At 42.6% G+C, this 72089-nt stretch overlaps 2 protein-coding genes and 1 non-coding gene across 4 annotated transcripts in view; 2 read left to right on the forward strand and 1 right to left on the reverse strand.

The window, feature by feature from the left end:
* The window catches only part of LOC135504719 (bromodomain-containing protein 3-like), a 17914-nt gene extending 1767 nt beyond the window's left edge, over positions 1 to 16147 (forward strand). Inside the window, exons 3-12 of the mRNA XM_064923529.1 lie at positions 332 to 469; positions 804 to 951; positions 1043 to 1233; positions 1455 to 1826; positions 2089 to 2217; positions 2299 to 2496; positions 2904 to 2972; positions 4054 to 4286; positions 5867 to 6156; positions 14076 to 16147. Coding sequence (XP_064779601.1) covers positions 332 to 469; positions 804 to 951; positions 1043 to 1233; positions 1455 to 1826; positions 2089 to 2217; positions 2299 to 2496; positions 2904 to 2972; positions 4054 to 4286; positions 5867 to 6156; positions 14076 to 14194 — 1887 coding nt within the window. The 3' untranslated portion in view covers positions 14195 to 16147. The remainder of the gene's footprint in view (positions 1 to 331; positions 470 to 803; positions 952 to 1042; positions 1234 to 1454; positions 1827 to 2088; positions 2218 to 2298; positions 2497 to 2903; positions 2973 to 4053; positions 4287 to 5866; positions 6157 to 14075) is intronic.
* Positions 16148 to 23354: 7207 nt separating this feature from the next.
* snap29 (synaptosome associated protein 29) lies at positions 23355 to 46377 on the forward strand. Of its 2 annotated transcripts, XM_064923525.1 has the most exons (7): positions 23355 to 23467; positions 34071 to 34116; positions 34737 to 34967; positions 35738 to 35934; positions 36276 to 36361; positions 44113 to 44214; positions 44440 to 46377. In XM_064923525.1, exons 2-7 carry the CDS (start codon positions 34093 to 34095, stop codon positions 44598 to 44600), a joined length of 801 nt encoding a protein of 266 aa, XP_064779597.1. In that variant the 5' UTR covers positions 23355 to 23467; positions 34071 to 34092; the 3' UTR covers positions 44601 to 46377. The 2 variants fall into 2 exon arrangements, with proteins under 2 accessions (XP_064779597.1, XP_064779598.1); XM_064923526.1 differs by lacking the exon at positions 34071 to 34116 and having other exon boundaries at positions 23356 to 23467.
* trnaa-ugc (transfer RNA alanine (anticodon UGC)) lies at positions 29492 to 29565 on the reverse strand. The gene has a single exon. It is a non-coding gene; the product is annotated as a tRNA-Ala (tRNA).
* Positions 46378 to 72089: the final 25712 nt, after the last annotated feature.

A 72089-nucleotide genomic window follows, 5' to 3' on the forward strand; every position in this document is an offset into this window, starting at 1 on the left:
AGGGTTTTGATGGGGTATGACAGTTGACCTATGCTCATGAGACATTTCTAAGTTATATTCTCCAAGAATCAATGGGTATATGTCATTAATGTCTAAGTCTAAAATGTATGTAGTAACAAATGATTCTAGCTTTAACAATATTTGCCTCTGGGTTAAAGTAGCCTGTTGCATTTTAATATATGCATTGTGTGGATGTGTGTACATTTTGGTGTTGTTCCTAACCCCTCATTGTTGAACAATAATAATCTTAAAATGTTTTCTTTATTTCCTGGCTGTTTTGTTATTGCTCATTCATAGTGAATTCTACTTCCCTTTTGATGCTGTCATACAGGACTATCATAAAGTTATCAAGAGCCCAATGGACATGGGAACAATAAAGAAGAGGCTAGAGAATAACTACTACTGGAGTGCCAGCGAGTGTATGCAGGACTTCAATACAATGTTTACTAACTGTTATATCTACAACAAGGTAAATTCTCCTTTGCCATTCATAAAAATATAGATGTGAAAAACAACAAGGTCCGCACTCAACAAGTAGTTCACAGAGCTTATTTCCTTTAGCAGTTTTTTCACTGGATCACATACAGATGTTTACACACACAATGATTTTTCGGTGACATTGATGAAGACTTTTGGACTGTATTTTGACTCATTACGAGGAGGATGTATTTATACTTCCTCTAGTCAGTCTAGAGGTGCCCCGTAGGCATTTTTAAAGCTGTGATGATTATGATCAAGTGAACCATCTGACCTTTTTCACCTTAAACTTGACCCATAACTCATCCTTTCTTGTGTTCCCACAGCCTACAGATGACATTGTGCTGATGGCCCAAGCTCTAGAGAAGATATTCTTACAGAAAGTGGCCCAAATGCCTCAGGAGGAGGTGGAGCTGCTACCACCGGTACCCAAAGTCAAAGCAGCCCGCAAACCAGGAGGGCCCGTTAGTGCAGGCAAGTCCAGCCTTTCACAGTTGATAGGGACTCATGCGCTGAGGAAATGTCTGTCATTTACACCTTTTTGCTTCCATCATCTTTCTTGCAGAGAGCCAAGCACATGGTGAGTCGACGGATTCACCCCCATCTTCTTACCCCAGCTCCCCTCCACTTCTGTCTCAGACACCTGTCATAGCAGCCACGACAGTGCCAACCATTACATCTGTTACCCCTGTCCGAGCTGTGCCTACTGCTGCCTCCATGATGGCTGTGGTTCCAACGGCACAGCCAGTCATCAAAGTAAGTCCCAGAGAGACAGGCCGCTCTAGGGGGTCTTTTCATTTAGCTCTACAGTCTAACGGAGGATTCTTGTGGGGAGCGTATTTTACAGTTCTACTCGTCAAAATTTTGTCCTAGGATATAATCCATTAGAAATCTGAGAGAAATTCTAACATGCTATATATTGATGAAGAGAAGCAGGCTTCTGATATATTTGCATTTGGACATTGTCATTTCCACAGAAAAAGGGGGTCAAGCGGAAAGCAGACACAACAACTCCCACCACCTCAGCAATCTCGGCCAGTAGAAGTGACTCCCCTACCCAGCTCCTTGAATCCAAACAGGAGAATGTCTTGTCCAGGAGGGAGAGCACAGTGCGGTCCGTCAATCCCCCCAAGAAAGACACAGAGGATGGAGAGGCGCCCCTGCTCAGTGGCAAGAAAGGCAAGCTCGGCGAGCAGCTGAAGCACTGCGAAATCATCCTGAAGGAGATGCTGTCCAAGAAGTACACGGCCCACGCTTGGCCTTTCTACAAGCCTGTAGATGCAGAAGCGCTAGAGCTGCATGACTACCATGAGATAATCAAACACCCCATGGACCTGAGCACTGTCAAAGTAGGTTCCCTATTCACTCCTTCGACTCTCTACTAACGCTTCTAAATTACCCTCCAAAGCCTGGCTGTTTACTTGGTGGAGGAAAATAATTTGACCAATGTTTTTATTTGGTGGTTAAGAATAGTTCAAATGAAACTATCCCTCAACAAGTCACTGCTAAGGGGAGGACAATTACATCTGTTTTGCTAATATATTTGTTTAGAGTTTTATAGAGATCTCTATCTCAATAATAAGGCTCTGACTGTTTGCTCTGTATCCACAGAAAAAAATGGACAGTCGAGATTACCAAGATGCCCAAAGCTTTGCGACAGATGTCCGGTTAATGTTTTCAAATTGCTACAAGTACAACCCCCCCGACCACGAGGTTGTTGCGATGGCCAGGAAGCTCCAGGTAGGATAAGATTAATCAGATATTCACACCACCTCATTGGAGATCTGTCGGTTGAACTACCCCTTGTCTTGTGTTTCTCAGGATGTGTTTGAGATGCGATTTGCCAAGATGCCGGACGAGCCCATCGAAGCCACCCAGCTCTCCACCATGCCGGTGGTAAGCAAGAGTACAGAGAGCAGTGAGAGCAGCGGCAACACCTCCAGTTCGGAGAGCTCCGACTCAGAGGAGGAGCGGGCCACGCGGCTCGCCGAACTGCAGGAACAGGTGGGTTCGGAACAGGTGGGTTCTCACAACCAAGGACCAAGATCCAAAACCCATGGATGGATGAACAGGGAGATGCCCCCCTAATGCCCCACTTCAGATTTAGACCGCTAACCCTTAAAAATCAAAGCCACTCCACGATGTTCAGAGATGATTTTCAGCCAGCCCTCCAGAGTAAAAGTGACATAGTTAACCCTCTGCCGCTACAAATGCTGAAATAAACTGTTAGAATAACTTGGTATTAATGGCTTGCATGCTGAAACTGTAGAGCTCACATTTTTAGAGCAATGTTTTACATTTCATTCATACCAATGGTGACAGTATTTAGCTCTAATGAAATAGTTTGTTGTGCTACAAGAATGTTAACATGATCTTTGGAGTTTTCTATCTTTGTCCCCTGATTTCCCCTTTGGCTTTCTTACCAGCAAATCACTGTGGAGCACCCCAATGGTAACAGGGCGGGGGGAAAAAACGGGTGTGCCAAACGTTTTCAGGTGATTTATCTCTTACTTCCCCGTCCCCACAAAACATTTTATTTTTGTATTGCACCTTGTTGAAAGAGCGGTAGAGGGTTACATGTGGGGATGAGAACTATTAAACAGGTTGTAAGTGTGCTAAAGGTATTTCCCTCTTTGACATGTAGCCCTAGATATTGCTTTTTGTGAGATGCAGGTAGTTACTTTTTCTCCTATTGTCGCATTCTTTCAGTGGTTTAAAAATGGGAAATGTTAGTTTTCATGGTGGTCACAGTGTTTGCTGGTGATGTTAGTGTTTTTTTATGATTCTGGCAATGATTTCAAATGCTTTTGTTGCGTTGTAGGTTCAGTATTTCTTTCTTTTTTCAAGTTGAATAACTCCTAAAGAACAATGTCTTTGTGCTGAAGACAAGGAAGTGTCACTGAGAGCGTTCACAATTATATGTTATCGTTTTCTTTTTCTGTTTTATATTACTTGTTTCTTCAAAAAGCAATCAAGTCACTTTGGGAGTCAGCATTTGCTTATTGTTTTAAAGTTTTCGGTAGACAGCTACAGTACAGGCTGGTGGCCCGGTGTGCGTCTCTGACAGCTTTTTTCCAGAGGCCAATGGGAAATTATTTAACGAGACTCCTTTTTTTCCTTACTGTTTTTATGAGATCAATGACTGTACACTATTTACACACACACTCCTGATTTGTTTCCTGAGCTTTCATTTGAGAATATATGTAGAAATATGAGTAGTGTATAGTTAATTAATGCACATACAATACATGAATAAGGTAACTTGAGGATGATTTAAGATGCAGCAAAAGTAAATCAAGCAAACCCATGAATTGGCTAGAAAATGAGACCCCTTCAAAGTCAATGGAAAATAAAACATTCCTCCTAGGGCCAATATAACTGTCATAATTGTGACATAATGGTCCAAGACATTTTCTGCAACAGGTTACACATACCTACATCCCACAATAGCTAACCCTTGATGCCTGTATTTTTCCATCACTTCCAGTACCTTGTCCCAGTCTCTGCATCCGCTTTACCCTATATAAACCAACATCTGGGCTCATCGGTGACTCTTTATTCTGCTTCTCTCCTCAGCTGAAGGCCGTTCATGAACAGCTGGCTGTTCTGTCGCAGGCCCCAGTAAGTAAACCAAAGAAAATGGAGAAAAAGCAAAAAGATAAGAAGAAAGACAAAGAGAAAGACCAAGACAAAGCCAACAAGGGGAAGGCTGATGACGAGAAGAAGCCCAAGTCAACACAGCAAACCAAGCCAGCAAATCAGAAGAAGGCTCCAGCCCGGAAACCAAACCGCACGGGGGCGGCTACCAGGTACTACTGCCCAGTCTTATCATACAGTGCCTTGAGAAAGTATTCACACCCCTTGACCTTTTCCAAATGTTGTTGTGTTACAGCTTGAATTTAAACTTTTGTGTCACTGGCGTACACACAATACTGGAATTATGTTTTTAGAAATTAAAAATGAAAAGCTGAAATGTCTTGAGTCAATAATTATTTAAACCCTTTGTTATGGCAAGCCTAAATAAGTTCAGGAGTAAAAATTTACTCTGTGTGCAATAGTGTTGAACATGATTTTTGAATGACTACCTCATCTCTGTACCCCACACCTACAATTATCTGTAAGCTTCCTCAGTCGAGGAGTGAATTTCATACACAGATTTAATCACAAAGGCCAATGCCTCGCAAATGGCACCTATTGGTAGATGTGTAAAAAGCAGAAATTAAATATCCCTTTGAGCATGGTGAAGTTAAATTACACTTTTGATGGTGAATCAATACACCCAGTCACTACAAAGATACAGGCGTCCATCCTAACTCAGTTACCAGAGAGGAAGGAAGCCGCTCAGGGATTTCACCATGAGGCCAATGGTGACTTGAAGTCAGTTATGGAGTTGAATGACTGTGATAGGAGAAAACTGAGGATGGATCAACAACATTGTAGTTACTCCAAAATAATAACCTAAAATGACTAAAGTGAAAAGAAGGAAGCCTGTACAGACTAAAAAATATTCCAAAACATGCATCAGATTTGCAAAAAGGTACTAAAGTAAAACTGCAAAAAAATTGGCAAAGAAATGTACTTTATGTCTTGAATACCAACTGTTATGTTGGGGGCCAATCCAATACATCACTGAGTACCACTGTTCATGTTTTCAAGCATGTGGCTGCACCATGTTATGGGTATGATCGTCATCAGCAAGGACTAGGGAGTTTTTTTGAGGGGATAAAAAGAAACGGAATAGAGCTAAGTAACAGGCAAAATCCTAGAGGATAACCTGGTTCAGTCTGCTTTCCAACAGACACTGGGATACATTCACCTTTCAGCTGGACAATAACCTAAAACACAAGGCCAAATATACACTGGAGTTGCTTACCAAGACGACAATGAATGTTCCTGAGTGGCCTAGTTAGTTTTGACTTAAATTATTCTAACATGTATCGACTCGGTGTGAATACTTATGTAAATTAGACTTTTGTATTTCATTTTCAATACATTTGCTACAAATTCTAAAAACATAGTTTCACGCCATCTTTATGCTGCGTTGTGTGTAAAAGAAAATATCTAATACATTTTGAATTCAGGCTGTAACACAACAAAATGTGGAATAAGTTAAGGGATATGAATACTATCTGAAGGCACTGTATCCGTTTCGTAATTTGTCACAATTAATTTGCTAATTTACTGCAGGGAACTTGAACTTTTGGATGAATCATCATTACCCATGCCACTTGTTGTAACAGTGTTAAGCTCTGCTGTGTTACACTTTCCCCTTGTTGTCTGATCCAGATGTAAATCATCTGTACTTTAAACTTCTCTCAGTGGTAATTTGAGCATCCTGAGAGAGGCAAAACCCGTAGGCCTATCAAAGATCTGACCAAAACATTTTCAGGCAAACAAAGAAAGGGACCAAGGTGGCGGTGGCGAACAACGAGTCTGAAGAGGAGCCGTCCCTTCCCATGTCATACGACGAGAAGCGCCAGCTTAGCCTGGACATCAACCGTCTTCCGGGTGAGAAGTTGGGCAGGGTGGTCCACATCATCCAGGCCCGGGAGCCTTCCCTGCGTGACTCCAATCCGGACGAGATAGAGATAGACTTTGAGACACTCAAGCCCTCTACCCTTCGTGAGCTCGAACGATACGTCAAGTCCTGTTTGCAAAAAAAGCAGCGGAAACTTTTACGTAAGTTGTGAGCTATTACTCTTGTTGTTTTTACAGATGCCCTTCTCCAGTCGCTAATGGTTACCTGGTTCTTCAGGGGTAAACCTCTTTTCTCTTCCTGTTTACTAAATGCTCCCTTGCGTTTGTTCCCCCCCTTTTTAACACAGATGTTACTCAACCTCCCACCCTTTGCACATTTGCTTTTAGGTATTTTATCAGGATCCCCATTAGCTGTTGTGAAACCATCAGCTATTCTTCCTGGGGTCCACATGAAACATGACATATTACAGAACATAAATAGACAAGTAAAGCACGAGGACAGAACTACATGAATTTAGAAACGGCACACACAGCCTACATTTCAATACATATACAAAAAATATCTAGGTGAAATAGGGAAGAGGCGTTGTGCCGTAAGGTAGTGGTGAAATGGGTCAACTGTTTGTTCACCCGCCCGCAATTGCAAATAACCCATCCGCAACCGCTCAACTATATGCGATAAAGTGGCATGCACCCAACCTAACCCATAAATATAGAAAATGTGCTGTAGGCTACGGTCAGACTGCAGAACAATTTTTGGAGTGTGTGTGCAGGATTTTGTTTTGCCTGATTTAGATATGTTTCTGCTTATAATATCCATCATTTTGGTAGGCTATTTGTTAGTCAACTTGTCTATAATTAGATTTATGTAGCTTCTCTTTTGTCATGTGTTTTCCTAAAATACTAAATATACCCTTGCTCAACAGAATAATGTAGTAGCTTGATAGAATGAATGCTTCAATCTAGGTGACATCTATAAACTTTTCTCTGTCGTCTTTTGCAATGCTAAGACCTTTCAGGACTGGGGAGAAAATAAAATGCAATACAGTAAAAAAAAACGAACGTAAGACTTTCTGTAAAAAATGTCCAAATGACATCAGTTTGATCAGTTGTAAGGAAAAAGAATACTGTGAAAACGACCCAAGGTGTTTCAGTTCGGCTTCAATGCATATTTTATGTGGTTGAAATTACCCAATCGTCGTACTCGATTAAATTAAAGATAACTTAATAGAAGAAAATGACTCAAGTAAAAGTTGAGTCACCAAGTGAAATTCTTGTCTAAAAGTATTTGATTTAAAATATACTTAAGTATCAAAAGTAAACATTCATAATTTTAAAAATCCTTATTAAGCAAACCAGACAGCACTGTTTTCTTGTTTAAAAAAAATCATATTTATTTACAGATAGCCAGGGAAACACTCCAACACTCAGACATCATTTACAAACAAAGCATGTGTGCTATGAGTCAGCCAGATCAGGGGCAATAGGGTTGACCAGGGATGTTCTCTTAATAAGTGTGCGAATTGGACCATTTTCCTGTCATGCTAAGCATTCAAAATGTAAAATGGGTGTCAGGGAAAATGTATGGAGTAAAAAGTACATTATTTTCTTTAGGAATGTATTGAAGTAAAGGTTGTCAAAATTATAAATGGTGAAGTTCTGATACTTTAAAGTATTTTTACTTTAGTACTTTACATCACTCGTTGATATACTATCACCTGATGCTTTCATGATGAAGATCGATACAATCTTTAGAGGTGCTCACTGAGCATTGCATTCTCTCAAGATGCAGAAAGACATCATATTTCTCTACTCCTGTTCCCAAGTCCAAATTTTGTGTACATTTGGTGTATAATTTTACTGCAAGGAATGCTTAGTTCTGCAGGAGTTATTATTAAGGCTAATGCCCTATTCGCTTTGGGACTAGTTTGTTATATATTTATTATCACAGAATGTCTGTTAATCCAGAGTACGATTCGGACAGGGTATGTTTTTTCCAAACTGCCCCCTGTAATTTATTTTTTATATATACACACTACCGTTCAAAAGTTTGGGGCCTCTGAGTAATTTCCTTGTCTTTGAAAGAAAATCACTTTTTTTTGTCCATTTTAAAATGGCATCAAATTGATCAGAAATACAGTGTAGGCATTGTTAATGTTGTAAATCACTATTGTAGCTGGAAACGGCTTATTTTCTTTATAGGTGTATAGAGGAGGCCCATTATCAGCAACTGTCCAATGGCACGTTGTGTTAGCTAATACAAGTTTATCATTTCAAAAGGCTAATTGATCATTAGAAAACCCTTTTGCAAGTACATTTGCACAGCTGAAAACTGTTGTTCTGATTTAAGGAAGCAGTAAAACTTTAAACTTGTTGTATATCTGGAGCACCAGCATTTGTGAGTTAGATTTCAGGCTCAAATTGGCTAGAAACAAAGACCTTTCTTCTGAAACTCGTCAGTCTAATCTTGTTCTAAAAAATGAAGGCGTGAAATTGCCAAGAAGCTGAAGATCTGGTACACGCTGTTTACTACTCCTTCACAGAACAGCGCAAACTGGCTCTAACCAGAATAGAAAGAGTGGGAGGCCCCGGTGCACAACTGAGCAAGAGGACAAGTACGTTAGTGTCAAGTTTGAGAAACTGACGCCTCACAAGTCCTCAACTGGCAGCTTTATTATATAGTACCCGCAAAACACCAGTCTCAACGTCAACAGTGCAGAGGCGATGCTTGAAGCACAGCGCTCTTTATGACTTCAAGCCTATCAACTCCCGAGATTAGGCTGGCAATACTGTAGTGCCTAAAAGAACATCCAATAGTTCAAGGTATATGAAATACAAATGGTATATAGAGAAATAGTCCTATAATAACTACAACCTAAAACCTCTTAACTGGGAATATTGAAGACTCATGTTAAAAGGAACCATCAGCTTCCATATGTTCTCATGTTCTGAGCAAGGAACTTAAACATGAGCTTTTTTACATGGCACATATCACACTTTTACTTTCTTCTCCAACACTGTTTTTGCATTATTTAAACCAAATTTAACTTATTTCATTATTTATTTGAGACTAAATATATTTTTATTTATGTATTATATTAAGTTAAAATAAGTGTTCATTCAGTATTGTTGTAATTGTCATTATTACAAATATATAAAAATTGTCAGATTAAACGGTATCTGCTTTTTTGGTCCTCCAACAATCGGTTTCGGCGTTGAAAACTCATAATCGGTCGACCTCGTGTGTGTGTGTGTGTGTGTGTACACAGTTGAAGTCAGAAGCTTACATACACCTTAGCCAAATACATTAAAACTTAGTTTTTCACAATTCCTGACATTTAATCCTAGTAAAATTATTTTAAAAATGTGAAATGTCAGAATAATTGTAGAGAGAATGATTTAAAGCTTTTATTTCTTTCATCACATTCCCAGTAGGTCAAAAGTTTACATACACTCAAATAGTATTTGGTAGCATTGCCTTGAAATTGTTTAACTTGCAAAAGACCTGCAAAAGTTGGGTGAATTTTGGCCCACTCCTCCTGACAGAGCTGGTGTAACTGAGTCAGGTTTGTAGGCCTCCTTGCTCTCACACTCTTTTTCAGTTCTGCCCACAAATTTTCTATAGGATTGAGGTCATGGCTTTGTGATGGCCACTCCAATACCCTGACTTTGTTGTCCTTAAGCCATTTTGCCACAACTTTGGAAGTATGCTTGGGGTCATTGTCCATCCGTAAGACCCATTTGCGACCAAGCTTTGACTTCCTGACTAATGTCTTGAGATATTTCTTCAATACATCCACATAATTTTCCTTCCTCAGGATGCCATCTATTTTGTGAAGTGCACCAGTCCCTTCTGCAGCAAAGCACCCCCACAACATGATGCTGCCACCCCTGTGGTTGGGATGGTGTTCTTCGGCTTGCAAGCCTCCCCCTTTTTCCTCCAAACATAACGATGGTCATTATGGCCAAACAGTTCTATTTTTGTTTCATCAGACCAGAGGACATTTCTACAAAAATAACCATCTTTGTCCCCATGTGCAGTTGCAAACCATAGTCTGGCTTTTTTATGGCGGTTTTGGAGCAGTGGCTTCTTCCTTGCTGAGCGGCATTTCAGGTTATGTCGATATAGGACTCGTTTTACTGTGGATATATATACTTTTGTACCTGTTTCCTCAATCATCTTCACAAGGTCCTTTGCTGTTGCTCTGGGATTGATTTCCACTTTTCCACACCAAAGTACGTTCAATTTAGGAGATGGAACGTGTCTCCTTCCTGAGCAGTATGACATCTGCGTGGTCCCATGGTGTTTATTTGAGGTCAACCGATTATGATTTTTCAATGCCGATACTGATTATTGGAGGACCAAAAAAAGCCGATACCGATTAATCTGACATTTTTTTTTACATTTATTTATTTATTTGTAATAATGACAATTTCAACAATACTGAATGAACACTTTTATTTTTACTCAATATAATACATCAATAAAATCAATTTGGCCTCATAAATAAGGAAACATGTTCAATTTGGTTTAAATAATGCTAAAACAAAGTGTTGGAGAAGAAAGTAAAAGTGCAATATGTGCCATGTAAAAAAGCTAACATTTAAATTCCTTGCTCAGAACATGAGAACATATGAAAGCTGGTGGTTTCTGTTAAAAGGACTTTATATAATATTCCCAGGTAAGAAGCTTTAGGTTGTAGTTATTATAGGAGTTATGGGATTATCGGAATTATAGGACTAATGGACTATTTTTCTCTATACCTTTTGTATTTCATATAGCTTTGACTATTGGATGTTCTTATAGGCACTTTAGTATTGCCAGTGTAACAGTATAGCTTCCGTCCCTCTCCTCGCCCCTACCTGGGCTCGAACCAGGAACACATCGACAACAGCCACCCTCGAAGCAGCGTTACCCATCGCCCCACAAAAGCCGCGGCCCTTGCAGAGCAAGGGGAATAACTACTCCCAAGTCTCAGAGCGAGTGACGTTTGAAACGCTATTAGCGCACACCCAGCTAACTAGCTAGCCATTTCACATTGGTTACACCAGCCATTAGGCTGATAGGATTGAAGTCATATATAGCGCTGTGCTTGCAAAGAGCTGCTGGCAAAATGCACGAAAGTGCTGTTTGAATGAATGCTTACGAGCCTGCTGCTGCCTACCATCGCTCAGTCAGAATGCTCTATCAAATCATAGACTTAATTATAACATAATAACACACAGAAATACAAGCCTTTGGTCATTAATATGGTCGAATCAGGAAACTATCATTTCGAAAACAAACTTTTATTTCAGTGAAATACGGAACCGTTCTGTATTTTATCTAACATGTGGCATCCCTAAGTCTAAATATTCTTGTTACATTGCACAACTTTCAATGTTATGTCTTAATTACGTACAATTCTGGCAAATTAGTTCGCAATGAGCCAGGATGCCCAAACTGTTGCATATACGCTGACTCTGCGTGCAATGAACGCAAGAGAAATGACACAATTTCACCTGGTTAATATTGCCGGCTAACATGTATTTCTTTTAGCTAAATATGCAGGTTTAAAAATGTATACTTCTGTGTATTCATTTTAAGAAAGGTATTGGTGTTTATGGTTAGGTACAGTCGTCCAACAATTGTGTATTCTTCGCAAATGCGTTTTGTTAAATTATCCCCCAGCGTTGCATCGATTATATGCAACGCAGGACACGCTAGATAAACTAGTAATATCATCAACCATGTTTAGTTATAGCTAGTGATTTATGATTGATTTGTTTTTTATAAGATAAGTTTAATGCTAGCTAGCAACTTACCTTGGCTTCTACTGCATTCGAGTAACAGGCAGGCTCCTCGTGGAGTGCAATGAGAGGCAGGTGGTTAGAGCGTTGGACTAGTTAACTGTAAGGTTGCAAGATTGGATCCCCCGAGCTGACAAGGTGAAAATCTGCCGTTCTGTCCCTGAACGAGGCAGGTAACCTGTTATGGCTGCAATCCCGATATCGGGATTGATATGACAACTACCAGTGAAAATAGAGGGTGCCAAATTCAAACCACAGAAATCTCATAATTACAATTCCTAAAATGTACATGTGTCTTATCATTTTAAAGCTATTCTCGTTGTTAATCCCACCAAAGTGTCTGATTTCAGCGAAAGCACTACAAACGATTATGTTAGGTCTCGACCAAACCACACAGCCATTTTCCAGCAAAATATAGCATTCACAAAAAGCATAAATAAAGATAAAATTAATAACTAACCTTGAATTATCTTCATCTGATGACACTCATAGGACTTCATGTTACACAATACATGCATGTTTTGTTTGATAAAGTTCATATTTATATAAAAAAATCTGAGTTTACATTGGCTATTTAGATTCACTAGTTCCAAAAACATCAAGTGAATTTGCATAGCCACATCATTTCAACAGAAATACTCATCATAAATGTAGATGATAATACAAGTTATATACATGGAATTATAGATACTATACCTCTCCATGTTGGAGTCAACAGAAACCAGAAAATACATGATAAATGTTTCCTTACCTTTGATGAACTTCATCAGAATGCAGTCCTAGAAATCCCAGGTCCACAATAAATGCTTGATTTGTTCGAAAATGTCCATTATTTATGTCCAATTAGCTACTTTGGTTAACACGTTTGGTAAACAACTCCAAAGTCACAAAGCGCGTCCACTATAACGTGATGAAATGTCCAAAACTTCCGTAACAGTCAGTAGAAACGATGTACTGAATCAATCTTTAGAATGTTGTTTACATATATCTTGAATAACGTTCCAACTGGATAATTAGAATTACTTCAGATGAGCGGTGGAACGCAAGTCCTTCCCCTGTGAACGCGCCTGGTGAAAGCATGGTCCACTCATGGCTGTGGTGACTATTTCCTGTGTCAATCGACCCCCCTTCACATTAGTCATCAGACAAAGTTCTATTGACTGCTGACATCTAGTGGAAGGCATAGGAAGGAAAACTCATCCATATCTCGCTGTAATTTCAATGAGACCTTGGTTGAAAATCTGCCACCTCCAGAAAAAAAAACCAGGAAGTGGAATTTCTCAGGTTTCTGCCTGCTATATGAGTTCTGTTATACGCACAGACATAATTCAAACCGTTTTAGAAATTTCAGAGTGTTTTCTATCCAATACTAATAATAATATGTAAATATTAGCAACAATGACTGAGGAGCAGGCCGTTTGATATGGGCACCTTTCATCCAAGCTACTCAATACTGCCCCTGCAGCCATAAAAAGTTAACCCACCATTCCTAGGCCGTCATTGAAAATAAGAATGTGTTCTTAACTGACTTGCCTAGTTAAATAAAGGTATAAAAAAATCTGCAAAATCCGCGCCCAAAAATACCGATTTCCGATTGTTATGAAAACTTGTAATCGGCCCTAATTAATTGGCCATTCCGATTAATCGGTAGACCTCTAGAATGTATATGTATGTATATGTGTGTGAGGATATGCGTGTATATTTATTAAACCGTTCAAAAGTTTGGGGTCACTTAGAAATGTCCTTGTTTTTGAACGAAAATCACATTTCTTGTCCATTAAAATAACATAAAATTGATCAGAAATACAGTGTAGACATTGATAATGTTGTAAATTACTATTGTAGCTGGAAATGGCAGATTTTTTAAAATGGAATATCTGCATATGCCTACAGAGGCCCATTATCAGCAACAATCACTCCTGGGTTCCAATGTCACGTTGTGTTAGCTAATCCAAGTTCATAATTTTAAAAGGCTAATAGAACATTAGAAAACGCTTTTACAATTACGTTAGCACAGCTGAAAACTGTTGTACTGATTAAAGAAGCAATAAAACTGTCCTTCTTTAGACTTGTTGAATATCTGGAGCATCAGCATTTGTGGGTTCGATTACAGGCTCAAAATGGCCAGAAACAAAGACCTTTCTTCTGAAACTCGTCTGTCTTTTCTTGTTCTGCGAAATGAAGGCTATTCCATGTGAGACATTGCCAAGAAACTGAAGATCGTGTACTACTCCCTTCTCCCATTGATGCTCTCTGTGAAAAGGATGTTTGTCTGGATTTGACTCCCTCAGTATTAACTTTCCCCTTACCTCCTTCCTTCTCCTGTGCAGAGAAGGCAGGCTCGGCGCCAGCAGGGGGCGCCTCTCGAATGAGTGGCAGCAGCAGCTCTTCTGACTCTGGCAGCAGCAGCTCCAGTGGCTCCAGCTCAGAAAGCAGTGACTCCGATTGATCAGAGAAAGACCCACATACAGTCCAGTCCCTCTCTTACCGTAGTTAATTTACCCCCCTTTCTAGCTGGTAGTCTACTCTTTTTTTCATCCCCTAGATGACTTTTATAAGATAATGAAAAGACTTTCGATGACGAGGATATTGATAATGTTTTGTATTTAGAAATGCCTTTAAAGAAAAACATAGGAAACGTGTAAGAAGATATAGCTGACTGAACATAGTCAGGATTTGTTTTTGCTGGCCCTTAAAGGGAAATGCCTGGTATCACCAGAACAACATGCGTTTAGTTAATATTATAATTTTTTAAAGACTATGTTACATAAGTAGTAAACCGTTAAGAAACACTGAGATTGATTTTGGTTTGGACAAAATTGTCTCAAGGAACAAATATGGTCTTTCTCTTCCTGGGATGGCTGTTGCCATCCCAGGAATGACCTTGACCTTTGCCACCACACATTATTCCACCACACATTATTCCATTTTTTTTGGGGGGGGGGGTTTATGGATACAGCTATATTTAAGAAATTAAGATAATTGTTATTTTTATGGTCATACATACCATTTTTGTTGACAATGTAAAACAAATGGTTTTAACGATCATCTATAGAAGAGAATTGATAACTGTTTATTTTTGTTCTCAATCTTCCATTCTCCATTCAGTGTTTGTAAATCTGTTGTCTCAAGGGTTTGTTCAATGTAGTTGACGGTTAACACTAGACTGCGATTGAGTGATACATTGACTTAATCATGGCCCTACTTGTATTTACTGAGTGTTTTATCTACACATTTATGGCAAAGTAAAGTTGCTGTTTGATACATTTTCTGATTGTCTTAAAGATTATTTTTGAGTCTCATGCTTTGATATTCTGTCCACAGTATGTGGTGGCATATACAAATTCACTTTTTGCAGCCAGTGTTAATGTTAAATGCTCCCCTACTAAGATGTAACACACATCACACACTATTGTGGTTTGTTTCCCAGCCTGTTTGTATATTTGGCATGTGCCATATCTGACAACTTTCATTATTGAATGTTATAACTTTTTCCTTTGTCTGTGTTTGAGCTAGTCTTTCATTTGAACATTATGGTTGTATTCCATATGTAGGTGAATTAACACTCACAGTATAGCCTGTTTCTTTTAAGAGTGGAGAGCAATGGGCTCTCTGTCTCCTCTGTGTAAACAACTAATCGCCACGTGTACAAAAACGTACACAAGACAGAAAATTAGAATCTAAAAGTAAATAATTGTATTGTTATTTTGTTCATATTTGAGCATTACAAAGACCTCTGTAAACAGAACTAGGTAGATGTGTCATAATACACAACCTAGTCTTCCTTCCAAATTCAGAATCATGAATTCAAACTCCTTGTTTACCTTTTACAATACATCTGTTGTGACTGGATTTTTACAATTATGTATCTGTAATTTCTGAGATGGTAAGTGTATTTTCTATCAATTTTAGATAATTTACAACTGCAGTTCACGAAGCTGAGATCATTTGGTTAGTTGTTAGTAGTGGTGATGTTTTAAATTTGATCTGCTAAATCCCCATTAACCTCATTATACAGATTCAGACAACCTCTTACATTAAAAAAAGCTGTTTTTGCCTGAGGGATGTCATACGAATTGTTTTCACCATATTCACTTATTTGTTCATTTTAGTTCTTGTTCAACATATAATAGATAATTTTTATATTTTAATAAAATCATTTTATGTATTTGCATGCACTCCTGCTGTAACTTTCTGAAATATTTTTTAGCACTGTATTGTAACTTCTGTAGACATCAATCTTTGAGAATTAAAGATTTGTGTTGTAGTTTTAGGGTTTAAGGGTGAAATTACATAGGGATGCTGGGCAAACAAAAAGTTAATATTTGATGTAATTATTTACATGGGGGATACCATATTTTTCTGAGTTCCTTTGTTTTCATAAATAAACCACATAAACATACACGATTGTGAGCTCCTTTGTATCCCATCCACATCACAGCTGTTTAGGCCAATAACTGGCATAGATAGCTATGTCAAAGGTTTGTGATAAGTCAGAACTTATAGTAGTAGACAGACATTTAATTGAAAGAGCACACTTCTATTCCACATGACAGTACACATAATCAACCTCTACTTGCTGTTGGAACAGTTTGTTTATTTTTGTAATTGTTTCAGTTTGTCAGTTTACTTACGATAATACTGCATTGAAATGCAAAAAAATCTAGAAATTATATATATGCCTGAGTTTATACTGCCATGCCCCAATACATACACAGGTAGCCTCTTTTAGAATCAGAGATTGAAATACTTGCACATTCATCTCTAACATAACGTAGGCTCAGCATTCCTGAACAGTCTCATTACAAGTCAGAATGTTGAACAAACTTAATTTCAACTTACTTCACCTGTTGTCTGCTAATTTTTGTCCTTATGTCGGCGGTAATCTAATACAAAATCACAATTTATTTGGATGCTACAGAAAGTGTCATACTATTCTGTTGATAAGCAACTACTTGCTAATGTTACAGTTAGGGTTAGGTTTAGGGTAAGGGTTATGTTTAGAATAAGGGTAAGGGTTAAGGTAAGTGATGCGCGATTAACCAACATTTATGTTATTTTTCCAGATTTAAAGCAATTAATTGTTTCGTTTTAGTTTTTTTCTCTGCTCTATGTACACATTGCACAGTTTCTCTAGCGATAAATCAGATCCAGCCTGAACTGTGTAATGATAGTAGGGAGTTATAGTGCAGAAAACATGGTAATTACCTACAATGATTACTGTGTTTCTTTTATGCCTGCTATGGAAGAGAAGAATGTGCACCTAAACTCAGCAAAAAAAATTACGTCCTCTCACTGTTAACTGAATTGATTTTCAGCAAACTTAACGTGTAAATATTTGTATGAACACAAGATTCAACTGAGACATAAACTGAACAAGTTCCACAGACATGTGACTAACAGAAATTGAATAATGTGTCCCTGAACAAAGTGGGGGTCAAAATCAAAAGTAAGTCAGTATCTGGTGTGGCCACCAGCTGCATTAAGTACTGCAGTGCATATCCTCCTCATGGACTGTACCAGATTTGCCTGTTCTTTCTGTGAGATGTTACCCCACTCTTCCACCAAGGCACCTGCAAGTTCCCGGACATTTCTGGGGGGAACGGCCCTACCCCTCACCCTCCGATCCAATAGGTCCCAGACGTGCTCAATGGGATTGAGATCAGGGCTCTTCGTTGGCCATGGCAGAACACTGATATTCCTGTCTTGCAAATCACGCACCGAACGAGCAGTATGGTGTTATTGTGGTATTGTAATGCTGCATGTTAAGATGAGCCTGCAGGAAGGGTACCACATGAGGGACGAGGATGTCTTCCCTGTAATGCACAGCGTTGAGATTGCCTGCATTGATAACAAGCTCAGTCTGATGATGCTGTGACACACCGCCCCAGACCACGATGGATCCTCCACCTCCAAGTCGATCCTGCTCCAGAGTACAGGCCTCAGTGTAACGCTCATTCCTTCGACGATAAATGCGAATCCGACCATCACCCCTGGTGAGAAAACCGCGACTCGTCAGTGAAGAGCACTTTTTGCCAGTGCTGTCTGGTCCAGCGACGGTGGGTTTGTGCCCATAGGCGACGTTGTTGCCGGTGATGTCTGATGAGGACCTGCCTTACTACAACAGGCCTACAAGCCCTCAGTCCAGCCTCTCTCAATCTATTGCGGACAGTCTGAGCACTGATGGGGGGATTGTGCGTTCCTTGTGTAACTCAGGCAGTTGTTGTTGACATCCTGTACCTGTCCCGCAGGTGTGATGTTCGGATGTACCGATCCTGTGCAGGTGTTGTTACACGTGGTCTGCCACTTTAAGGACGATCAGCTGTCCTTCCGGTTCCAACCGGAAGCGCCTTAAATTGGGGGCATAGGGGCCGTTTCGAAGGTTTAAAAAAGACATCTTTCCAAAACTTCATATGTGTGATTAGGCAACCCTCATGAACTGTAAATCAGTAATTTCTCCCATCTTATTTCCAAGAAAAACTCACACACAAGCAGCAAGGACGGAGTGACACAAATGTGGGGCTAACAGACACACAGAGCCTGCAATAGTTACCTTCGTTCAAACTATCAAAGAACCGTCAGACCTAGGCTCTGAAACTTTAGAAACCTGTTCTAGAGCTCAAGTCGATAATACACGGTGAGTTATGTGGCTCTAGACATTTAGAAAAGTCCCAGAGTCGCAAGACTAGGTGCATTGAAACCGCCTTGGCCCATAGAGTCGGATCCTAACGTTTCTGTCCGATAGCTCATTCAAGGACCCCGTAGCAATGTTTTTAGTTTGTGGCTACTGGCCATCAACTTTTGCACCATCTTCAACAGACAGTGTTCAACAGTGTTCTCTTTCATATGAAGAGATGAATATGGCTGCGCCAGGCATGTCACGACAAGCATTTTTGACAATGCCTGACCAGAGGACAGAGCGTTTTGGTAGAGTAAGTTTATCCTCATTATTCTAAAGCAAAACTGACAGACTAATTGTAATGCAAGACTGGTGGTGGCTATTTTATAATTAACTGCTATTTTGTTATTTATCGTAAACATTCATCTGCCCGCCATCGGCTGATGTTTCAGCATGATAATGCACGGCCCCATGTTGCAAGGATCTGTACACAAATCCTGAAAGCTGAAAATGTCCCAGTTCTTCCATGGCCTGCATACTCACCAGACATGCCTGATAAGTACCTCAGAATGTGGCAGACACTCAGTAATGACAGAGCAAGCCGAGCTGCTGGAGGGCCACCATGAACTGATGAACCTGGAGTGCTCATGGAATGACCTCATGTATTAGTAGTACCGAACAGACAGCAAGAACACGCACAACATTAACCTCATTCTAAACTACTTTGGAAAGGTGCAGAGGCCCTGTCGGATGACCTGGCCAAGCAGCTGTGGATAGCGCGCATTGAGGGCACCCAGTCGTGTCACACGAGTAGGACAAGATGTGGCTGAAGGAATCACAAACCTAAAACCCCAGTTCTACAGCAGCACACTGGCAATCTGCCATGGATGTTGTTTATAATTAGGGCCTTGTGTTTTGCGCAAGCATGTGTCATAGCAAGACTTCATCCTGTATTTTACATTTACATTTAAGTCATTTGGCAGACGCTCTTATCCAGAGCGACTTACAAATTGGTGAATTCACCTTATGACATCTAGTGGAACAGCCACTTTACAATAGTGCATCTAAATCATTTAAGGGGGGGGGTGAGAAGGATTACTTTATCCTATCCTAGGTATTCCTTAAAGAGGTGGGGTTTCAGGTGTCTCCGGAAGGTGGTGATTGACTCCGCTGTCCTGGCGTCGTGAGGGAGTTTGTTCCACCATTGGGGGGCCAGAGCGGCGAACAGTTTTGACTGGGCTGAGCCTTTTCTAGAATTGAGAATAACACCAAAAATGAAAGCATTTCCGAGAATGGTGCTGGACCATCTGACATAAAAAGAAAAGAGTACAGTTTAATGAAAAATCTTTAATCAAACTGTCCCTGCATTCATCTTCTCCCGACTCCACTACTGAAACTAATTACTCTATTGAATACAATATCCTCTTTCTGACCGACAAAGCTCATCACCCCCTTGCCTCTGACATTCGCCCCAACCTTTTCCCCTGCCAACCCACATGCTCACTCCATTCTACCACAGCTGGCCACCTTGTTCCGCCAAAGCTCTGGAACTCCTCTCCAGCTGTTACCACATGCTCTATTTACATAAAGTTGCCTCATGAAACAGAAGATAGTCTTCTATGACTGGGTCAAGTCTAATTATAATGCACCCACTAGTAACGTTAACAATTTTGCACCAAACTTAAACGTTTAAAGGTTGTTGATTACGTTATAACTTCTTGCAGTCAGTTGCGTAAAGTAATGAAGTAGAAATACTTCGTTACTGTACTTAAGTAGTTTTTTTGGGGTATCCGTACTTTACTTTTTACTCTTTATATCGACTTTTACTTATACTTCACTACATAAAAAAATAAAACAAGTATAATTTTACTCAAAAATCAAATAAATCTGAAGCTGGAAGAAAAAAAACGAATCATGTTGGAAAAAGATGCAAGCAATATCGTCGAGTTTGCACACTCATTGGGGGAACTTGTTTTGCTCGGCTGCAAGCGACGACACGCAGAATTGATCCAATCCTCTTCAGTTTGGTTAAATCCAAGAGTCCTAAAGTGTAAACCCCACCCACCGGGAGCCTGTCACTCACAAAACAGTCATCCACTCAGCAGCACTTTGCTCAAGCGTGTCAAAAATCGCTCTCCCACACCTCCTGATGAGGACAAACACCCTTGGCTGTATCGAAAATAAATGTTTTCTTTTCTCGGAATGAAGGATTCGTCCTACCGGATGAAATGTCTGTTATGCTTAGTTCAGGAAATAACGTTACTAGCGTTCAAGAACTCACCATCGATATGCTGGTAACTTCCTAGAATAACGTTAGCATGCTATCTAACATTTGCTAATGCAACAGGCAGTGTTAGTTGATGCTAGCTAATCTACCCAAATAGTTCACTAGCTAGTAGCTACCTATTTTAGCTGGCTAAAATGTGCCCAGATTGGGAAGCTTTGTTAGCTAACGCAATCTAACTAAACGAGCAAACCAGCTAGTTTAAGTGAACTGGTAGTTTCCGAATCTGGGCACGTTTTAGTCAGCTAACATTAGTCTAGCCAAATACCTTGAATAACTGGTCAAGCTAGCTAGCTAACTGTTAGCTTTTTAATTTTTGCCAACATCCAGTTAGCTAGCCATTTTGTGTTAGTTGATAAAGTTGTTCTTAACTCGCTAATTACCGGAGACGTAATTTATTGACGTAACCTACGAGCTAGATCAATTAACAGTTTTTTCTCATAGTAACAGAGTATGCTGCAGGCTGAAACCAATGTCCAGATGGGGTGGATACTTCCAACTAATCAACCAGCTGATCACAAAACTTGACTGAATCAAGTTGTCCCTGTGGTTAATTAACAGTATTTTATTAGTCATAAACTGTATATAGTGTATATTTTGATAAATTTGAGAACCACCCATTTAAACTACAATCCTGACATTGGTTTAAGACCAATGGGTAGCCTACTTAGCCCTGTTGCTTGGTGTGTATATACACACACACACACACACACACACACACACACTGCTCAAAAAAATAAAGGGAACACTAAAATAACACATCCTAGATCTGAATGAAGGAAATATTCTTCTTAAATACTTAGTTGAATGTGCTAACAATCACACACAAATGATCAATGGAAATTACCATTGAAATTAAATTTATCGACCCATGGAGGTCTGGATTTGGAGTCACACTCAAAATTAAAGTGGAAAACCACACATGCTGATCCAACTTTGATGTAATATCCTTAAAACAAGTCAAAATGAGGCTCAGTAGTGTGTGTGGCCTCCACGTGGCTGTAGGACTTCCCTACAACGCCTGGGCATGCTCATGAGGTGGCGGATGGTCTCCTGAGGGATCTCCTCCCAGACCTGGACGAAAGCATCCGCCAACTCCTGGACAGTCTGTGGTGCAATGTGGCGTTGTTGGATGGAGCGAGACATGATGTCCCAGATGTGCTCAATTGGATTCAGGTCTGGGGAACGGGCGGGCTAGTCCATAGCATCAATGCCTTCCTTTTGCAGGAAGTGCTGACACACTCCAGGTCTAGCATTGTCTTGCATTAGGAGGAACCCAGGGCCAACCGCACCAGCATATGGTCTCACAAAGGGTCTGAGGATCTCATCTCGGTACCTAATGGCAGTCAGGCTACCTCTGGCAAGCACATGGAGGAATGTGCGACCCCCCCAAAGAAATGCCACCCCACACCATGACTGACCCACCGCCAAACCGGTCATGCTGGAGGATGTTGCGGGCAGCAGCACGTTCTCCACGGCGTCTCCAGACTGTCACATGTGCTCAGTGTGAACCTGCTTTCATCTGTGAAGAGCACAGGGCGCCAGTGGCGAATTTGCCAATCTTGGTGTTCTCTGGCAAATGCCAAACGTCCTGCACGGTGTTGGGCTGTAAGCACAACCCCCACCTGTGGACGTCAGGCCCTCATACCACCCTCATGGAGTCTGTTTCTGACCGTTTGAGCAGACACATGCACATTTTTGGCCTGCTGGAGGTCATTTTGCAGGGCTCTGGCAGTGCTGCTCCTGCTCCTCCTTGCACAAAGGCAGAGGTAGCGGTCCTGCTGCTGGGTTGTTGCCCTCCTACGGTCTCCTCCACGTCTCCTGATGTACTGGCCTGTCTCCTGGTAGCGCCTCCATGCTCTGGACACTACGCTGACAGACACAGCAAACCTTGCCACAACTCGCATTGATGTGCCATCCTGGATGAGCTGCACTACCTGAGCCACTTGTGTGGGTTGTAGACTCCGTCTCATGCTACCACTAGAGTGAAAGCACCACCAGCATACAAAAGGGACCAAAACATCAGCCAGGAAGCATAGGAACTGAGAAGTGGTCTGTGGTCACCACTTGCAGAACCACCCCTTTATTGGGAGTGTCTTGCTAATTGCCTATAATTTCCACCTGTTGTCTATTCCATTTGCACAACAGCATGTGAAATGTATTGTCAATCAGTGTTTCTTCCTAAGTGGACAGTTTGATTTCACAGAAGTGTGACTGACTTGGAGTTACATTGTGTTGTTCAAGTGTTCCCTTTATTTTTTTGAGCAGTGTATATACCTCACCAATCAAAAGTTTGGACACATACTCATTCAAGGGATTTTCTTTATTTTTACTATTTTCTACATTGTAGAATAATAGTGAAGACATTAAAACTATGAAAAACACACACACATATATATTTCTATATATCAGCGGTCTAAGGCACTGCATCTCAGTGTAAGAGGTGTCACTACAGTCCCTGTTTCGAATTCAGGCTGTATCACATCCGGCCGTGATTTGAAGTCCGATAGGGCATCGCACAATTGGCCCAGCATCGTCTGGGTTTAGCCGTCATTGTGAATATGAATTTGTTCTTAAATGAATTGCCTAGTTAAGTAAAGGTTAAATGGATATATAAATATATATATATATCACAAAACAAAAAGTAGAACGTATTTATATTATAGTCCAGCTTGGGGCAGTAATGAAATATATTGGATGCCAACTGCCGTTAAACTCCAAAGAAGAAGAAGACAACGGAAACCGAGTTTGTGCTGTTCATCAGCTGATACAACAACATTTCACTAGACCACGGTCAAAAGGTTGTGTAGATCGTAAAAGTAAGTGGTTTAAACTTGTTTTTATTTGGCTGTCGTTTATTGTTATAATGAGAATAGTGCTGTGCTTTTTTAGCTATGAATTGTTAGGTAAGTCATGGGCGTATGAAATACGCAATTTCTGTTAAACGTTTTTTAAACGGAAGCAAACTGAACGAAATGGGGAAGGACCTACCTGAATTTGTCCAATAGAACGTTGTTTTAGTTACAAACGTTGCGTTTCCACTATTTTGTCTGGCTAATCATTACACCCTTGTGTAACGTTAGTTATAAGCTACACTAGCTAACACGTTAGCCAGCGAACTAACGGTAATTATCTGTTTTAAACGTTGTCATCCTGAAGTGTAATTTACCAAACGGTAAATTACACTTAATCACCAATTCAGAACGAAAGCAAAAGATTCAGTCACACCAACTTGTTGGTAACTAACTCCAAACAACCACTTTTACCCATGGAAGAAACTATCGAAACTGCCATTGAAGCTATGACCCGTATTACTATTTTACATTAAATAACGTGTTCATCGTACTACTAACATTTTGTTTGGTATGGTCTTCGGGTCAACAGCACTAGTAGTAGGCTGGACAATAGAATGAGTCCAAATTCACCATAAGCTGGAAAACGGCTTAAGAATGTTGACTAAACTGGAACGCTAGCGCGAGCCCATGGCAATTTCATTGAACGTTCGCAGGGCCTGTTTTGACTAGTGTGACGCTTAAAATTCCATTTCGCCCAAATGGGACAAACGTATCCCTTTTTATTTTAACACTACAATCTATTCGTCGGACAACTCGTGTAAAAAAGAAAACATCCGCACGTCAATGGTGTCAACTATGCTTACTTCTGCGTAATAAGAAAGTAGGGGAAGGGGACTTCTGACTTTCTGGTCTAGTGATCGATGACAACCGAATTTACATAATTACAAAGATGAGATTCTCCTGATTTTAATAAAATCTAAATATACACATTGTGAGATATTTGGCGAAATGGACCAACATGCATATCCATAGGAAAACAATGGGTGGAGCTCAGCGTTCCAAAGGCTAAAAAGTATTTTGGGGCTAGCATTTGATGACAACCGAGCTCGCTGCCCAGACTTACATAATTAGAAAGAGGAGATTCTCACAATAAAAATGGAGTTCGACCTGAATAAAATCCAAATATACACATTGTGAGATATTTGGCAAAATAGACAGACATGTCTGTATTTCCCTGTAGTAAACAACGGGATGAACTCCGAGTTCCATGAGTCATTTTTTTCGTTTACATTTAACTACCAACAACGTGGGCAGGTCTCAGTGCCAACAATGGCAAAGCAGGCGGTGTAACTTAGAGCAATAAACTTGGAATAGAAAGTTCAGAAGGCCAGTTGGTGCCACTGTGCTCAATAGAACTAATAGGAGCTGGCAGGGTGAAAATGCCCTAAAATAGCCTTTTTTTCATGTTTACTTCAAAACGACGGCAAGCAGCTTGGAAATATGGTCATATTATGAAATGGGGCTCCACAGCGGATGCAATGGACTTGTTATCAGAAAAAAAGCATTGTTAAATGTCAGGACATGATGAACACAACATTTTTACTGCTTTTTTTGTTGTTGATAAAAATGTGTTCATTGCATTGGCTATGGAGCCCAGTTTCATAACATTACCGTGTGTCCCAGCTGTTTTCCATAGTTATGAAGTAATCATGGGAAAAAAACTGCATTATTTTATGGCATTTTTCACCCAACCAACTCCAACGGGGCTCTATGCTAACTTTTTTCCCCCAAGGAGTACATGTGCTCCTAAATGAAAAAAATGTAGGAGCACACAAAGAACTACTAAGGGACTGTGGAACAGCACATGCCACCAAAATCACACATTGACCCATGCCTACTAGACGCAAAGGATATCAGTTGTCCAGCTGCTTTTGTATGTTGGCCGTCCGGCACGCTTGGAGGTCAGCCAGTGGTCCACGGCAGGAGTGGGATCGAACTCCTTGACAGAGAAGACCCCTCCAGGCTGATCCTCATTAGGTCTTCATTGGTGGAGACCCAAGGCAGCTTCTTGTCGAATTCTTAATCCGGTTCTGCGCAGAGAAGCTTAGCTCACACTGGGTGGCTGAAATGGGCAGCACCAGTATGTTCCAGGGAAAAGATGATATCTTTCAATTTCATTAACTCATCAAAACCAACCATAGGATACCATACATGGATTCAAGACTGTTAGTCTTCCTTGTAATCGTGCCTGTAGGGGTCCTTTGTCATCATGGTCTCCCACAGACCACTGTAGGACTTGTCCTTGAAATTGTGGCTGACCAGGATTTTCAGTCCCTGCCACTTATCCTGGATTGCAGCTATGTTGCACCCCCATCTGCAGGATTGAACAAAGCAAGTGAGTTTGCAAATGTAACATTGTCTCATATGGCAATGCAGTGTCAAATAAATTCTTACATCTCTCTAGAGGTTCCTTGAAATGCCTCATCAGGTATGCCACACCATCATCGCCAAAGGTGAGAAGGCTGGCCTGGTCTTCTGGCCATGTGTCAGGGTTTAGCATGAGGAAAGACAGCTCTATAGTAGACTATTCATAGGAAGGTGGAGGTGGTGCAAAGGGAGAACAAACAAATGAAAGACATTTTGCTTGATGTACAGTGTCGCTCAAAGCGGAACAATCTAATATTTTCAGGGATACTGGAGAATGACAACAACAGCAGAGGCTGTGAGGACACAGTCCGAGACTTTGTCAACTCAACTAAAACTGCCCACTGATGTTGTGCATAATGTCACTTTCTCCAGAGTCCATAGAATAGGTAAGGCCTCTGGAAATAGGCCATGGGCTATTATTGCATAAGCCTATAAAGAGGAACAATTTACCAATGGCATGAGAGTGCTAAAGGGTCTGTTGTCTGACCATGAGATTGACTGGCTTCCCATCCTCCAACAAGCGTACGTAGACAATCTCGCATTTGGTGTTGGATATATCAGTGTCTCCGTCTATTAGAATGGCAAGATACTTCGCGGCTTTCAGCTTCGCTGACAGGCTCTCTCATTATGTCAGCAATTTGACAGATCATCTCCGCACATCTTACATCATTGTCGTATGTGGGATTAATGTCAACTCTGTTTTTGTGGTGGAGTCTGATAAGCGGACCAAATTTGACGAAAGATTCTTCTTTCGCAATGAAGTATGCAATGTTTATCTTTATTTTCAGCTGCCTCTTCTCCTCCTCAGACAGCAGCACTTGTCGCCTCAATGCTGCTGACACAACAGGTACAGATCTCTGCACCCTGGATATGCCGTCGCGAGATGTTATGTTTCGCTACGCTATCTCTTTTCAGATGCGGGTTTCCTGACGAGTTGCCTGCCTGTTTCTGCCCTCTACGATATTTGCAGAACATGACGTTGTTTTCAAACTCTAGCCATGGGAACATTTTGAGCCAATTCACATTGAATCTATATGTTCTCCCTCCACCAGCTACAGTGGACGTTGAAGTGACAGCGAGGGTCATGGTAGCTTCGCTAACGTTGTTCTCAGCATCCCTAACGTTAGCTGCCTCAGGTAAACCTTGTGAAGAGGCTTCATTAGTTGAACCTTGCGAATCTCCCTCTCCTGATTCCTCTCTCCTCGTCTCTTTTTCGCTTAAAATAAAATTGAATGGGCTTCATTTTTAGCAATTACGTTAACGTTTAGCCTATACGATACTATTTTCCGGTGTTCACCTTTCTCTCTCTGATTGGACTGCGTCACCACAAAGAACTCTACTGTGGTTGGCGTGTGCCGCTTGTGGAATGTGGGACTTGTAGTTTTTAAACAATTAGCAGCGGGGGAAAAATAGATTACGGTAGGTTGTAATCTTTAATCGCACACAGTGCTCGTAAATATTTTTTCCGGTTCGCACATATCTACTATTTTTAGGGGCAAATGCCAGTGAAATACTTGCACCATAGCACAAACTAGTCTTCAATCTTTCTATTCCCAGCTCATTGTTTTGCGCAATAATGCTACTTTCTTTAATGTTAGCAATGAGATCTACCTGCATAAATCTTATGGATTTACCTCAGGAAACTTGACATGAACCTTTCTAGGGCAAGCGTTCCGCTAGCGGAACCCCTCGACAACATTCCGCTGAAAAGGCAAAAGGTGTGCGAAATTCAAAAATATCTTTTAGAAATATGTAACTTTCACACAGTAACAAGTCCAATACAGCAAATGAAAGATAAACATCTTGTTAATCTACCCATCGTGTCCAATTTCAAAAATGATTTACAGCGAAAGCACAACATATGATTTATGTTAGGTCATAGCCTAGTCAAAAAAACACATCCATTTCTCCAGCCACTAACCTTTGATCTTCATCAGATGACACTCATAGGACATCATGTTACACTACATGTATGTTTTGTTCGATAATGTGCATATTTATATCCAAAAATCTCAGTTTACATTGGCGCGTTATGTTCAGTAATATTTTGCTTCCAAAACATCCGGTGATTTTTCAGAGAGCCACATCAATGTACAGAAATACTCATAATAAACATTGCTAAAAGAAACGCGTGTTATGCATTGAATTTTAGATTCACTTCTCCTTAATGCAACTGCTGTGTCAGGTTTTTTTTTTTTTTTTTACTTACGGAAAAAGCACACCATGCAATAATCTGAGTACAGTGGTCAGACACAAAAACAAGCCATACATATATCCGCGATGTTGTGAAGTCAACAGAAGTCAGAAATAGCATTATAAATATTCACTTACTTTTGATCTTCATCAAATTGCACTCCCAGGAATCCCAGTTCCACAACAAATGTTTGTTTTGTTCAATAAAGTCAGTTTATGTCCAAAAACCACCTTTTTGTTCGCACGTTTAGCCCAGGAATCCAAATTCATGAGGCGCGATCACTAGGTCCAGGTGAAAAGTCTGTAGAAACATGTCAAACGATGTATAGAATCAATTTTTAGGATGTTTTTAACAATAATCTTCAAAAATGTTCCAACCGGAGAATTCCTTTGTCTTAAGAAATGCGATGGAATGCAGGTCACACTCACATGTGCGCACGTGATCAGCTCATGCCACTCTGGTAGAGCTCTGACTCAATCCGCTCTCAATACCCCTTCCTCACAGTAGAAGCCTCAAACAAGGTTCTAAAGACTGTTGGCATCTAGTGGAAGCCTTAGGAAGTGCAGTATGATCCCAATAGACGCTGTATATTCGATAGGCAATGACTTGGAAAAACTACAAACCTCAGATTTCCCACTTCCCGGTTGGATTTTTTTTCTCAGATTTTTGCCTGCCATATGAGTTCTGTTATTCTCAGACATCATTCAAACAGTTTTGTTTTTTTAGAAACCTCAGAGTGTTTTCTATCCAAACCTACTAATAATATGCATATCCTAGCATCTGGGCCTGAGTAGCAGGCAGTTTACTCTAGGCACGCTTTTCATTCGGACTTGAAAATACTGCCCCCTACCCCAAAGAAGTTAACCAACCGTGCTATTTTTATTTTCGCATTGTTTGTAACTTGTTTTGTACAATGTTGCTGCTACCATCTCTTATAACAGAAAAGAGCTTCTGGACATCAGAACAGTGATTACTTACCTTGAATTAGACCGACTATTTCTTTAATGGGTCGGACAAGAGGGATTTACTCCAGACACCCGAATAGGCCCTCATCCCTGTCATTTGCAGGAAAAAATTGTCCTGTGTGGCTCAGTCGGTAGAGCATGGCGCTTGCAACGCCAAGCGTCGTGGGTTCGATTCCCGCTGGGGCCACCCATATGTAAAAGTAGTGGCCCCAGCCGACTTGTAAGTCGCTTTGGACAAAAGCGTCTGCTAAATGGGATTTATTATTATTATATTAAAAAAGAGTCGAAGAGGTAGGAAGGAGATCGGGGTGCCTTGTGAGGATGAAGCTACGAGTGGCTAATCTGGTTTTGCCACCCGTACTGTTAGCCAACGTAATAATAATAATAATATATCCCATTTAGCAGACGCTTTTGTCCAAAGCGACTTACAAGTCAGCTGGGGCCACTACTTTTACATATGGGTGGTCCCAGCGGGAATCGAACCCACGACGCTTGGCGTTGCAAGCACCATGCTCTACCGACTGAGCCACAGGACCAATCGCTGGAAAAAAAATGGGTCGAACTAAAAGCACGTATATCCTACCGACGGGATATTAAAAACTGTAATATCTTATGTTTCACCAAGTCATGGCTGAATGACGACAACATACAGTTGGCGGGTTATACACTTTATCGGCAGGATAGAACAGCAGCCTCTGGTAAGACAAGGGGTGGAGGTCTATGTGCACCAGCTGTTTACAAATATACGACATCTAAGGAAGTCTCAAGGTTTTGCTAGGAAGAGGTAGTGTCTCAAGCTGTAGACCACACTGTCTACCTAGAGTTTTCATCTGGATTTTCCATAGCTGTCTACATACCACCACAGACCGATGCTGGCACTAAGAACGCACTCAACGAGCTGTATACCTCCATAAGCAAACAGAAAAATGCTCATCCAGAGGCAGGGCTCCGAGTGGCTGGGGACTTTAATGCAGGGAAACTTAAATCAGTTTTACCTAATTACTAAGATCCAATCGTATTACACCGGCTCTGACGCTCGTCGGATATGGCAGGGCTTGCAAACTATTACAGATTACAAAGGGAAGCACAACCGAGATCTGTCCAGTGACACAAGCTTACCAGACGAGCTAAACTACGCTCGCTTCGAAGCAAGTAACACTGAAATATGCATGAGAGCATCAGCTGTTCCGGAAGACTGTGTGATCACGTCTCCCTGTCCGAGTCTGTAATACCAACATGTTTCAAGCGAACACACTAGTCCTTGTGCACAAGATCACCAAGGTAACCTGACCTGTAGCACTAATTTCTGTAGCCATGAAGGGCTTTGAAAGGCTGGTCATGGCTCATATCAACACCATTATCCTTAGACTCACTCCAATTCGCATACCGCTCCAACAGTTCCACAGATGATGCAATCTCTATTGCACCCCACAATGCCCTTTCACACCTGGACAAAAGGAACACCTATGTGAGAATGCTATTTATTGACTACAGCTCAGAGTTCAACACCATAGCTTAGTGATGCGCTTTGAGGTAACTAAGGACCTGGGACTAAACACTTCCCTCCGCAACTGGATCCTGGACTTCCTGACGGGCCTCCCCCAGGTGGTAAGGGTAGGTAACAACAAATCCGCCACACTGATCCTCAACATGGGGTCCCCTCAGGGGTGCGTGCTCAGCCCACTCCTGTACTCACTGTTCACTCATGACTGCACGGCCAGGCACAACTCCAACACCATCATTAAGTAAGCCGATGACACAACAGTGGTAGGCCTGGTCGTCGACAACTATGAGACGGCCCGTAGGGAGGAGATCCGAGACCTGACCATGTGGTGCAAGGACAACAACCTCTCCCTCAATGTGATCAAGACAAAGGACATGATTGTGGACTACAGGAAGAAGTGGACCGAGCATGTCCCCATTCTAATTGACGGGGCTGTAAGTGGAGCAGTTTAAGAGCTTCAAGCTCCTTGGTGTCTACATCACCAACAAACTAAAATGGTCCAAGCACATCAAGACAGTCGTGAACAGGGTACGACAAAACCTATTCCCCGTCAGGAGACTGAAAATATTTGGCATGGGTCCTCAGATCCTCAAAAGGTTCTACAGCTGCACCATCGAGAGCATCCAGACTCGTTGCATCACTGCCTGGTATGGCAATTGCTCGGCCTCCGACTGCAAGGCACTACAGAGGGTAGTGCACACTGCCCAGTACATCACCGGGGCTAAGCTTCCTGCCATCTAGGACCTCTATACCAGGCGGTGTTGGAGGAAGGCCCTAAAAATAGTCACTCCAGGCACCCTAGTCATAGACTGTTCTCTCTGCCCGCAAGCCATAAGACTCCTGAACATTTAATCAAATGGCTACCCAGACCATTTGCATTGCCCCCCCCCCTTCTACGCTGCTCATACTGTTATTTAGAGCGCATTCGCCAAAAGCCTCAAAATAATGTAAATACTACGTGAGTCTTCCATTTGGGAACTTTTATTAGATCCCCATTTGGAAGTTCCTTTTGGGAACTTCACAATCCTATTGATCAGACAAGCATGAAAACGTAGGCTCTCTCCCTCAGTTCCCTGTGCACATCAACACGATCAATAACTAATGCTAGCCAGTGCAAGATGAGCTAAAATCTAATGAAGGAACATTAGATTAACCCTCAAACTTTTTCAGCTAGCTGGCAGTCAAAATTGCACTGATAAACGATGAGAGATAGTAGCCTGCTCGTCCTTCTGCAGCTTGCCTGTCAATGCATGCTTGTCCCAACCCACGTTTTGACAACTGAATGGGAACTTGACTGTCTGTCTGCAGATTTGATCAATGCCAAATACATTTTATTGACAACTAAGGGATGCCTTATTTACATAATTATTCAGACCCTTTGCTTTGAGAATTGACATTGAGCTCAGGTGCATCCTGTTTCCATTGATTATCCTGGAGATGTTTCTACAACTTGCTTGGAGTCCACCTGTGGCAAATTCAATTGATTGTACATGATTTGGAAAGGATAGCGGACCCCAGCCAGTGAACAGTGCAGCCAGTGACAGTGCAGGGAGCCAATTTCAAAACAACAAATCTCATAATTAAAATTCCTCAAGCATACAAGTATTTTACACAATTTTAAATTCTCGTTAATCCAGCCACAGTGTCTGAATTCAAAAAGGATTTACAGCGAAACAACCACAAACAATTATGTTAGGTCACCACCAAGCCACAGAAAAACAGCCGTTTTTCCGGCCAAAGAGGGGGAGTCACAAAAGCAGAAATAGAGAGAGAATTAATCACTAACTTTTGATCTTCATCAGATGACACTCATAGGACTTGTATGTTTTGTTCGGTAAGGTTTGTGTTTATATAAAACATGTCTGAGTTTACATTGGCACGTTACCTTCACTAGTTCTAAAACATACGGTGATTGTGCAGAGAGCCACATTAAATTACAGAAATACTCATAATAAACATTGATAAAGATACGACTATTATACATGGAACTTTAGATAAACTTCTCATTAATGCAACCACTGTGTCAGATTTCAAAAACTTTACAGAGAAAGCAAACCATGCAATAATCTGAGTACAGCCTTTTAGACAACAAAGCAGCCAAAAAGAGATCCGCCATATTAGGTAGTCAACATTACTCAGAAATAGCATTTTAAATATTCACTTACCTTCGATCTTCATCAGAATGCACTTCCAGGATTCCAAGTTCCACCATAAATGTTTTTGTTTGATAATGTCCATCAGTTGTGTCCAAATATCTTCTTTTGTTAGGGCATTTGGTAAACAAATCCAAAAGCGCGTTCAGGTCGCGCCGAACATCGGACGAAAAGTTCAAAAAAGTTCTGTTACAGCCCATAGAAACATGCCAAACTAAGTATGTAATCAATCTTAATGAAGTTTTATGTTAAAAACATCCTAAATGTTCCAACCGGACAATTCCTTTGTCTGTACAAATGAAGTGGAATGTAGCTACCTTTTTACTTGAGCGCGCCAGACCGAGGCTGTGGCACTCTGCCAGAAAGGGCTCTTATGAGTATCTTCAAAACAGTTTGTAAATACTATTGACATCTAGTGGAAGCCTTGGGAAGTGAAACATAACTAATATCCCACTGTATATTCAATGGGGGCTGAGTTGAAAAACTGCAAACCTCAGATTTCCCACTTCTTGGTTGTTGTTTTTGCTTGCCATATGAGTTCTGTTATACTCGCATATCATTCAAACAGTTTTAGAAACTTCAGTGTTTTCTATCAGAATGTACTAATTATATGCATATTCTAGCCTTTACGGCTGAGTAGCAGGCAGCATAATTTGGGCACGTTTTTCATCCAAGCTACCCAATACTGCCCCCTACTCCAAAGAATTTTCCTGACTGATGTCTTGAGATTTTGCTTCAATATATCCACATAATTTTCCCTCCTCATGATGCCATCTATTTTGTGAAGTGCACCAGTCCCTCCTCTAGCAAAGCACCCCCACAACATGATGCTGCCACCCCCGTGCTTCACGGTTGGGATGGTATCCTTTGGCTTGCAAGCGTCCCCTTTTTCCTCCAAACATAACAATGGTCATTATGGCCAAACAGTTCTATTTCAATTTTATCAGACCAGAGGACATTTCTCTAAAAAGTACGATATTTGTGCCCATGTATTTGTCCCCAAACCGTAGTCTGGCTTTTTATGGCAGTTTTGGAGCATTGGCTTCTTCCTTGCTGAGCAGCCTTTCGGGTTATGTCGATTTATAGGACTCGTTTTACTGTGGATATATATAGATACTTTTGTACCTGTTTCCTCCAGCATCTTCACAAGGTCCTTTGCTGTTGTTCTGGGATTTATTTGCACTTTTTGCACCACATTACGTTTATCTCTAGAAGACAGAACGCGTCTCCTTCCTGAGCGGTATGACAACTGCGTGATCCCATGGTGTTTATATTTGCGTACTATTGTTTGTACAGATGAACGTGGTACCTTCAAGCATTTGGAAACTTCTCCCCCCTTTTTCTTTTCTTTTCTTGACTGATTTGATTTTCCCATGATGTCAAGCAAAGAGGCACAGAGTTTGAAGATGGGCCTTGAAATACATCCACAGGTACACCTCCAATTGACTTAAATGATGTCAATTAGCCTATCAGAAGCTTCTAAAGCCATGATGGCATTTTCTGGAATTTTCCAAGCTGTTTATAGGCAGTCAACTTCTGACCCACTAGAATTGTGATGCAGTGAAATAATCTGTCTGTATATAATAGTTGGAAAAATTAGTTGTCATGTACAAAGTAGATTTCCTAACTGACTTGCCAAAACAGTCCTTCCAAAATGTTGCGGAGGATGAGAACATCAGTCATGGACACTTCATTTTTCCACTGTTCATTATTCATATTCCCATAATATTCAGTTATACATTCAAGAATATTTTCATTTTACTCTGTTTTTAAATTACAACACAACATGCATTCAGACAGCTGGACGTGTTGAGGTAATGACAAAAATAATTAATTCCTATGTTGAAATTACTCTTTGTGCAAGGTAGAGAACACGATCTTCATTATGATATTTTGTTACATTAACGAAATGTTTTTTTTTTTTTTGAGAATGACCCAGTAAACATAACATGAACGAACACAATTTTCATGGCAGGCATGCCGTATAAGCCCCCCCTGTGCCTGCTATGTCTGCTCTCCACTGTCATAACTCTGCTGTTCTGTTGAAAAGATGGCGTACCCCAGAACCCACAACCCATTTGCAGATGATGATGAGGAGGAGCAGCGCTGGTCAAGTGGGGGATTTGACGACCCCCAAGAGAGGGGGATGAGTGAGGCAGAGCGCAAGCAGAGATGCCTCCAACAGGAAGTGATGCGTACGGCCAAGTCTGCGGTGGTCAGCAGCCACCGCTCCCTGGGGCTCATCTATGAGTCGGAGAAGATCGGCGCTGAGACTGCAGAGGTAAGCCTATTCATTCAGAAAGTATTCAGTCCCCTGACTTTTTCCACATTTTGTTACGTTAGTCTTATTCTATTTCAAGCGACACACAATACCCGTTTTTAATGAAGAAGTAAAAACAGGTTTTTAGAAATGTTTGCAAAATGTTTTTATAACTGAAATATCACATTTACATAAGTATTCAGACCCTTTACTCAGCACTTTGCAGCTGAAAAACATTCCCACATCATGATGCTGCAACCACAATGATTCACCGTAGGGATGGTGCCAGGTTTCCTCCACGTGAAGCTCAGCTGCAGGCCAAAGAGTTTAATATTGGTTTCATCAGACCAGAAAATCTTGTTTCTCATGGTCAGACTCCTTTAGGTGCTCTTTGGCCAACTCCAAGTGGGCTATTGTGTGCCTTTTACTGAGGAGTGGCTTCCATCTGGCCACTACCTTAAAGGCCTGATTTTGGTGGAGTTCTGCAGAGATGGTTGTCCTCCTTGAAGGTTCTCCCACCTCCATAGAGGAACTCTGGAGCTCTGTCAGTGACCATTTGTGTTCTTGGTCACGTCCCTGACTAGGCCCTTCTCCCCCTATTGCCCAGTTTGGACGGGTGGCCAGCTCTAGGATGCTGATCTGTACCTCGGGGAAAAGTCACCCTGGAGCATCTGTATTATCAATGTCCAGCATTGTTAGATGCATTTCTCCATGTTTTCTGGCCCACTGTAAAAAGTAATACAGCCGAGTGAATTTGATAACACTGATTTCCTCTCTGTGTCCATCCGTAGGAGCTGATGCGTCAGGGGGAGGCTCTGAAGAGGACCGAGAGGATGGTGGACAACATGGGCCAAGACCTGAAAACCAGCCAGAAACACATCAACAGCATTAAAAGTGTGTGGGGAGGCCTTGTCACTTACTTTAAGGCCAAGCCTGAGACCACCAAGTCCCTGCCAGAAGAGCCTGTTGTCTACCAAGCCAGCAGCAAGTAATGCCCAGTCCCTCCCTGCTTATTCCTATCTCTTTACTCTGGCATGTGCTGTTGCTATATACAATGCTAGTGAACAACTTTTCATGGGATATCCCAAACATTCCACCATCAGTAGCCCCTTGTTGACTGAGTATTTAGGCTATCCGCGGTGATACAATCATAGTTTCTGCCATGTTGCCCATACAAGAGGTGTAAGATAGTGTAAGAATAAGCCCTCTACCACCGTCAGTCTTGACCTTTTCTGTGTTCAAGTCTGATTAAACTGTGAAGTGTGTAATGTATTTGGTCAAAGATCATCCTACCTTGAGTCTGACTGTGTGTGTGTGTGTGTGTGTTAGATTGCAGAATGCCATGTCTCACAGTAAGGAGCATGAAGGCAAGTACCAGGCCAGTCACCCCAACCTGAGGAAGTTGGACAGTGGAGGTAAGGCCACAAACCTCAGCCACAAAATATCTCCTTGTTCCCTTCCTTGTTCCCTTGTCCCCTTTTGTTGGTCAACTTGGTACAACACAGCTATGAGGAGTTTGTGTGCTAGAGCCCTCTACTGAAGAATATTATAATTACGCTTGACAAGGCCAGTGAACACCATGCCTCACCGGGAGCTCTGCCTTCCACAGGTGATAAACCTGAGGCACAGATTCGTTCCTTAAATTCTCCCGCTCTTCACCTCAAGCTGAGCAGAACAATTTGCAAATTTTAAGAAACATTTTGTGTTCCAATGTTATTTATCAGGGTTTACGCCAACTTAACTGTCTTATGTAAGGAGGGCGTGCTCATTCTTCTGGACATTGTTAAAGTTTGGTAACTAGATTTGTGAAGTTCCCTACAATTTGTTAGTTATTCTTTGGCCTGTTTAGCCTTGCTAACTGGTTGTTAATAATATGACGAGCACAAACGAGTCGACTAAGGCTGTTAAGCCGGGTTTGAGTTCACGATCTTGCCCAATGTCTTTGTCTCGGCTGGGTACATGCTCAGGCTGCCCTGGATCGAACCAGCCCGTGGATATTCACTATGTATCTTTTTTGTCACATGCGCAGAGCATACAGATAAGAGGCATTGAGTGAAAAATCTGCCCGACACCTCTGTTATAAGCCCAATCAATACGCAAGAATTATAAATATAATTGTTTTTTGGCCAAGATTCAAATTTTTATTTCTCATTGGTAACTGAATGCAGGCTTAAACACATCACACACCACTTTGCAATGAGCTGGAGGCAGTATGCATTTTGAGAAAAAAAAAATATATATATACAAAAGTATGTAGACACCCCTTCAAATTAGTGCATTCGGCTATTTCAGCCACACCTGTTGCTGACAGGTGTATAAAATCGAACACACCGCCATAGGACAAACATTTGGCAGTAGAATGGCTTTCTGACGAGCCCAGTGACTTTCAGTGTGGCACCGTCATAGGATGCTACCTTTCCAACAAGTCAGTTTGTAAGATTTCTGCCCTGCTAGAGCTGCCCCGGTCAACTGTAAGTGATGTTATTGTGAAGTGTAAACGTCTAGGAGTAACAACGGCTCAGCTGGGACACTGGCCTTCTAGGCAAAGTTGCAAAGAGAAATTCATCTCAGACTGATCAATAAAAAAAGATTAAGATGGGCAAAAGAACAGAAGACACTGGACATCGTTGACATTGAGACTGGTGTTTTGTGGGTACTATTTAATGAAAATGCCAGTTGAGGACTTGTGAGGTGTTTGTTTCTCAAACTAGACACACACACTCTTGCTCATTTGTGCACCGGGCCTCCCACTCTTTCTATTCTGGTTAGAGACAGTTTGCGCTGTTCTGTGAAGGGAGTAGCACACAGCGTTGTATGAGATATTCAGTTTCTTGGCAATTTCTTGCATGCAATAGCCTTCATTTCTCAGAACAAGAATAAACTGACGAGTTTCAGAAGAAAGTCCTTTGTTTCTGGCTGTTTTTAGCCTGTAATTGATCCCACAAATGCTGATGCTAGATACTCAACTAATCTAAAGAAGGACAGTTTTATTGCTTCTTTAATCAGGACAACAGTTTTCAGCTGTGTTAACATAATTGCAAAAGGATTTTCAAATGATCAATTAGCTAATCCAAGTTTAGCATTTTAAAAGGCTAATACAACATGCCATTGGAACACAGGAGTTATGGTTGCTGATAATGGGCCTCTATACGCCTATGTATAGAGGCCCATAACAATGTCTACACTGTATTTCGGATCAATTTGATATTTTAATGGGCAAAAAATGTTTTTCTTTCAAAAACAAGAATTTCGAAGTGAACCCAAACTTTTTTTTGTGTGTGCGCCAGTTAGTAGATTTTGCTGTTTTGGTACTGCTCATATGTAGATTGGTTGGGAATGACAAAAAAATACAACGTTTACTTAGAGTTAACTCTGCAAATGGCTGGGTAATTTAAGTCATAGTCAATTGATCAATAATATAATACTCTTAGCAAAGGTGTTTGTAAATTTAAAGATAATCTGTCAACTATGAGAATAGAAATATTTTATGAAACAGCACAGTGGAAAAATATATGGCAGCTAGAAATCAACACCTGATGGTCTTCAGAGATTGGAGGGGTTGAGGTTTGCTGAAGGCTGGGACTAAAAATAAACAAGGTAGTTTACATTAGTTACAGTGCCTTGCGAAAGTATTCGGCCCCCTTGAACTTTGCAACCTTTTGCCACATTTCAGGCTTCAAACATAAAGATATAAACTGTATTTTTTTGTGAAGAATCAACAACAAGTGGGACACAATCATGAAGTGGAACGACATTTATTGGATATTTCAAACTTTTTTTAACATATCAAAAACTTAAATTGTGCTTGCAAAATTTATTCAGCCCCTTTGATTAAGTTAATACTTTGTAGCGCCACCTTTTGCTGCGATTACAGCTGTAAGTCGCTTGGGTTATGTCTCTCTCAGTTTTGCACATCGAGAGACTGAATTTTTTTCCCATTCCTCCTTGCAAAACAGCTCGAGCTCAGTGAGGTTGGATGGAGAGCATTTGAACAGCAGTTTTCAGTTCTTTCCACAGATTCTCGATTGGATTCAGGTCTGGACTTTGACTTGGCCATTCTAACACCTGGATATGTTTATTTTTGAACCATTCCATTGTAGATTTTGCTTTATGTTTTGGATCATTGTCTTGTTGGAAGACAAATCTCCGTCCCAGTTTCAGGTCTTTTGCAGACTCCATCAGGTTTTCTTGCAGAATGGTCCTGTATTTGGCTCCATCCATCTTCCCATCAATTTTAACCATCTTCCCTGTCCCTGCTGAAGAAAAGCAGGCCCAAACCATGATGCTGCCACCACCATGTTTGACAGTGGGTATGCTGTGTTCAGGGTGATGATCTGTGTTGCTTTTACGCCAAACATAACGTTTTGCATTGTTGCCAAAAAGTTCAATTTGGTTTCATCTGACCAGAGTACCTTCTTCCACATGTTTGGTGTGTCTCCCAGGTGGCTTGTGGCAAACTTTAAACGACACTTTTTATGGATATCATTAAGAAATGGCTTTCTTCTTGCCACTCTTCCATAAAGGCCAGATTTGTGCAATATACGACTGATTGTTGTCCTATGGACAGAGTCTCCCACCTCAGCTGTAGATCTCTGCAGTTCATCCAGAGTGATCATGGGCCTCTTGGCTGCATCTCTGATCAGTCTTCTCCTTGTATGAGCTGAAAGTTTAGAGGGAAGGCCAGGTCTTGGTAGATTTGCAGTGGTCTGATACTCCTTCCATTTCAATATTATCGCTTGCACAGTGCTCCTTGGGATGTTTAAAGCTTGGGAAATCTTTTTGTATCCAAATCCGGCTTTAAACTTTTTCACAACAGTATCTCCGACCTTCCTTGTTCTTCATGATGCTCTCTGCGCTTTAAAAACGGACCTCTGAGACTATCACAGTGCAGGTGCATTTATACGGAGACTTGATTACACACAGGTGGATTGTATTTATCATCATTGGTCATTTAGGTCAACATTAGATCATTCAGAGATCCTCACTGAACTTCTGGAGAGAGTTTGCTGCACTGAAAGTAAAGGGGCTGAATAATTTTGCACGCCCAATTTTTCAGTTTTTGATTTGTTAAAGTTTGAAATATCCAATAAATGTCGTTCCACTTCATGATTGTGTCCCACTTGTTGTTGATTCTTCACAAAAAAATACAGTTTTATATCTTTGTTTGAAGCCTGAAATGTGGCAAAAGGTCGCAAAGTTCAAGGGGGCCGAATACTTTCGCAAGGCAGTGTATGTCTGAAATGTATGTATAAGCTGAAAGTAAAAACCTAAGTATTGTTGTCCATAGTTTACTCAATTTAGGGGGGTGGGGGTAATAAAAATGTAATATATTTAATTGGTTTACTCCAATTAGGGGTAATAGGGTTAGGGAAAATACTAAAGGCAGAAAAAATATATATAAAAGTCCCCTTTTCAGGACCCTGTCTTTCAAATATAATTTGTAAAAATCCAAATAACTTCACAGATAGCTCTGTAGCTCTAACTCCAAAAAGTTCTGGGACCACTAAAGTCCATGGAGAACAAGAGCACCCAGCTGCTCACTGCACTGAGGCTAGGCAACACGGTCACCACCGATAAATCCATGATAATCGAAAACTTCAACAAGCATTTCTCAACGGCTGGCCATGCCTTCCTCCTGGCTACTCCAACCTTGGCCAACAGCCCCCCCCCCCCCCGCAGCTACTCACCCAAGCCTCCCCAGCTTTTCCTTTACCCAAATCCAGATAGCAGATGTTCTGAAAGAGCTGCAAAACCTGGACCCATACAAATCTGCTGGGCTTGACAATCTGGACCCTCTATTTCTGAAACTATCCGCCGCCATTGTCGCAACCCCTATTACCAGCCTGTTCAACCTCTCTTTCGTATCGTCTGAGATCCCCAGGGATTGGAAAGCTGCCGTGGTCATCCCCCTCTTCAAAGGGGGTGACACCCTGGACCCAAACTGTTACAGACCTATATCCATCCTGCCCTGCCTATCTAAGGTCTTCGAAAGCCTAGTCAACAAACAGATCACTGACCATCTCGAATCCCACCGTACCTTCTCCGCTGTGCAATCTGGTTTCCGAGCCGGTCATGGGTGCACCTCAGCCACGCTCCAGGTACTAAAAGATATCATAACCGCCATTGATAAAAGCCAGTACTGTGCAGCCGTCTTCATCGTACTGGCCAAAGCTTTCAACTCTGTCAATCATCATATTCTTATCGGCAGACTCAGTAGCCTTGATTTTTCTAATGACTGCCTTGCCTGGTTCACCAACTACTTTGCAGACAGAATTCAGCGCGTCAAATCCGAGGGCATGTTGTCCGGTCCTCTGGCAGACTCCATGGGGGTGCCACAGGGTTCAATTCTCGGGCCGACTCTTTTCTCTGTATATATCAATGATGTCGCTCTTTCTGCGGGCGATTCCCTGATCCACCCCCAGACGACACCATTCCGTACACTTCCGGCCCTTCCTTGGACACTGTGCTATCTGACCTCTAAACGAGCTTCAGTGCCATACAACACTCCTTCCATGGCCTCCAACTGCTCTTAAACGCTAGTAAAACCAAATGCATACTTTTCAACCGTTCGCTGCCTGCACCTGCACGCCCGACTAGCATCACCACCCTGGATGGTTCCGTCCTAGAATACGTGGACATCTAGAAGTACCTTGGTGTCTGGCTAGACTGTAAACTCTCCTTCCAGACTCATATCAAACATCTCCAATTCAAAATCAAATCTAGAATCTGCTTTCTATTTCGCAACAAAGCCTCCTTCACTCACGCCGCCAAACTTACCCTAGTAAAACTGACTATCCTACCGATCCTCGACTTCGGCGATGTCATCTACAAAATAGCTTCCAATACTCTACTCAGCAAACTGGATGCAGTTTATCACAGTGCCATCCGTTTTGTTACTAAAGCACCTTTTACCACCCACCACTGCGACCTGTATGCCCTAGTCGGCTGGCCCTCGCTACATATTCATCGCCAGAGCCACTGGCTCCAGGTCATCTACAAGCCCATGCTTGGTAAAGCTCCGCCTTATCTCAGTTCACTGGTCACGATGTCAACACCCACCCGGAGCACGCACTCCAGCAGGTGTATCTCACTGATCATCTCTAAAGCCAACACCTCATTTGGCCGCCTTCCAGTTCTCTGCTGCCTGTGACTGGAACGAATAGCAAAAATCCCTGAGGTTGGAGACTTTTATTTCCCTCACCAACTTTAAACATCTGCTATCTGAGCAGCTAACCGATCGCTGCAGCTGTACATAGTCCATCGGTAAATAGCCCACCCAATCTACCTACCTCATCCCCATACTGTTTTTATTTTATTTACTTTTCTGCTCTTTTGCACACCAGTATCTCTACCTGCACATGACCATCTGTACATTTATCACTCCAGTGTTAAGCTGCTAAATTGTAGTTATTCACCTACCTCATGCCTTTTGCACACAATGTATATAGACTCTTTTTTTTTCTACTGTTATTGACTTGTTTATTGTTAACTCCATTTACTCCATGTGTTACCTGTTCACACCGCTATGCTTTCTTGGCCAGGTCGCAGTTGTAAATGAGAACTTGTTCTCAACTGGCCTACCTGGTTAAATGAAACAGATCTTCATTGCAAAGGGTTTAAACATTGTTTCCCATGCTTGTTCAATAAACCATAAACAATTAAGGAACATGTACCTGTGGAACAGTCGTTAATTGCCTAAGCTGTTAGTGTCTTAAAGTCAAAGGTATGAAAATGTAGGACACTCTAAAGAGGCTTTTCTACTGATTCTGAAAAACACCGAACGAAAAATGCCCAGGGTCCCTGCTCATCTGCGTGAATGTGCCTTAGGCATGCTGCAAGGAGGCATAAGGGCTGGAGATGCCGAAGACAGCGCTACAGGAAGACAGAACGGACAGCTGATCGTCCTCGCAGTGGCAGACGAAGTGTAACACCTGCACAGGATCGGTACATCTGAACATCACACCTGCGGGACAGGTACCGGATGGCAAAAACCACTCCCCGAGTTACATCAGGAACACACAATCCCACCATCAGTGCTCAGACTGTCCGCAATAGGCTGAGAGAGGCTAGACTGAGGGCTTGTAGGCCTGTTGTCTGGTGAGGATCTGCCTTTACATCACCGGCAACAACGTCCCCTATGGGCACAAGCCCACTGTCGCTGGACCAGACAGGACTGGCAAAGTGCTCTTCACTGACGAGTCGTGGTTTTATCTCACCAGGGTGATGGTCGGATTTCATACACGCTGTCTGCTATCTGCCCGTTGCAGTTGAAACAGTTTAATCTGTGAAGAGCACACTTCTCCAGCTTGCCAGTGGCCACCGTAGGTGAGCATTTGCCCACTGAAGTCGGTTACGACGTTCAACTGCAGTCAGGTCAAGACCCTGGTGAGGACAACGAGTGTGCAGATGAGCTTCCCTGAGACGGTTTGACAGTTTGTGCTGAAATCAGCTTTCCAGGTGGCTGGTATCAGACGACCCCGCAGGTCAAGAAGCCGGATGTGGAGGTCCTGGGCTTGCGTGGTTACCGGTTATGAGGCCAGTTGATCTTACTGCCAAATTCCCTAAAGCAACGAAGGTGGCTTATGGTAGAGAGATAAACATTAAATGCTCTGGTGGACATTCCTTCAGTCAGCTTGCATTCCTTCAATTGCACGCTCCCTTCAAAACTTGAGACCATCTGTGTTGTGACAACTGCACATTTTAGTGCCCTTTAGTGTCCTGTGTAATGATCATGCTTCTTGATATGCCACACCTGTCAGGTGGATGTCAGGTGGATGGATTATCTTGGTAAAGGAGAAATCCTCACTAACAGGGATGTAAACAAATTTGTGCATTGATTTGGAGAGAAATAAGCTTTTTGTGCATATAGAAAATGTCTAGGATCTTTAATTTCAGCTCATGAAACATGGGACCAACACTTTGTTGGTCCTTTTTTAAATATTTTTGTTCAGTGTATTTCCTGATATGTGACCTCACATACTTTGACTGAGACAGGCCCATCTGTGATTTGTTGATCACTATTATGCAAATGACAGCATTTTTTTAAGTCTTTATTTTCCTCATATAGTAATGGGTCATATTTCATAGAAATCTGGAACACTTGGCAGCTACTTTAAGCAAAAGGATAATTTTCTGTCAATGACATCTCCTCCTGTGTGTGGTGTAGGTTTTGATGCATTTGCATCAGATGACAGCTCATCTGGTCAAAATGGCTACCCTGCAAACAGACAGCTTAGAGCCGCCCACCAGACCCTAGACAACAACTTAGGTAAGAGCCTTCCAGGACCTATTGGGAAATAACAATTACATTTGTCTTCATTTTATTCATAACTTTTAATGGCTATCAACAACAAAAGAATCCAACTCCTTATCAGCAGTAACATCTGTTTATGTATATCTGTTTTTGTGTGAAGCCAAAGGCAAATTTCCGTGTTTTGTGGAGAATTAAAAAAAATATATTTTAATTAACCCCTGTTTTCTTGAACTGCTCCAGATGAGATGTCCCTGGGCCTGGGAAGGTTAAAGGACCTAGGACTGGGCCTCCAATCTGAAATTGAGAATCAGGACACTTCTCTGGACAATCTGCTGGGTAAAGTGGACAAGCTGGACCTCAAGATCAACAACACCAACCAGCAGATTAAAAACCTCAAATAATAAATCCCAAACATTCTGACTCATGCATTTTGTTTTACCATAAACATTAAGGTCAACATGTTATTCTGCTTTCTCAACATACTTTGACTTTTGTTTTTGTACACGATCAGAGACACCGGTCAACTCAACTCCCCCTTACCTGGGTTTCGCTACAAAGCAGCTCTCTGTGCACCAAGATATCTTATTCCTCTCTGATAGAGTACCAATGTTATTGATACTCTAATGAATGATGTTCAGTTCCTCAAACAGCTCCATATAAATGCATAGACCACCCTGTTCTTGACGATTTATGATTTGTTATCTTGTGATTTTTTATTTTTTTTTTTTTTTTTTTAGAAAGGAAGGATCTGTGAGTAGGACCTGTGTAGTGGGTTTAAAGGGTAGTTGAGATAAGTGTTAATGGTATGTTATTGTTGCCCTCAGTTTGCATCGTGGTAAGTTGCATTTGAATTTAGTTTGGTAAGTAAATTCATTCAATTTCAACTCAAAGCGAGGGATCCTCTTTGAAAACAAAGTGCCACTTGCATTCATGAATTGAATTTGAAAGGGTCTACTGAATTGAAATGCTATTGACCCCAACCTTGATCGCTGTGTCCAGAAGCCAGAAAAATAAATTTGAGTGGTGCTTGTTTGAAACTGGAATGTCATACTCTGGTATGTATGCTCTCCGCTGCCTGTTGATTAGATAATTCATATCCTATTTGTAACTTTTGAGAAGACACCCACAGAACTCAAATGAATGATTCATTACATTTCTTTAGACTCACCCACACTCTTGTACATAAACATCCCCCCCCCAGCCCTTGCTGGACCTGTGCTTGGTTCATGTAGAAATAGACAAAGAACCTCACCTGTTCCCCTGGAAGATTCAAGTGCCATCCACTCTTGTCTTACACCAGGTCTTACGCTCAAATTCAATTTGACGCACATTATAGAGTGCTGTCAACAATGCACCTTTTTTAAAGGCAATGTTACGGCATTTTGCGGAAGTTGCATTCATGGTAAATGCTTAAATATGTCACACGTGCTCCAACGTGTTTCGGATTAAATATCAGCCTTTTATATCAGCCTTTTTCGGGGATCTGAAAGAATGTAACCTGATGTGGTAGCCTAGTGGTTAAGAGCGTTGGGCCAATAACTCGAAAGGACGCTGGTTCGAATCCCAGAGCGGACAAGGTAAAACATCTGTCGACGTACCCTTCAGCAAGGCACTTAACCCTAATTGTTCCTGTAAATTGCTCCGCATAAGGTCTGCTAAATGACTAAAAATGTAAATGTTCAACCTTCATGTTGCTTTAACTTATCCTGTGACTTCAAATGTTTGTAAATGAAGAGATGAGGAAAGGAAGCCACTCTACACTATTGAAATGCAACCCCAGTGTCTCACAACACAAGTGGCTTCTTGTATGTGTAGCCACTTCTGTTTCTCATATTGTTTTTGCAAGCTACCGCTCCAAACCTTGCTACTTTTCTGAAGGGATGTCAATGTGTGGAAATATGCGGAATGGAAATTGCATTGTTAATTCTTCCTTAATTTGCTTTTTCATCCTTTTGCTTTTGTTGTGATAAATCACCTTGTGTATAATTTATTTTGTGTTTGAGGAGAATATTTAACAGATAATGTGACTGCTCTTTGTCTGATAAATGCCTTCCAAACGTGTGTGTGTGTGTGTGTGTGTGTGTGTGTGTGTGTGTGCACAGAAGTATATGAAACATTACATTTTTATGTCAATGCACACATGCTAAGAATATGGTTTAAATACAGACTTTAAATTGAGAGACATGTATTCTGTTGTCTTCCTAGAGATGTAGACGAATATCCCATACTCTTAACTTTTTGTCTAACTTGTTTGCGAAATGTTGATGCGGTTACTTAAACTGCTGTAACTTTTTTGATCTGAATATAATTTTTTTGTCCAAACTCCAGATTTGAGTAGCAGAGAAGTAGAAGAAGCTGGTAAGCCTTTTTTTGTGGTTGTAAAGTGGAATTATTAGCTGATTTGTGTCAAGTTGCATGATTTCACTCTCAGAAAATGACAGTTCGAAGTGATGTCACAATGGGGAGCCTTAGAATCCTGAGAAATCCCATGTTAGCGGATTTGGGCAAAAAAAAAATGGACTAATAGTTTAACAGATATCATAAAGTTGTATACAAGCAACTCGATCGAGACAGTTCCGCACATTTTTGAAGTTGGAATGGCATTTCAAGCTTAAACGGTGTAGGAGTAGCGTGCGGAGGAAGAAGAATAACAACTAGATAACTTTACAAGTAAAGTTGTGGGGCTAGCAAAAGCTCTTTAAACGTTTGTTTGTGATAGTGAAAGATGTGTAAAAATATCATTTTTAACTCCCATCAAGTCAGTAGATTTGGTCAGTAGTTAGATGTGTATTCAGAAGTTGTGTAATTTTGTGTTTGAGTTGTGTAATGTGGTTCAGTAATGTTGTGGTTCAGTAGTTGTTTGGTCGGAAGTTGTGTGGTTATGTAATTGTGCAATTACATGGTGTTTGTGGATACTGATGATGTGGTGGTAAGTAGTTAAATGTGTGATCAGAAGTTATGTAATTGTGGGAGAATGTCAGTTGGAAGTGATGTCACAATGGGAAGCTTTAGAATCTTTAGAAGCCACTCCTCTCTCCTTTTAATTTTAGCCTGCAGTGTCAGCGAATATCTTAGCAATGGTTCCAGTTTGGAATCTCAGTATTGACCTAGAGCTATTGTCAGAAGACAGCGGGCGAGGGGTTACTTAATCGCTCTCCCTTGAATGGTAATCACAAATTAGTTTTTTTCTTCTCCGCAGTTGACAAGCAGAGAAGTAGAGAACTCTTTTGGTTTAGTGGTCAAAATGATAGTTTGGAAAGTAATGATTCTGCTAACTTCTGACATGATTTAAAAGACAGGCAATGGGTTACGAAAATGGCTCTAGTTACAGATTGGTAGTCTTGATTTGAAATCAGACTTCGTATTTGAAAAGCAGAGTGGGGGAAGATTTCTTACCTTAGTCTCTAAATTATTGCGTTAGTGGTCAAAATGGCAGCTATTTGGGAAAAGTTGAAAACACGTGGTAATGCAGTTACAAAAACAGCTGTACCGTAAGTTCCATAGTGAAATATTTAGATTCTGCAGACAGATATGAATAGCAGAGAAGTAGATGTATCTTTTTGTCTAACTTGTTGCGGTAGTGGTTAAACTGGATGTTTGCCAAAATGTTACAGAAAATGATGATGCGGTTACTTAAACTGCTGTAACTTTTGATCCAAATATAATTTTTAGTCAACGGCAGATTTGAGTAGCAGAGAAGTACACATAGCTGGTATGGCTAAGTGGTTGCAAAGTGGAATTATTCGCTGGTTTCCACCAAAAGCTTCATGATGTCAGTTTGAAAATAACAGTTTGAATTAATGTCACAATGGGGAGTCTTACAATTTTGAGAAATCCCATGCTAACGGATGGAATGTAACAAGATGACAAAGTGAGTAACGATCGTGTTGCTTGTATACAACTTTTTACGAGACCATTCCTGAGTTTCTGCTGGAACGGCGTTTCAAACTTAAACACTGTAGGAGGAGTAGCGTGCGGAATAAACAGAAGAAGTACAATGAATATCTAAGCTTAGATGGTAACTTATAAAGTTGTGGGGCTTGCTTAAGCTCTTTAAACTTTTTTTATTGTGGTAATGTCAGTTAAAGTTTTATGCAATTAAAGCACCTAAATATAGTCCAAAAATGATTTGGCCTGATTACTTTGACAGACTACTATACCAACCTCATTACTTTGGACAGTGCGTCAATTGTACTGAAGAAAAATAAACCTAACATGTATTGGTGCTAGTATTGGTGCCATGTTTCATGCGCTGAAATAAAAGTTCCCATTTTCCATATGCACAAAAAGCTTATCCCTCATTTTTTGCACAAATGTGTATACATCCGTGTTAGTGAGTATTTCTCCTTTCCCAAGATAATCCATCCACCTGACAGGTGTAGCATATAAACAAAGCTGATTTTAACAGCATGATAATTACACAGGTGCACCTTGTGATGGGGACAATAAAAAGCCACTCTAAAATGTGTTTTGTCACATAACACAATGCCAAAGATGTCTCAAGTTGAGGCAACTGGCAAGCTGACTGCAGGAATGTCCACCAGAGCTTTTGTCAGAGATTTTAATGTATCTATCATAAGCTGCCTCAAACACATTTTTTGAGAATTTGGAATTATGTCCAACCGGCCTCATAATCATAGAGCACGTGTATGGTGTCGTGTGGGCAAGCGGTTTGCTGATGTCGACGTTCTGAACATAGTGCCCCATGGTGGGGTTATGGTCCCGACGACAAACACATTTGCATTTTATCAATGGCAATTTGAAAGCACAGCGATACCGTGATGAGATCCTGAGGACCATTGTCGTGCCATTTATCTGCCGCCATAACCTCATGTTTTAGCATGATAATGCACAGCCCCGTGTCACAAGGATCTGTACACAATTTTGGGGAGCTGATAATGTCCCAGTTCACCATGGCCTGCATACCCACCAGACATGTCACCAATTGAGCATGTTTGGGATGCTCTGGATAGGCGTGACAACGTGTTCCAGTTCCCGACAATATCCATCAACTTTGCACAGCCATTGAAGAGGAGTGAGAACATTCCACAGGCCACAACCTGATAAACTCTATGTGAAGGAGATGTGTTGTGCTGCATGAGGAAAAGGTGGTCACATCAGATACTGACTGGTTTTCTGATCCAAGCTGGTTCCTCTTTTTTTTTAAGGTATCTGTGACTAAAAGATGTCTATCTGTATTCCCAGTGTTGAAATCCATAGATTAGGGCCTAATTTAATTAAGTAAATCGACTGATTTCCTTATTTTAACTGTAACTCCATAAAATCGTTGAAATTGTTGCATGTATATTTTTGTTCAGTATAGATCACACAACTACAATTAGATTACTACACTTAGACTACCCTTTTTATACATTTTATCCTACTATAATATACTGTAGTACAGAAGACAAAGAGATATTGTCTTTTAAATAAATACACTTTATTTTATCACACTGTATGGATTACAACAGGGGGGTCATGAAGTCTTCTCTGGGCTGGAGGGGAAGAGGGACCCACTGGCCAGAAGGGGAAACCCCTTCTCTGCCCCCAGGGGGATAAACAACTTAACAGAGCATTTGAGTTACATTATTTTAAATGCATTTTGTTTTACCATAAACATTAAGGTCAACATGTTATTCTGCTTTCTCAACATACTTTGACTTTTGTTTTTGTACACTTACATGAATAGGACTTTAAACTAATGCAAGCAGTGAAATGTCATTCATGTTTTGGTCAAGATTCATACCTGAGAGATGTCTGAAGTTAAAATGCAGTACGTCTGCAGCACACCTGAAATGGAGGCAACTTTCTGGTCGGGAAATGAACACTGGATCAGACAGAGTATTATTTTCCGTGTTAGCAGCTTGTATCAACTGTGCGTACCCTCTCTCGTGAAACAATGTTTGATTGACCTGGACAGCAGATCCTCATTGAAGTCACCATAGACAATGATCTGATGATGATTTACAATGGCCAGAGTCCAGGAGGTTCGCAAGATTTACATTCTTACATTAGTACCCCAGGTCATCTTAGGTTTCATTACATACAGTCGAGAAGAACTACTGAATATAAGATCAGCGTCAACTCACCATCAGTACGACCAAGAATATGACTTTCGCGAAGCGGATCCTGTGTTCTGCCTTTCACCCAGGACAACGGAATGGATCCCAGCTGGCGACCCCAAAAAACGACTCCGTAAAAGAGGGAAACGAGGCGGTCTTCTGGTCAGACTCCGGAGATGGGCACATCGTGCACCACTCCCTAGCATTCTTCTCGCCAATGTCCAGTCTCTTGACAACAAGGTTGATGAAATCCGAGCAAGGGTAGCATTCCAGAGGGACATCAGAGGCTGTAACGTTCTTTGCTTCACGGAAACATGGCTCACTGGAGAGACTCTATCGGAGTCGGTGCAGCCAGCGGGTTTCTCCACGCATCGTGCCGACAGAAACAAACATCTTTCTGGTAAGAAGAGGGGCGGAGGCGTATGCCTTATGGCTAACGAGACGTGGTGTGATCACAGAAACATACAGGAACTCAAATCCTTCTGTTCACCTGATTTAGAATTCCTCACAATCAAATGTCGACCGCATTATCTACCAAGAGAATTCTCTTCGATTATAATCACAGCCGTATATATTCCCCCCAAGCAGACACATCAATGGCTCTGAACGAACTTTATTTGACTCTTTGCAAACTGGAATCCATACATCCTGAGGCTGCATTCATTGTAGCTGGGGATTTTAACAAGGCTAATCTGAAAACAAGACTCCCTAAATTGTATCAGCATATCGATTGCGAAACCAGGGCTAGCAAAACCTTGGATCATTGCTATTCTAACTTCCGCAACGCATATAAGGCCCTGCCCCGCCCTCCTTTCGGAAAAGCTGACCACGACTCCATTTTGCTGATCCCTGCCTACAGACAAACTAAAACAAGAAGCTCCCACGCTGAGGTCTGTCCAACGCTGGTCCGACCAAGCTGATTCCACACTCCAAGACTGCTTCCATCACGTGGACTGTTTAGTATTGCGTCAGACAACAACATTGACGAATACACTGATTCGGTGTGCGAGTTCATTAGAACGCGCGAACCACTGCTTTTAATCAGGGCAAGGTGACTGGAAACATGACCGAATACAAACAGTGCAGCTATTCCCTCCGCAAGGCTATCAAACAAGCTAAGCGTCAGTATAGAGACAAAGTAGAATCTCAATTCAACGGCTCAGACACGAGGTATGTGGCAGGGTCTACAGTCAATCACGGACTACAAAAAGAAAACCAGCCCAGTCACGGACCAGGATGTCTTGCTCCCAGGCAGACTAAATAACTTTTTTGCCCGCTTTGAGGACAATACAGTGCCACTGACACGGCCTGCAACAAAAACATGCGGACTCTCCTTCACTGCAGCCGAGGTGAGTAAAACATTTAAACGTGCTAACCCTCGCAAGGCTGCAGGCCCAGACGGCATCCCCAGCCGCGCCCTCAGAGCATGCGCAGACCAGCTGGCTGGTCTATTTACGGACATATTCAATCAATCCCTAATCCCAGTCTGCTGTTCCCACATGCTTCAAGAGGGCCACCATTGTTCCTGTTCCCAAGAAAGCTAAGGTAACTGAGCTAAACGACTACCGCCCCGGAGCACTCACTTCCATCATCATGAAGTGCTTTGAGAGACTAGTCAAGGACCATATCACCTCCACCCTACCTGACACCCTAGACCCACTCCAATTTGCTTACCGCCCAAATAGGTCCACAGACGATGCAATCTCAACCACACTGCACACTGCCCTAACCCATCTGGACAAGAGGAATACCTATGTGTGAATGCTGTTCATCGACTACAGCTCGGCATTTAACACCATAGTACCCTTCAAGCTCGTCATCAAGCTCGATCACCGCCTGGTACGGCAACTGCTCCGCCCACAACCGTAACGCTCTCCAGAGGGTAGTGAGGTCTGCACAACGCATCACCGGGGGCAAGCTACCTGCCCTCCTGGACACCTACACCACCCGATGTTACCGGAAGGCCATAAAGATCATCAAGGACAACAACCACCCGAGCCACTGCCTGTTCACCCCGCTATCATCCAGAAGGCGAGGTCAGTACAGGTGCATCAAAGCTGGGACCGAGAGACAGAAGCTGTTTTTCAATCTCAAGGCCATCAGACTGTTAAACAGAAACCACTAACATTGAGTGGCTGCTGCCAACACACTGACTCAACTCCAGCCACTTTAATAATGGGAATTGATGGGAAATTATGTAAAATATATCACGAGCCACTTTTTAAACAATGCTACCTAAAATAATGTTTACATACCCTACATTATTCATCTCATATGTATACGTGTATACTGTACTCTATATCATATAGTGCATCTTTATGTAATACATGTATCACTAGCCACTTTAACATTTACATTACATTTACATTTAAGTCATTTAGCAGACGCTCTTATCCAGAGCGACTTACAAATTGGTGAATTCACCTTCTGACATCCAGTGGAACAGCCACTTTACAATAGTGCATCTAAATCATTTAAGGGGGGGGTGAGAAGGATTACTTATCCTATCGTAGGTATTCCTTGAAGAGGTGGGGTTTCAGGTGTCTCCGGAAGGTGGTGATTGACTCCGCTGTCCTGGCGTCGTGAGGGAGTTTGTTCCACCATTGGGGGGCCAGAGCAGCGAACAGTTTTGACTGGGCTGAGCGGGAACTGTACTTCCTCAGTGGTAGGGAGGCGAGCAGGCCAGAGGTGGATGAACGCAGTGCCCTTGTTTGGGTGTAGGGCCTGATCAGAGCCTGGAGGTACTGCGGTGCCGTTCCCCTCACAGCTCCGTAGGCAAGCACCATGGTCTTGTAGCGGATGCGAGCTTCAACTGGAAGCCAGTGGAGAGAGCGGAGGAGCGGGGTGATGTGAGAGAACTTGGGAAGGTTGAACACCAGACGGGCTGCGGCGTTCTGGATGAGTTGTAGGGGTTTAATGGCACAGGCAGGGAGCCCAGCCAACAGCGAGTTGCAGTAATCCAGACGGGAGATGACAAGTGCCTGGATTAGGACCTGCGCCGCTTCCTGTGTGAGGCAGGGTCGTACTCTGCGGATGTTGTAGAGCATGAACCTACAGGAACGGGCCACCGCCATGATGTTAGTTGAGAACGACAGGGTGTTGTCCAGGATCACGCCAAGGTTCTTAGCGCTCTGGGAGGAGGACACAATGGAGTTGTCAACCGTGATGGCGAGATCATGGAACGGGCAGTCCTTCCCCGGGAGGAAGAGCAGCTCCGTCTTGCCGAGGTTCAGCTTGAGGTGGTGATCCGTCATCCACACTGATATGTCTGCCAGACATGCAGAGATGCGATTCGCCACCTGGTCATCAGAAGGGGGAAAGGAGAAGATTAATTGTGTGTCGTCTGCATAGCAATGATAGGAGAGACCATGTGAGGTTATGACAGAGCCAAGTGACTTGGTGCATAGCGAGAATAGGAGAGGGCCTAGAACAGAGCCCTGGGGGACACCAGTGGTGAGAGCGCGTGGCGAGGAGACAGATTCTCGCCACGCCACCTGGTAGGAGCGACCTGTCAGGAAGGACGCAATCCAAGCGTGGGCCGCGCCGGAGATGCCCAACTCGGAGAGGGTGGAGAGGAGGATCTGATGGTTCACAGTATCGAAGGCAGCCGATAGGTCTAGAAGGATGAGAGCAGAGGAGAGAGAGTTAGCTTTAGCAGTGCGGAGCGCCTCCGTGATACAGAGAAGAGCAGTCTCAGTTGAATGACTAGTCTTGAAACCTGACTGATTTGGATCAAGAAGGTCATTCTGAGAGAGATAGCGGGAGAGCTGGCCAAGGATGGCACGTTCAAGAGTTTTGGGGAGAAAAGAAAGAAGGGATACTGGTCTGTAGTTGTTGACATCGGAGGGATCGAGTGTAGGTTTTTTCAGAAGGGGTGCAACTCTCGCTCTCTTGAAGACGGAAGGGACGTAGCCAGCGGTCAGGGATGAGTTGATGAGCGAGGTGAGGTAAGGGAGAAGGTCTCCGGAAATGGTCTGGAGAAGAGAGGAGGGGATAGGGTCAAGCGGGCAGGTCGTTGGGCGGCCGGCCGTCACAAGAAGCGAGACTTCATCTGGAGAGAGAGGGGAGAAAGAGGTCAGAGCACAGGGTAGGGCAGTGTGAGCAGAACCAGCGGTGTCGTTTGACTTAGCAAACGAGGATCGGATGTCGTCGACCTTCTTTTCAAAATGGTTGACGAAGTCATCTGCAGAGAGGGAGGAGGGGGAGGAGGATTCAGGAGGGAGGAGAAGGTGGCAAAGAGCTTCCTAGGGTTAGAGGCAGATGCTTGGAAATTAGAGTGGTAGAAAGTGGCTTTAGCAGCAGAGACAGAGGAGGAAAATGTAGAGAGGAGGGAGTGAAAGGATGCCAGGTCCGCAGGGAGGCGAGTTTTCCTCCATTTCCGCTCGGCTGCCCGGAGCCCTGTTCTGTGAGCTCGCAATGAGTCGTCGAGCCACGGAGCGGGAGGGGAGGACCGAGCCGGCCTGGAGGATAGGGGACATAGAGAGTCAAAGGATGCAGAAAGGGAAGAGAGGAGGGTTGAGGAGGCAGAATCAGGAGATAGGTTGGAGAAGGTATGAGCAGAGGGAAGAGATGATAGGATGGAAGAGGAGAGAGTAGCGGGGGAGAGAGAGCGAAGGTTGGGACGGCGCGATACCATCCGAGTAGGGGCAGTGTGGGAAGTGTTGGATGAGAGCGAGAGGGAAAAAGATACAAGGTAGTGGTCGGAGACTTGGAGGGGAGTTGCAATGAGGTTAGTGGGAGAACAGCATCTAGTAAAGATGAGGTCGAGCGTATTGCCTGCCTTGTGAGTAGGGGGAAGGTGAGAGGGTGAGGTCAAAAGAGGAGAGGAGTGGAAAGAAGGAGGCAGAGAGGAATGAGTCAAAGGTAGACGTGGGGAGGTTAAAGTCGCCCAGGACTGTGAGAGGTGAGCCGTCCTCAGGAAAGGAGCTTATCAAGGCATCAAGCTCATTGATGAACTCTCCGAGGGAACATGGAGGGCGATAAATGATAAGGATGTTAAGCTTGAAAGGGCTGGTAACTGTGACAGCATGGAATTCAAAGGAGGCGATAGACAGATGGGTAAGGGGAGAAAGAGAGAATGACCACTTGGGAGAGATGAGGATCCCGGTGTCACCACCCCGCTGACCAGAAGCTCTCGGGGTGTGCGAGAACACGTGGGCGGACGAAGAGAGAGCAGTAGGAGTAGCAGTGTTATCTGTGGTGATCCATGTTTCCGTCAGTGCCAAGAAGTCGAGGGACTGGAGGGAGGCATAGGCTGAGATGAACTCTGCCTTGTTGGCCGCAGATCGGCAGTTCCAGAGGCTACCGGAGACCTGGAACTCCACGTGGGTCGTGCGCACTGGGACCACCAGATTAGGGTGGCCGCGGCCACGCGGTGTGGAGCGTTTGTATGGTCTGTGGAGAGAGGAGAGAACAGGGATAGATAGACACATAGTTGACAGGCTACAGAAGAGGCTACGCTAATGCAAAGGAGATTGGAATGACAAGTGGACTACACGTCTCGAATGTTCAGAAAGTTAAGCTTACGTAGCAAGAATCTTATTGACTAAAATGATTGAAATGATACAGTACTGCTGGAGTAGGCTAGCTGGCAGTGGCTGCGTTGTTGACTTTGTAGGCTAGTTGGCAGTGGCTGCGTTGTTGACACTACACTAATCAAGTCGTTCCGTCGAGTGTAATAGTTTCTACAGTGCTGCTATTCGGGGGCTAGCTGGCTAGCTAGCAGTGTTGAATACGTTACGTTACGTTAAAAGAACGACAATAGCTGGCTAGCTAACCTAGAAAATCGCTCTAGACTACACAATTGTCTTAGATACAAAGACGGCTATGTAGCTAGCTAGCTACGATCAAACAAATCAAACCGTTGTACTGTAATGAAGTGAAATGAAAATGTGATACTACCTGTGGAGCGAAGCGGAATGTTGACCGGGTAGTTGAAGTTCTATTCGGTAGAGGTTGGCTAGCTGTTGGCTAGCTAGCTAGCAGTATCTCCTACGTTAAGGACGATAAATAGCTGGCTAGCTAACCTCGGTAAATTAAGATAATCACTCTAAGTCTACACACTCTAAACTACACAATTATCTTGGATACGAAGACAGCAAAGACAACTATGTAGCTAGCTAACACTACACTAATCGAGTCGTTCAGTTGAGTGTAATAGTTTCTACAGTGCTGGTGGACGGTGGACGTTAGCTAGCTGCTTAGCTAGCTGCTGGGCAGATAGCAGTGTAGACTACGTTAGGACGACGAAATACGATAATTACGCAATTATCTTTGATACAAAGACGGCTATGTAGCTAGCTAAGAAGAAATTGCTAAGATTAGACAAATCAAACCGTTGTACTATAATGAAATGTAATGAAATGTAATGAAAAGTTATACTACCTGCGGACCGAAGTGTAGATGCGACCGCTCGCTCCAACCCGGAACCGGAAGACCGGTTAACTATGCCACTTTGTTTAAATACTCATCTCATATGTATATACTGTACTCGATACCATCTACTGTATCTTGCCTATGCTGCTCTGTACCATCACTCATTCATATATCTTTATGTACATATTCTTTATCCCCTTACACTGTGTATAAGAAATTAGTTTTGGAATTGTTAGTTAGATTACTTGTTGGTTATTACTGCATTGTCGGAACTAGAAGCACAAGCATTTCGCTACACTCGCATTAACATCTGCTAACCATGTGTATGTGACAAATACAAATTTGATTTGATTTGAGATTTGGTAAGAACTGGGCAATACTGTATTTCCCAGTTCTTACCAAATCTTGCGAACCTCCTGGACTTGGTGGTCTGTAGACAGTGACTTTCAATGCATCGACTGGGACCGTGATCTTGACTACCAAGAATTCCAAGTTGGTCACATTCTGTATGTACTGAATGTTGTGCCCTTTAAGGGAGTTTTTTTACATAAATTGCTCCATGTTTGTTGGACAGATGTGGGTAGTTTGTGGAAGAGACTTGTCTGTTGTTAAAACATGAGATAGTCTCCTAACTGTAGATTGTCAGGAACCAAAGAGCCAAACAGTTTTTAGTTTCTGTGAAACACAAAACATCTGCAAGAAACAACTCATAGTGCGAAATTGTCATCAATGTGTGCAGACAATCCCTGCACGTTGTGGTGAATAGCTATGAGTGTTTGGTGTGGAGTTGTGTGGTGTCAGTGAACTTTTGAAAAGTGGCAATGCGTAGTCAAACATATCTTTTGACATCGCCGAAGTCGAGGATCGGTAGGATAGTCAGTTTTACTAGGGTAAGTTTGGCGGAGTGAGTGAAGGAGGCTTTGTTGCGAAATAGAAAGCAGATTCTAGATTTGATTTTGAATTGGAGATGTTTGATATGAGTCTGGAAGGAGAGTTTGCAGTCTAGCGAGACACCTAGGTACTTATAGATGTCCACATATTCTAGGTCGGAACCAGAGTGGTGATGCTTGTCGGGCGTGCGGGTGCAGGCAGCGAATGGTTGAAAAGCATGCATTTGGTTTTACTAGCGTTTAAGAGCAGTTGGAGGCCACGGAAGGAGTGTTGTAAGGCATTGAAGCTCGTTTGGAGGTTAGATAGCACAGTGTCCAAGGAAGGGCCAGAAGTATACAGAATGGTGTTGTCTGCGAGGAGGTGGATCAGGGAATCGCCCGCAGCAAGAGCAACATCATTGATATATACAGAGAAAAGAGTCGGCCCGAGAATTAAACCCTGTGGTACCCCCATAGAGACTGCCAGAGGACCGGACAACATGCCCTCCGATTTGACACACTGAACTGAACTCTGTCTGCAAAGTAGTTGGTGAACCAGGTAAGGCAGTTATTAGAAAAACCGAGGCTACTGAGTCTGCCGATAAGATTATGGTGATTGACACAGAGTTGAAAGCCTTGGCCAGGTCGATGAAGACGGCTGCACAGTACTGTCTTTTATCGATGGCGGTTATGATATTGTTTAGTACTGGGGTGCACCCGTGACCGGCTAGGAAACCGGATTGCACAGCGGAGAAGGTACGGTGGGATGGTCAGTGATCTGTTTGTTGACTTGGTTTTCAAGGACCTTAGATAGGCAGGGCAGGATGGATATAGGTCTGTAACAGTTTGGGTCCAGGGTGTCACCCCCTTTGAAGAGGGGGATGACCGTGGCAGCTTTCCAATCCTTGGGGATCTCAGATGATATGAAGGAGAGGTTGAACAGGCTGGTAATAGGGGTTGCGACAATGGCGGCGGACAGTTTCAGAAATAGAGGGTCCAGATTGTCAAGCCCAGCTGATTTGTATGGGTCCAGGTTTTGCAGCTTTTTCAGAACATCTGCTATCTGGATTTGGGTAAATGAGAAGCTGGGGAGGCGTGGGCGAGTAGCTGCGGGGGGGGCGGAGCTGTTGGCCGAGGTTGGAGTAGCCAGGAGGAAGGCATGGCCAGCCTTTGAGAAATGCTTGTTGAAGTTTTCGATTATCACGGATTTATCGGTGGTGACCTTGTTACCTAGCCTCAGTGCAGTGGGCAGCTGGGAGGAGGTGCTCTTGTTCTCCATGGACTTTACAGTGTCCCAGAACATTTTGGAGTTAGAGCTACAGGATGCAAATTTCTGCTTGAAAAAGCTGGCCTTTGCTTTCCTGACTGACTGGGTGTTTTGGTTCCTGACTTCCCTGACTGACTGGGTGTATTGGTTCCTGACTTCCATTCGATTATTTGACTATTCGATGCTATTGCAGTCCGCCACAGGATGTTTTTGTGCTGGTCGAGGGCAGTCAGGTCTGGCGTGAACCAAGGGCTATATCTGTTCTTAGTTCTGCATTTTTTGAACGGAGCATGCTTGTCTAAGATGGTGATGAAGTTATTTTTAAAGAATGACCAGGCATCCTCAACTGATGGGATGAGGTCAATAACCTTCCAGGATACCCGGGCCAGGTCGATTAGAAAGGCCTGCTCGCAGAAGTGTTTTAGGGAGCGTTTGACAGTGATGAGGGGTGGTCGTTTGACCGCGGACCCGTAGCGGATACAGGCAATGAGGCAGGGATCGCTGAGATCCTGATTGAAGACAGCAGAGGTGTATTTGGATGGCAAGTTGGTCAGGATCATGTCAATTAGGGTGCCCATGTTACGGATTTAGGGTTGTACCTGGTGGGTTCCTTGATGATTTGTGTGAGATTGAGGGCATCTAGCTTAGATTGTAGGACTGCCGGGGTGTTAACTTCTTGCATCGAGCAATCCCATATCAACGAGCGTAATCATAGCCTCAAGCTCATTAGCATAACGCAACGTTAACTATTCATGTAAATCGCAAATGAAATGAAATAAATAGATTGGCTCACAAGCTTGAAAATATGCATTTCAACCATAGCTACACAAGCATTTGTGTAAGAGTATTGATAGCTAGCATAGCATTAAGCCTAGCATTCAGCAGGCAACATTTTCACAAAAACAAGAAAAAGCATTCAAATAAAATCATTTACCTTTGAAAACATCCTAAGTTCTTCAATGAGGAGACTCAGTTAGATAGCAAATGTTCAGTTTTTCCAAAAAGATTATTTGTGTAGGAGAAATCGCTCCGTTTTGTTCATCACGTTTGGCTAAGAAAAAAACAAAAAACAAATTCAGTCATTACAACGCCAAACTTTTTTCCACATTAACTCCATAATATCGACAGAAACATGGCAAACGTTGTTTAGAATCAATCCTCAAGGTGTTTTTCCCATATCTATTTGATGATAAATCATTCGTGGCAGTCGCCTTTCTCCTCTGAACCAAATGGAAAAGTGGACGCAGCTGGAGATTGCGCAATAATTTCGACGGAGGACACCAAGCGGACACCTGGTAAATGTAGTCTCTTATGGTCAATCTTCCAATGATATGCCTACAAATACGTCACAATGCTGCAGACACCTTTGGGAAACGACAGAAAGTGTAGGCTCATTCCTGGCGCATTCACAGCCATATAAGGAGACATTGGAACACAGAGCATTCAAAATCTGGGGCAGTTCCTGTATGAAATTTCATCTTAGTTTCGCCAGTAGCATTAGTTCTGTGGCACTCACAGACAATATCTTTGCAGTTTTGGAAACGTCAGAGTGTTTTCTTTTCAAAGCTGTCAATTATATGCATAGTCGAGCATCTTTTCGTGACAAAATATCTTGTTTAAAACGGGAAAGTTTTTTTATCCAAAAATTAAAAGAGCGCCCCCTTAACTTCGAAGAAGTTAAGCATATCCCAGTTTAGGTCACCTAACAGAACAAACTCTGAAGCTAGATGGGGGAGATCAATTCACAGATGGTGTCCAGGGCACAGCTGGGAGCTGAGGGGGTCGGTAGCAGGCGGCAACAGTGAGAGACTTATTTCTGGAGAGATTCATTTTTAAAAGTTAGAACTGTTTGGGCATAGACCTGGAAAGTATGACAGAACTTTGCAAGCTATCTCTGCAGTAGATTGCAACTCCTCCCCCTTTGGCAGTTCTATCTTGACGGAAAGTGTTATAGTTGGGTATGGAAATCTACGAATTTTTGGTGGCCTTCCTAAGCCAGGATTCAGACATGGCAAGGACATCAGGGTTGGCAGTGTGCAAAAGCAGTGAGTAAAACTAACTTAGGGAGGATGCTTCTGATGTTGACATGCATTGAAACCAAGGCTTTTTCGATCACAGAAGTCAACAAATGAGGGTGCTTGGGGACATGCAGGGCCTGGGTTTACCTCCACATCACCTGCGGAACAGAGGAGGAGTAGCATGAGGGTGCGGCTAAAGGCTATCAAAACTGGTCGCCTCGAGCGTTGGGGACAAGGAATAAAAGGAGCAGATTTATGGGTGTGGTAAAATATAGTCAGGGCATAATGTGCAGACAGGGGTATGGTGGGGTGCGGGTACAGCGGAAGTAAGCCCAGGCACTGGGTGATGATAAGAAAGGTTGTATCTCTGGACATGCTGGTTATAATGGGTGAGGTCACCGCATGTGTGGGAGGTGGGACAAAGGAGGTATCAGAGGTATGAGGAGTGGAACTAGGGGCTCCATTGTAAACTAAAACAATGATAACTAACCTGATCAACAGTAAAGAAGGCATATTGATATTTGAGAGAGACATACAGCAAGGCATAAAGTAATCGCAGGTCTTGATTGGGAGAGCTTGTAAAACAACAGGTGAGACGGCAACAGCAGGTAAAATGGCGATGATACCTTTTATTTGCTGCTGTCTCCAGTTTACATAGGCAAATATTGGTTTCGAGACCATTGACATCTTAATGACGATAATCTGAACATTCAATAGTTTAGCCCTCACTTCAACCAAGCAGTTTCCAAGTGGCTGGTAAGGAGGCGTAAAGCTTCTCGGGAGTTTAAGAGCCGCATGCAAGGTTTTGTCTGAAAATGTTAAAGGCTGCAGGGCTGGTGAATACTGTTGAAATCACACTGGGCTTGTCACTCTCTTCACAGACATGGGGCAATTTGCACAGTTCTTTGAAGCCTCTGGGTAGATGCAATTGATGAGATGCAATTTTCTTTCCCCCAGTACCTACTTATCTGGATTTTGGCTGCAAATAAGCCTTTTGCACCAATCATGGACGTTATAGAATATCAACACTTGTATTCGATTGAGATTTTGGTACATTTTCCGCAAGACTTCAGGACTTATTTGCGGACCCTCCATACCTGCTATAGTTGTAGCTGTCTTTGTGGCTCTTTCCTTGGAATCTTTGCTGTATTCAGAAATGTCATCGTGTTCGTTTTGCTCATCTGGATATACTGCCTGACGTTCTATAGCACTTTCTAACTACACCATCTCTGATGTGGGTGCCAGTGTTGCCCATGCATCCTCGGAGGGTCTGTTTGGTTTGAATGCCTCGATGGCCTTATCTACTGCCGTGTTGTGCTTCTCAAACACTCTTAACTTATGGGCAGGTGGGACGGTAGCGTCCCACCTGGCCAACATCCTGTGAAATTACAGAGCGCGAAATTCAAGCTACAGTATTATAAATATTTAACTTTCATAAAATCACAAGTGTAACACATCATCAAAATAAAGCTTCACTTCTTGTTTAATCCAGCCGCGGTGTCAGATTTCAAAATGGCTTTACGGTGAAAGCAAACCATGCGATTATCTGAGGACGGCGCCCCGCATACAAACACATGAAAAACATATTTCAAACAGGCAGGTGCGACACGAAGGTCAGAAATAGTGATATAACAAAGCCTTACCTTTGATCTTCTTCTGTTGGCACTCCAAAAGGTCCCAGTTACATCACAAATGGTCGTTTTGTTCGATAATGTCCTTCTAAAAACTCAATAATCCATAATCCATCCAGTTTCCCTCAATCAAAATGCATACAAAATGCATACAAAATGAATCCCAAATGTTACTAAATAAACTTTTCCAAACGAGTCAAACAACGTTTATAATCAAACCTTACATACCCTAATACGTAAATAAACAATACAATTTAAGACTGAGAATCATTGTCTTTACCGGAGAAAAATACCAAAAAAACGCGCTCGCTTCCACGCGCTTGGAAACACTCCAGACAAAATGGGGGCCACCTAGGAAAAACTACAATTTCTGGCTCATTTTGTTTTTTTTGTACACTTTCTGCCTGTGGGCATCTGTTCTATAATGTGCCAGCAGAGCGTGATACCCTTTGTTTGCATAATTGTTCTCTTTCAGGCAGAGAGTATACCTGGCATACCCCTTTTTATCCACTGTATTGAAAAAGTGAGAGAGGGAAACTGTATGACGTTCCTTTCACCTCTATAGTTGCATCCAGTTTAAGCCAGACCCAGCTCCAGCTACACGTGATCTCTGAATCCACTTGTTTAACAAGCAACACCTCATTTTCTCCTAATTCTCTCTATCTGAATATTAACCACGTACTGTAGAGGGAAAACATTATTTCATAGATAGTAAAGAACTAACACGTTATAACTTGAGGAACAGCAAGGAGTTACCAGTTAATAATATAGCGAATTGGATAGCTCATCTGATGCTGTAACGTTACCTAGTAATGCTAGTTACCTAGTAATGCTACCTAGTAATGTTACCTAGTGATGCTGTAACGTTACCTTTATTAGCCAGCTAATTTTCACACCATAAACTAAATTATTTTATCAGTTAAGTTGGCTAATGTTGCTCAACATTTCTCTGGCTAGCTAACGGAGAATTCGATCCAGCTAGCAAGATACTTAACAATACTAACAACACATGTTCCACCACACTTTCTCCCTCACCTCAAACTTTCCAAATGCCAGTTGTTTGTCGGTTACAGCTCATGAAGTACACTCCATCACCTTCTCACCTCTTCGTAATAGTTGAGGGGACATGCTGCTGTAACTGGCAAACTGCCTTTCCACTCTCTGCTGTCTTTCCAGAGCGTGTGCTGATGCTGTAACTAGCAAATTAGTTATCTTCTCTCTTCAGTTGTCTGCTGCATTCTGCTATGTGAACAATTGGCTAAGCCTTGGATACAGTGAGCATTGCTCCAAACGTGTATCACTCGTCCGCTTACAGCCAGTAAGTGCCCAGTAAGCCCCCGCCCCAATTTTTCTTGTCAGATCTACACGAAGCATGTAGCTCACCTATTTTGGATTCAAAACGGCAAATTCCGCCAAAATGTGACCAGTTTGCATCCCTGAATCTATTGTTTATCCTGCGTCCATCTCTGGTCATGGGCTTTCCTTTACGGAGCTGAAGCGACATACTTTCCTTGGCCTGATGCATCTCTGTGACAAATTGCAGCAAAACATGTAATTTGTATCTTTGGCGAAGCGATTGTCAGCGAAGAATAGCCTTGCATTAAAATATCTGCTTGATAATAGCTTTTTCAGTCTGTGTTGTCTAGTGTGTTTTCTCCAGTGGGAAATTGAACAGGGAAAGCCATGGCCTCAAGTTTTGGGATTCTGTAAAAGCTGACTGGGCTGTTTCCGTCGGCAAGGGCAATGCAAAATATCTCGTAACCAAACAATAGCATCTCCTGTCCGATGTCTGCTGGTTGTAAGCATGTGAGTTGGGTAATACCAGTAATCTGCTCATTGCTGGCCTGTTCGGAATCCTCAGGTGACTGATCAGCTTCGGTGTCATTTTCACATCTGTGTTTCGCTGTTCTGAGGTCTCATTTTCATCCATGCTCTCCTGTGTCAGTCCTTTCACCAATGTCCATCAGGTCAGTTGCATCGTGTGAGATCGTCAATAGTTAGGTCATGAGTTGAGACCTCATCTCTCAGTGATATTTTTTATACTCCGTGTGGACCTCTTTCAGTTTTATGGAGGTAAGTACTTTAGACATGTTGAGTGTTTGAAACTGGTAGTGGCCTTTTGTAATTAAGTCGTCTTTTCATCTTCTCCTTTAGGAGCTGAGATTCGCTGTTGGGCCTCAGTAAAGAATTTACTGTTGCCTCCATCTCAGACATTACAAATACGACTGGGCCATTCACAGCATGTTGCCGTCCTTTGGGAAGTGCAATAATCTTAGCAAATGGTATGTACTTGGCAATAATGTGTCTCAAGTATATTGAGATCACTCAATTCAGAGGGAATTGGAGACAATTGCAATTTATTGACCACAGAAATAGCGGACATGCTTCCTCATCAGATTATCATGGCAGCTGTAACAGATCCACTCCTTTTTTTCACCTCTATTTAACCAGGTAGGCAAGTTGAGAACAAGTTCTCATTTACAATTGCGACCTGGCCAGGATAAAGCAAAGCAGTTCGACACATACAACGACACAGAGTTACACATGGAGTAAAACAAACATACAGTCAATAATACAGAATAAACAAGTCTATATACGATGTGAGCAAATGAGGTGAGATAAGGGAGGTAAAGGCAAAAAAAGGCCATGGTGGCAAAGTAAATACAATATAGCTAGTAAAACACTGGAATGGTAGATTTGCAATAGAAGAATGTGCAAAGTAGAAATAAAAATAATAGGGTGCAAAGGAGCAAAATTAATTAATTAATTAAATACCGTAGGGAAAGAGGTAGTTGTTTGGGCTAAAATATAGGTGGGCTATGTACAGGTGCAGTAATCTGTGAGCTGCTCTGACAGTTGGTGCTTAAAGCTAGTGAGGGAGATAAGTGTTTCCAGTTTCATTGCTTTTTGTAGTTCGTTCCAGTCATTGGCAGCAGAGAACTGGAAGGAGAGGCGGCCAAAGAAAGAATTGGTTTTGGGGGTGACTAGAGAGATATACCTGCTGGAGCGTGTGCTACAGGTGGGAGATGCTATGGTGACCAGCAAGCTGAGATAAGGGGGGACTTTACCTAGCAGGGTCTTGTAGATGACATGGAGCCAGTGGGTTTGGCGACGAGTATGAAGCGAGGGCCAGCCAACGAGAGCGTACAGGTCGCAATGGTGGGTAGTATATGGGGCTTTGGTGACAAAACGGATTGCACTGTGATAGACTGCATCCAATTTGTTGAGTAGGGTATTGGAGGCTATTTCGTAAATGACATCGCCAAAGTCGAGGATTGGTCAGTTTTACAAGGGTATGTTTGGCAGCATGAGTGAAGGATGCTTTGTTGCGAAATAGGAAGCCAATTCTAGATTTAACTTTGGATTGGAGATATTTGATATGGGTCTGGAAGGAGAGTTTACAGTCTAACCAGACACCTAAGTATTTGTAGTTCTAAATCAGAGCCGTCAAGAGTAGTGATGTTGGACAGGCAGGCAGGTGCGGGTAGCGATCGGTTGAAGAGCATGCATTTAGTTTTACTTGTATTTAAGAGCAATTGGAGGCCACGGAAGGAGAGTTGTATGGCATTGAAGCTTGCCTGGAGGGTTGTTAACAGTGTCCAAAGAAGGGCGAGAAGTATACAGAATGGTGTCGTCAGAATGGTTTCGTCTGCGTAGAGGTGGATCATTCTTGGACCGACTCTCTTCTCTGTATACATCAGTGAGGACGCTCTTGCTGCTGGTGAGTGCTATTATGTGTGTGGGGGGGGGGGGGGTTTCGCGTTATTTGTAACTTATTTTGAACATAATGTTTCTGCAACCATATATTACGGTAAAAAAATAGCTTCTGTTATTTGCAAGAGGAAGAGACACAGGTGCAGAGGACACAGAACGGGTTGCCTCGTAAGGATCCGCAGAAGGCGAGTAGGAAAGCTGTCGTTACAGTCAATATTATTCGCCAATGTGCAATCATTGGACAATAAATTAGCCGAGGTACTATCACGAATATCCTACCAACGGGACACCAAAAACTGTAATATCTTATGTTTCACGGAATTGTGGCTGAATGATGACATGGTTATTCAGCTAGCGAAATAGAACAGCACACGTAAGACGAGGGGGGGCGGTCTTTGCATATTTGTAAACAACAGCTGGTGCACGAAATCTAAGGACGTCTCTAGATTTTGCTCGCCTGAAGTAGAGTATATTGTGATAAAATGCAGACCACGCTATTTACCTAGAATTTTCAGCCATACTTTTTGTGGCAGTTTATTTACCACCACAGGTGGATGCTGGCACTAAGACCGCACTCAGTCAGCTGTATAAGGAAATACGCAAACAGGAAACCGCTCACCCAGAGGTGATGCTCCTAGTGGCCAGAGACTTTAATGCAGAGAAACTTAAATCACTTCCACCTCATTTCTATTAACATGTTAAATGTGCAACCAGAGGGAAGAAAATTCAAGATCACTCTACACACAGAGAAGCGTACAAAGCTCTCCCTCGCCCTCCATTTGGTAAATCCGACCACAATTCTATCCTCCTGATTCCTGCTTACAAGCAAAAATTAAAGCAGGAAGCACCAGTGACAAAAAAGTGGTCTGATGAGGTGCTAAAGTACAGACTGTTTTGCTATCACAGACTGGAACATGTTCTGGGATTCATCCGATGGCATTGAGGAGTACACCACATCAGTCACTGGCTTTATCAATAAGTGCATCAAGTATGTCGTCCACACAGAGACTGTACGTACATACCCCAACCAGAAGCCATGTTATTACAGGCAACATTCGCACTGAAACAAAGGGTAGAGCTGCCGGAAATTAGTTATCTCGGAAGCTTACACGAAATCCTGCTATGCCCTCCGACGAACCATCAAATAGGCAAGCGTCAATATAGGGCTAAGATTGAATCGTACTATACCGACTCCGACGTTCGTCTTATGTGGCAGGGCTTACAAACTATTACAGGCTACAAAGGGAAGCACAGCCGGGAGCTGCCCAGTGACACGAGCCTACCAGACAAGCTAAATGCTATGCTCGCTTCGAGGCAAGCAACACTGAGGCATGCATGAGAGCATCAGCTGTTCTGGACGACTGTGTGATCAAGCTCTCCGTAGCCGACGTGAATAAACCTTTAAAAACAGGTCAACATTCACAAGGCTGCGGAGCCAGACGGATAACCAGTACGTGTGCTCCGGGCATGTGCTGACCAACTGGCAGGTGTCTTCACTGACATGTTACAGACTCAATCAGGGACATGTTTCAAGCAGACCACCATAGTCCCTGTGCCCAAGAACATGAAGGCAACCTGCCTAAACGACTACAGACATGTAGCACTCACATCCATAGCCATGAAGTGCATTGAAAGGCTGGTAATGGCTCACATCAACACCATTATCCCAGAAACCCTAGACCCACTCCAATTTGCCTACCGCCCAAACAGATCCACAGATGATGCCATCTCTATTGCACTCCACACTGCCCTTTCCCACCTGGACAAAAGGAACACCTATGTGAGAATGCTATTCATTGACTACAGCTCAGCGTTCAACACCATAGTGCCTTCAAAGCTCATCACTAATCTAAGGATCCTAGGACTAAACACCTCCCTCTGCAACTGGATCCTGGACTTCCTGACGGGCCGCCCCCAGGTGGTGAGGGTAGGTAGCAACAAATCTGCCACTCTGATCCTCAACACTGGAGCCCCTCAGGGGTGCGTGCTCAGTCCTCTCCTGTACTCCCTATTCACCCACAACTGCATGGCCAGGCACGACTCCATCATTTAGTTTGCAGACGACACAACAGTGGTAGCCCTGATCACCGGCAACAACGAGACAGCCTATAGGGAGGAGGTCAGAGACCTGGCCGAGTGGTGCCAGAGTAACAACCTATCCCTCAATGTAACCAAGACTAAGGAGTTGATTGTGGACTACAGGAAAAGGAGGACCGAGCACGCCCCCATTCTCATCGACAGGGCTGTAGTGGAGCAGGTTGAGAGCTTCAAGTTCCCTGGTGACCACATCACCAACAAACTAGAATGGTCCAAACACACCAGGACAGTCGTGAAGAGGGGACGACAAATCCTATTCCCCCTCAGGAGACTAAAAATATTTGGCATGGGTCCTGAGATCCTCAAAAGGTTCTACAGCTGCAACATCGAGAGCGTGTTGCACTGCCTGGTATGGCAATTGCTCGGCCTCCTACCGGAAGGCACGACAGAGGGTAGTGCGTACGGCGCAGTTCATCACTAGGGCTAAGCTGCCTGCCATCCAGGCCTCTATACCAGGCAGTGTCAGAGCAAGGCCCTAAAAATTGTCAAAGACCCCAGCCACCCCAGTCATAGACTGTTCTCTCTACTACCGCATAGCAAGCGGTACTGGAGTGCCAAGTCTAGGACAAAAAGGCTTCTCAACAGTTTTTACCCCCAAGCCATTAGACTCCTGAACAGGTAATCAAATGGCTACCCAGACTATTTGCAATGTGTGCCCCCCCCCCAACCACTCTTTTACGCTGCTGCTACTCTCTTTTAATCATATATGCATAGTCACTTTAACTATACATTCATGTACATACTAGCTCAATTGGCCTGACCAACCAGTGCCCCTGCACATTGGCTAACCCGCCTATCTACATTGTGTCGCGCCACTACCACCCGCAAACCCATCTTTTATGCTACTGCTCCTCTGTTAATCATATATGCATAGTCACTTTAACCATATCCACATGTACATACTATCTCAATCAGCCCGACTAACCGGTGCCTGTGTATAGTGTTGGATCCTGTGTTTTACATTATAGCCATTAGTATGTATATATATGATTAAATACCATCTGATGTTGGTTGTGTGAGGTGTCTGCATTTGTGCACTGGAGCATCATTATGAGATTAAACAATTGCTTGCTACTTGCCTGTTTGTGTGTGACAAGAACTGAGTAACATGGTGTGACCTGGATGTTGCAAAACTGTACATCTGCCCAGCAGATGCTTTGTCCTTGTGTTTGTATGTAACAATATTGAGCACATGGTGTGACTTGACCCGCCTGAGCGCCTGCAATAGGCTTAGGCAAGTTTAAACCACGCCCAGTCTCTACTGTGATAGGCCAACAGACGTGATAGATCACAGTATAAAGAATACTGTTTACATACATCCTGTCAGTTCCCTGTTCTGCCCTGCGTGGTATTACAGTGAATTTACGCAACTCTAACAATAGCCTCACTACTGTTATAGCCTCGCTGCTGTATATAGACTCGCTAGTTATTTTTCACTCTTTTTACTCTTGTATTTATTTATTTTCTTACCTATTGTTCACCTAATACCTTTTTTGGTTAGAGCCTGTAAGTAAGCATTTCACTGTACACCTGTTGTATTCAGCGCACGTGACAAATAAACTTAGATTTGATTTAATAGTTGATATAGCGATTAAACATTTCCGTACATATAAGTGTCTTATATCGGCTGAAAGCTTAAATTCTTGTTAATCTAACTGTACTGTCCAATTTACAGTAGCTTTTAATTTTAGGTGGAATGTACTCGCCACCTGTTGGATTTTTAAAGTGTTACAACTGGCATTTGCCATTTGCAATCAACTTTACACGAATCAACGCCACATTGGGTGGTATTGGACACCGTGTATATGGTTTGTCCAATGCCAATGTTTTCCCATTCATTTTTGTCCATTTCAGGGGAGTATTCCCTTACATATGTTGAGTCTTGACAGGGTTTGGAACGTGTACCTAGTTTGGCTACAATACAAATATCTGTGTCTGATATATGTGCCAGACCACTCTCACAATGTGTATTGGTCAGTTGACAATGAAGTTTACATTTTAAATGGTTAAGGTTATGGTTTAGGGTGGGGACGTCCAAAGGATTCCAGATAGCACTGACCATAAACATATAGGAGCTACAGATGCATGGACTGACCATCCTTTATTTAAATTTTTTAGTTTAAACCATGTTGAGGCTATACAGTGTTTGTTTTCAGTCAAACAGGCCTATGTTTGGTTCTGATGGGGAAGAACTGTTCAACTATACTCAAAAAGCATTTATAACTTATTTTCTTCAAGAATCAAATCAAATGTTTTGTCCTTGAAAGCGGTAGTTCTACCCTTTCGCCCTATTGCCTGTAATCCATGGCTTCTGGTTGGGGTATGTACGTACAGTCACTGTGGGGACGATGTCATCGATGCACTTATTGAGCCAGTGACTGATGTGGGGTACTCCTCAATGCCATTGTAAGAATCCTGGAACATATTCCAGTCCTGTTGCTTAGCATCAGCATCATCTGACCACTTTTTTATTGGCCGAGTCACTGGTGCTTCCTAATTTTAGTTTTTGTTTGTAAGCAGGAAGGAGGATAGGATAGTAATTGTGGTCAGATTTGCGAAATGGAGGGCGAGGGAGAGCTTTGTACACATCTGTGCGTGTGGAGTAAAGGTGTTCTAGAGTTGTTGGTTTTTTTTCTCCTCTGGTTGCACATTTAACATGCTGATAGAAATGAGGTAAAATTGATTTGTTTCCCTGCATTAAAGTCCCCGGCCACAAGGAGCGCCGCCTCTGGATGAGCGTTTTCCTGTTTGCTTATGGCCATATACAGCTCATTGAGTGAGGTCTTAGTGCTAGCATTGGTTTGTGGTCATAAATAGATGAAAACTCTCTTGGTAAATAGTGTGGTCTACAGCTTATCATGAGATACTCTACCTCAGGTGAGCAAAACATAGAGACTTCATTAGATTTCGTGCACCAGCTGTTGTTTACACATATACATAGACCGCCACCCATTGTCTTACCAGAGGTGGCTGTTATATCCTGCTGATACAGCATAAATCCCGCTAGCTGTATGTTGTTCATGTCGTCGTTCAGCCATGACTTGGTGAAACATAAGATATTAGTTTTTATGTGCTGTTGGTAGGATATACGTAGTTCGTCTATTTTATTATCCAATGATTGTACGTTGGCAGATTACCTACTCACCGTCGCATCTTTACAAGGCACCCCGACTTACGTCCCCAATATCCCTGTGAATGACTGGGATGTGGGCCTTGTCGGGTGTCTGAAGAAAATCCTTTGCGTCCGACTCTTAAAAAAAAAAAATCTACTTCCGGTATCAGGTGAGTAATCGCTGTCCTGTTATCTAGAAGCAATTTTCAGTCATAAGAGACGGTGGCAGAAACATTTCGTACAAAATAAGTTACAAATAACACAAACACAATAGCACAATTGGTTAGGGGACCGTAAAATGGTAGCCATCTACTCCGGCGCCATTGTATCACTCCCTTGAACAGCCTTCACATTCACATTTTGAGTATTTGGCGCATGGTGGGGGAAGTGCCTAGAGAAAGTCCACACTCCCTTGAACAGTTTTCACGTTTGTGATCAACTCCTTTTACTGTCCAGCCACTCCAGCTGAAGGTGCCAGCCTTCACATTCACAGTACCTGGGGCACGGTGGTGGAAGGTGTAGACAGTCCATCAGAGAGGCTGCTGGTAGGGAGACAAAACAATAAGAATTTTACATGGGGTTCAAGTGAGGAATGGGCTCAATTGGAAACACTCATCATTCAACCTTATAGAATGTTTTACATCATATTTTGTAGATTTGTTTTTCAATTAAAGTAGACCGCAGCTGATTGTCCCATTGGATGTATCGGGTCAACCATGAATAGTTTTGCAAAACTATATATTGT

This window comes from Oncorhynchus masou, chromosome 18 (genome assembly GCF_036934945.1).
Source record: "Oncorhynchus masou masou isolate Uvic2021 chromosome 18, UVic_Omas_1.1, whole genome shotgun sequence".
Classification (NCBI taxonomy): domain Eukaryota; kingdom Metazoa; phylum Chordata; class Actinopteri; order Salmoniformes; family Salmonidae; genus Oncorhynchus; species Oncorhynchus masou.

What these genes read in the sequence shown, in the direction of transcription:
- snap29 (XM_064923525.1), top strand. Translation starts at nt 34,093, where the DNA reads ATGGGCCTTGAAATACATCCACAG. An exon ending in GCCTTGAAATACATCCACAG is followed by an intron (nt 34,117 to 34,736) that starts GTACACCTCCAA and finishes TCTGTTGAAAAG; the next exon opens with ATGGCGTACCCCAGAACCCA. An exon ending in GACCCTAGACAACAACTTAG is followed by an intron (nt 44,215 to 44,439) that starts GTAAGAGCCTTC and finishes GAACTGCTCCAG; the next exon opens with ATGAGATGTCCCTGGGCCTG.